The sequence below is a fragment of the Numenius arquata genome, chromosome 7, assembly GCF_964106895.1.
Source record: "Numenius arquata chromosome 7, bNumArq3.hap1.1, whole genome shotgun sequence".
NCBI classification, from domain to species: Eukaryota; Metazoa; Chordata; class Aves; order Charadriiformes; family Scolopacidae; genus Numenius; species Numenius arquata.
In genome coordinates this window covers 59,231,072-59,303,160 of record NC_133582.1, presented here as the reverse complement: position 1 = coordinate 59,303,160, position 72,089 = coordinate 59,231,072, and the positions used below count along the sequence as shown (strand labels likewise).

The following is a 72,089-nucleotide window of genomic DNA, read 5'->3' as shown; positions in this document are numbered from 1 at the left end:
GTGACAAGGAATTTCACCCAGCTTACACCGACCAAGCATTTGCCAAAGGAATACTGAGGATGGAAAACATGGGACTTGGCTACTTCAGAGGAATTTGTTAATTCAGTAAGATTTTTAGTATTTTAGTATCCAGTGCAAACTAATAGTTAAAATTATCCCCGTCTCCTCTGACCGCATTAATGTTTTAATAGGATGCGAATCAAAACTTTGTTGCCCTCGTGGATTTAAAGGAAGGCCTAACTCAGGCTATCCTACTTCTCTTCTCCCTCCCTTACAGCCAGCTGGGACAAACACACTACGTACAACTGCCATAATATATGGTACACTGATATGATATATAGCCTATAGAATTACTATGTCAGAATATTATCACTTTCTCAGCCTCCCACTACTCCCTCTTGTCATAAAATGCTCTATGTGGGAAGATAAATGGGGATCCAAGTGCCTAACCGCAGCTGGAATTTCTGGTATGTTGGACTGCCCAATAAAATGAATTATAAAGCACCAGGAATAAAGTGAGAGTCGCTAAAGATACCCTAAAATCTTTAGTGTACGAAAACAAGTCATTGACAATATTAAGCCTCAATCCGTACCAAGGGCAAAAAAGTCTGGGCAAAGTAGAATAAGTTCCATCCCACCAGAAAACTTTCATTCCTCCAGTACTGCCATAAAGCCAAAGAAATTTCTGATAACTTCGGGTAAGAAAAAGAAATATCACTACAGTCCTGCTAAATCTTGGAGATCAGAACAGGTCAAACAAAATTGACCAGTCACACGAATGTTGATTAAAAAATAGACTGAAATTATTATCTAATGATACACCCAAGGCCTTAATAGAAACCAAGTCATTCCAGAATAAAGCCAACACATCCTGCACAACACGTACCAAAAATAATCACCTGCTCCCAAAGCACAGTATGCTGTTCTCAAGCAACTCTGGTAACAGTCGTTCCCTACTGTGTTCCAGATGCCCTCCAAGAGATCTGTCCAAAAAAAAAAAAAAAGAAAAAAAAAAAAGCCAAAAAAAAATAGCCAAAGCCAAAAAAAAAAAAGCCAAAAAAAAAGCCAAAAAAAAAAAAAAGCCAGAAAAAAAAAAAAGCCAGAAAAAAAAAAAAAAGCCAGAAAAAAAAAAAAAAAGCCAGAAAAAAAAAAGCCAGAAAAAAAAAAAGCCAGAAAAAAAAAAAGCCAGAAAAAAAAAAAAGCCAGAAAAAAAAAAAGCCAGAAAAAAAAAAAGCAAAGCTTTCTCACTAGGATCTTTGGAAAAAGAGGACTAAAATTAGGAAATGACAGGGCAGTTCCTGTGACCTATACATAAGTGGCAAATAATTTTAATATGTTATCCTACAAACATTAAAACTAAAGTATGACCTGATAATTTTTTTAAAAGCAGACGTTTTAATGAAGTAGAAGAGCCTGTTAAAGTAACCTTCATCAATGCTTCAAACTTAGTGCTGATTTATAAATTGCTAATTGTAGCCACACGAGAATTTTAACTCAGAATTAAGCATCCCCACCTTAGTATGACACATTAAATAGTGCACACTACACACAAAACGCATCCGTAACCCAGAACTACTTTTTTCAGTTTCCATAATGCCCGAGATTTACGTTTCACTTCAGCCAAGTTACTAAAAGAAAACACAATCATCTTGAATTTAACTTCATGCCAACTGCATTTGTTTTAAGAGTGGGGGTTTGTTTTGTTTTGTTTTTTAATCATACTTTTTTCTTTACTTTCCTTTTGGTTGTTTAAGGGATACAAGCCTGTCCCCATCCCCTTTTTGCCCTCTTTTCACACGCCTCTTCGCTACCGCTTCAGCATCATCTTCCCCGCTCCTGTTACAGAACACCCTATAACCACCTAAGGGGACTGTTACTTTCAGGCACAGAGTTGTACTTCTGCTGCTACATAAAGGGAGAAGCTACAACCCAACTCCCGCAACACGCAAAGTAACCCGACAAATGAGATACATATTTTTTTTTTTTTTTTTTTTGTCTAATGCCTTTCAGAGACAGCAATTAGTTGTTTTCCCAAAGCAACTTGACAGTTCCACCCCCGACCCCGAGGCTGGGTTACGGAAAGCCTGGCAAACCCTCCCCTGACGGCTTCTTCGCACCCAGCGTATTCTTTCCTTTTTATAGCCATGGCTTTCACGTCACGCTGTTTTGCTTCCCTTCCCCGGGAGCGTAACCACAGCTGAGCTTTTAAGATTGTTAAACTCTGCGTAACAGCTACAAAAAGCCCAAGCCGGACGCTCCGCCGCCTTGGCGACTCCGCGGCACCGACGAACTACTCGCCACCGACTTCCAGGACAAGCCAACTCCCGGCTCCTCCGCCACCCAACCGGGGCAGCCCCGGGCACCCGCGCTTCTGCCCGGGCCAGGGCGGGTGAAGGTCCCGGTCTAACCCAACCGAGCGGCGGGGAGCGGAGGAGCGCGGAGCGGGGACGGCGCAGGTGAGAGCCCGGCCAGCCCACCCCGCAACTTCCCACCCCGGCGCCGCGGAGCTGCTGCGCGCCTTCCCCGTTCCTCCCTGCGGTAGCTCCGCGCATCTCGCCGCCCCCCCGACGGGGCGAACCCGGGGCAGATGCTCCCCCGCCTTGGGTGGGCTCCCCCGGGGAGCACCGCGCCCGCCCGCACTCACCGCGGCGGCTCCGCTCCTCTCCCCGCGCCGGGACGCGGCGGCACCTCCCTCCTGCGGCGGGTCGGGGCGGAGGCTCCGCGCCCCCCCCCCCCCCCCGCCCCGGTGCCCCGCACCGCCCACGCTCCCTTCCGCGGGCATTCACCCGCCCCCCCCGGCATCACGCGGCCGCCCCTCCCCGAGAGCCGGCGGCTCCATCCGCAATGCAGCTGCGGCCGCCCTCTCCTCCTCCTCCTCCTCCTCATCATCATCCTCAACCTCATCCCATCCCGGCATGGCCCGAGCGGGCACCTGCCCGTCGCCCCCCCGGATCCGAGCGCAGCCCGCTGGGCTGCGCGGCCGCGGCCCCAGCCCCGCGGAAGGACGGACGGACGGACAGCGCGGAGGCACCGCGCCCGGGCGCAGGGTCAGGGAGCTGCTGGCGCGCCGTCAGGGCTGTGAAACAAGGAGGGACGGGGCGGGGGGGGGGGGGGGGGGGAGAAAAGAAAAGAGAAAAGAAAAGAAAAAAGAAAAGAAAAAAGAAAAGAAAAAAGAAAAGAAAAAAGAAAAGAAAAAAGAAAAGAAAAAAGAAAAGAAGGAGAAATAAAAGGGGAAAAGAGGATAAATTAAAAAAAGGAGAAATAAAAGGAGAAAAAAAGGAGAAATAAAAGGGGGGAAAAGGGGGGGAAGGGGGGAAAAAGGAAAAAGAAAAAAAAAAGAAAAAAGGAGAAAAAAGAAAAAAGAAAAAAGGAAAAAGGAAAAAAAGGAGAAAAAAGGAAAAAGGAAAAACAAAGAGAAAAAAAAAGAAAAAAAAAGATTAAAAAGGAGGGGAAAAGGGGGAAAAAAGAAAAAAAAAAAAAAAGAAAGAAGAGAAAAAAAGGACGAAAAAGGTGTTATTTCCAAAAGGACCTTACCGGCTGCTTCTTCCCCTCAAACCTATTACTGCAACGGACCCGTGGGACGGGGTGAGATTAATTGCTCTGCCTTACGAGGAAAGTGATAGATGCCATTAATCAGGGAAGTTGAAAGTTATCCACGTTCGTAGATGGAATTCAGAGATTAGCTGGGACAGATGGCAGGCAAACACAGCGCTCTCCAGGTCTGGCGTAAATCACTCAACTTCTGGAATTATTAAACAGCTGATGACAGAATCCCATACATTTTCTTAAAGAGAAGTGTTTCTCAGGAAGATGAATATTCACTTCATATTATGAAAGAGTGTTCCCAATCGCTGTTACATTTCCCTTTCTAAATAATGAAAGTATTGGGTTTTCCTTCCTGGATGTCAGAAACTTCAAACCTGAAAAAGAAACGAGACTTTTCACACAGATATCTTTCAAACGTGGATAAGAAACAAAGCCAGGCAGAATCCAAATATTTGTTTTAATGCCCTTTCTGAAATAAACAAGCAAAGCTCTAACTTAATAGGTTTGTCCTGGTATCTCCAGTAGATTTCTTTCCCTGCAGTAACTACTGGAGCAAAACGTTATTTTTTTTTTCAAGTTTTATTTGTTTTCATGCGCTTTGAGGAAAGCGGGGAATCAATGCCACTTTTATTCACTACTTCTAAAAGAACTTTAGACATTCTGTAGAATCTAGCCATTCCGAGCGGAGAGAAGACCTTTTTTCATTAGTCTCCCCTAATTATTTTTTTTTTCCACATAGCGAAAAATGAGTTATGGCGTGATCAACTTCAATCACTCTTTCATGGTATCACATTGATTGATATGTCAAATGCTTGTCTAAATATAAGCTTAGCACCAGTATCTATGGCGGAGTAATTGGGAGCTTGGTTGCGTGTCCTGCAAGGATGTGATCAATCTGCAGCGACATTCAGAATTTTGCAGAAACCTCTTCTATAAATCCAATCACAGCATCTATTCTGTCACATAAAAGGGACCACAGTCCTAAACACAGAGTTTACAATAGTTATTAAAAAAAATTCAAGTGTTAATCTCATGATATATAAACTATTTATCACGCTAACCAGTTTAATACTCATTATTAAAAAAAAAAATTAGGAAAATTCATGTTATTTTTATCAGATTTAAGAAAAGCAATGTACAAAATATCAACAGTGCTTTTTTTTAACTTACGCTCTACATGTGGGCTTGCTGAACACTGTCCTCTAAGTCATCTTTAAATGGCTTCTGTATCTGATGCAGAAACAGTCTCATACACAAGTATCATCTTTCCTAACTTTGGTGCAAAATCTAGGGAAAAATTAGGTTTAATTTTTTTTTTTTTTATTTTTTAATTCAAAAGGGCGAAACTAACACTTCAAGTGGGGAACCAGATCGTTGTTATGACTCAGAAATATCGCTATATGCAATCAGAATAATTTAGGTTGGGGAGGACCTTTAGGGACGATCTAGTTCAACCAACGGCTCACAGCAGCACAGCTTCACAGATATATCAGCTTCCTCAGGACCTTGTCCAGCCAAGTTTCAAAAATCCCCAAGAAAGGAGATTCTGACATTTCTGGAAAAAACTGTTCAATTTTAACTACTGCTTCTTGTAGAGAATGCTTTCTGTTTTCCTGAATCAGCATTTCTCTTGCTGCAACTTGTGTCTGGTGCCGCTCATCCTTTCTCTGGAGGTTCTGCCTTCCCTCTAAGCGCTATGTCAGTAGTTGAAGATGGCAATTTTAGTCCTCCACCCTTAGCCTTGTTTTCTTCAGACCTCTCAGGAATATCAGTAACCCTTCACAAATTCACTCCTCTTTCCTATTCCTTTTTAATAAATCTCATTGAATTTAATGTTATAAAGTGAAACTGTTATTTGTGGGGTTTTTTTCCCCATCTCTGAGAGGACTAAAAATGGATAGCTAAAACAACTCATTTCTCTTTTAAAAGAGGTGCTCATGATGAAACCTACACAAAAGAGCACGGTCAAAGCCAAACTTCCTCCTAAGTTCCTGTTTCTATCAGAAAGAGCAAAGATTCAGGTCAAAGTCATTTATGTCCCATTTGGCCATACGAATTGGTCGTACAGGAACTTCAAGGGTTTCAGCAGCACCTACAAAGTGGACTTTTCCCAGGCCTCATGTAAAAATATTTTTTAATATTGAATGTTAGGTTTTTTCCACTAACAGTAATGATGTTTGACTGAGATGCAGTTTCTCGGGCCTATTTGAAATCTAGTACACTTTTTTCTGTGTACTGGCCACGTGGCTAGTGCCGAGATAGGTCCTGAAGTGAAGCTCTTAGGGACGGCAGCTCAGAGCAAGGCTGGGAAAGGGAAGAACTGGCAAAAGGGGTACCCTGGGTTGAAACTCTCTTCCCTTTTGTTCTCACAAGCTCTGGTTTGTCTGCCACCTCCACAAAAGAGAAAACTAGAATTTCTAGCCATTGTATTCACCTTAAACTCTTTGAATTGTTTACCAGTATTCTCATTAACAGTATTTGTATTTTAATTTTTTCTCCATTTCTCCAGCACATAAATTATGTGCTCTTTCTCTCTGCATACATATATATATATATATCATAGAATCATAGAATCGTCTAGGTTGGAAAAGACCCTTGGGATCATCGAGTCCAACCATCTACCCTACTCTACAAAGTTCTCCCCTATACCATATCCCCCAACACCACATCTAAACGACTCTTAAACACATCCAGGGATGGTGACTCAACCCCCTCCCTGGGCAGCCTGTTCCAATGCCCGACCACTCTTTCTGTGAAAAATTCTTTCCTAATGTTCAGTCTAAACCTACCCTGTTGGAGCTTGAAGCCATTCCCTCTTGTTCTATCGCTAATTACCTGTGCGAAGAGACCAGCACCAACCTCTCTACAATGGCCTTTCAAGTAGTTGTAGAGAGTGATGAGGTCTCCCCTCAGCCTCCTCTTCCTCATACTAAACAGTCCCAGCTCCTTCAACCGCTCTTCATAGGATTTATTTTCCAGGCCCTTCACCAGCTTCGTTGCCCTCCTCTGCACTCGCTCCAGCACCTCGATATCACTTATCAAAAAATACATACACTTATAAGGCACATAATCTTAAGCATCACATGGATACAAACATTGTTTTAAAGAATCCTCATTTCACACCAGGAATAAGCAGGCAGGTATATCTGAAATGTAATAGTCTGCTATGTTGCAGAATCACCATCACATTCTAAAGAAATCCAGCAGCCTTGCAAGGTGTGTTTATAATTTGGTTTGGGTGGTTTTTTCAGCCCCTTTAGAGCAAATCAAGGGTGAGAACCGAAAATAAAATGGCTCAAGTGTTCTGAGAGACAGTCTTTGAAGAAACAGGCAAAAAATATCTTCTTAAATCTGTTAAGAACTTGTGAAACCTTTCAGAGGTTTTGTAACGAAGCAAAAAATACAAGGGAAAAAATTTTCCCTAGGGGACTTGACAAGAGCAAATACATGTTCATAGTCAAGGAGATAAACAATTCAACAAATCGGAGTGGGATAAGGAAGCTTTCACCTCAGTTAAGTAAAGCTGTGATAAATTGACCGAGTTGTTACTATTTTACACATTTTCTGCCGTATGTGACATTAATTAGTTATTTCAGTGGGCAGAAGCCTTCCCAAGAAACCACCAGCACAGCAGACCTTAATTGGCATTCCTGTTCACAGCCTATGGAGAAAACACTAATTTCCTAGCACTGGGTGGACACAGACTGCGCACACAGCTACACCGCTGGTTACATCGAAAGGGTGGGTGTCAGGAGGATGGGGCCAGTCTTTTTCAGTGGTGCCCAGTGACAGGACAAGAGGTAACAGGCACAAACTGGAACACAAGAAGTTCCATCTAAACCTGAGGAGGAACTTCTTCACATTGAGGGTGGCAGAGCCCTGGAAGAGGCTGCCCAGAGAGGTGGTGGAGTCTCCGTCTCTGGAGACATTCAAAACCCGCCCAGACAAGTTCCTGTGCAACCCTCTCTAGGTGCCCCTGCTCTGGCAGGGGGTTGGACTAGATGATCTCCAGAGGTCCCTTCCAACCCCGTATCATTCTGTGATTCTGTGAAACCTTTAATGCAAAAATGATGGGGAAGCGCAGACGTGCATCGCCCATGCCTTGATGCAACTCCACACTTGTCCAAACCATTGTCTTTTAGCCTTGTTTTAAAATATGAAAGAAGTTATCATTGAATAAATGTATTTTTCCTTCCTCCATTAAAACGTTATTCCCAACACAAAGTCAAAAATCTGTTAATTTTTTTTTCTTACAAGAATGAGCAGTAGAGCAGATTGAGGCCCTTGGTGGCCACACATCCTAAAGCAGAAGAAACACAAAAGGATATTAAATTTTCCATCTGTTTAGTGATACCTCTGGTTTTGCCTCAGAAACAACGTTGTCTTGTGTCACATCTGAAGCATCCAAACTGGAAGGCCTGTTTTCCTAAGAGATTTACATCTTCAAAAAGGCTTCTGCTGAAGATTATTTTCTTTTTCTAAAACACCAATTGAATTGTAAAGAGTACATTTGATCTACTAAAAATAGATTATAAAAAATGTATTTGAATGGAAGCAGATGTCGGACATTCCTTTCCTGTTCAAATCCATTTTTCTATGTATCCCCTAAAAACCAAACACTTGAAAGTACTGGAATATAAATTGCTTATTGAGGAAAGTTCTGCCATGCCATAAAGTCTTGCCGTGGAAGAACTGATATTTGAATCAGGTTTTAAGAGAGATATCACTATCTTTTATATCTACCTCTAACTCCAGCCATTCTATGAAGATCAGAGCAATAAATATTCCCAGTGGTCAAGAGTCAGAAGTCTGGAAAGCTTTGTAGGAGCTGGGGGGAAAGCCTGGAGAGCACCTGGAGGGAAAAGAGGAGCCTGAAATCATATTGCCCCAAACAAGGACGGGCACAAGGGCAGAACAACGGTGGGGTGCACAAAGTGGCACTATGTTGGAAACTGAGAAACTGGAAACTGAGAATGACATTTATGTACGTAAAGCAAGAAAATGTTTTCAGGGCAGAACTAGCTAATTTTTTATTTTTTTAAGCCACACGGGGATTGAGCTTCTCAGGTAAATTTATTTTGCCTAAGGCCTGCAAGCTTTGCCGTTAAAAGCTCTGTGCAACAAGCAGTGAAAGTTTTATTCATATCAATGAGGTTAATAGGACAATTCCAACAGTTCACGCTTTAAGAAACTGAAAGGGGAAATAAAATTATGGGCATCCACCTCAGTTTATATCTGTGCTCCTCTCTGCTTGCTGTGCCAATAAGCACATGTGGTCTTTTGCAGGAAATCTTACAATTATAGGGATATATACTGTTGCTTTTGACAATTTGGGGGACTTTCCTAGCAGCAGGACAGGATGGCACACGGAAAATGTCACAGTAGACCCACAGGAATGTCAACGTCTCTGAGTTGTAGCTAATCTTAGTGTACCTAAGGACACTCACCGAACCTTTTTCTTAGTATTTCCATAGAAATTACTTTCAAAACATATAAGAGCTCCTGTGTGTATACATATTTTTAGGCAACGTGCCTCATTCTTTATGAAATATGAATTACTGTCAGATTTTTAAAACTATTTGAGAAATGTTACTAATTTAATGAAAAATCAATGTATTTTTACAAAAGGATATCACAGAATCATAGAATCATCCAGGTTGGAAAAGACCCTTGGGATCATCGAGTCCAACCATCTACCCTACTCTACAAAGTTCTTCCCTACACCATATCCCCCAGCACCTCATCTAAACGACTCTTAAACTCATCCAAGGATGGTGACTCAACCACCTCCCTGGGCAGCCTATTCCAGTGTCTGATCACTCTTACTGTGAAGAATTTCTTCCTAATGTCCAGTCTAAACCTACCCTGTTGCAGCTTGAATCCATTCCCTCTTGTTCTATCGCTATTTGCTTGTGCGAAGAGACCAACACCAACCTCTCTACAATGTCCTTTCAAGTAGTTACAGAGAGAGACGAGGTCACCCCTCAGTCTCCTCTTCCTCAAACTAAACAGTCCCAGCTCCCTCAATCGTTCTTCGTACGATTTATTCTCCAATACATCTTATATATATATCATCCCTTATCACGTATATTCCACAGGGGGGAGAAAATAAATGGTTTAATCCCAAGTTAATATCAGTATTTTAACCCTTCATCTTAAAGCAAGAGAGAGGTGGTACCAGGAGCATGAGGAGAACTTTCCAGTCCTGGATTCATGATCTGCACTGGACTTACTGCTTTTCTTTCACAACTACTTACCTGGAAATTTGAAACTGTTATTCACTGCACGTCCAATATATACCAAACAAAAGCACATCAACTTTAGCATTATAAAAGTTGATTTACAAAACCAAGAACCTTTATTGCACACTATTATTACACTTGTAATGCCTATATGAAACCCCAGTTGGATATTACCTTTATTTATGACAATGAACCTTGTTAACATTAGTTAACTACTAAATAGAGGAGTACTTTCATGCTAGTTATGATGTTTACACCAGAATTAAACTGACAAAGGATAATTTACTGAAACATTCTTTCTTTTTTGTTAATATAGTTTGGAGACTAGAGAAACTCCAAGGAGTTGGCAATTCAAAATATAAAGGTCAATTTCTGTTAACGAAACCAGAATATACATAGAAGGAAGGAGTTTTCATCAAAAGCTAGCCCAGTGTGGACTAATTTCTCATTACTCTCATCATCCCTTAGGAAACACGTAGATAATCCTATTTCAAGATATACAGCATAGCTGAAATTTAGTCTCAATGAGCAAGGCTTGAATCTTCTACAAAGGGCCATATCAAAAGGTACAAAGAACCCAGTTCATAGCGAAATCAGGAACTTTAAAAATCCAGTCTTGTTGAAGAAGACCGGCGATACTTTCCTGGATGTTCCTGTCGAGAGCTAAAAATATATCCCCAACAGCACCCTGAAGTGTGCTGCAAGAAATCACTAATTTACCAGCAAGAACAAATATAAAATCACTCATTCCATCCCTCCTGATGTACAACTTTTCTCTCAAGAGACCCTCCTTACATAGCTATATGGAGTAAGATCACGCTCTTGGGCCCTGAGAACAGAAGCAGCACGGTGAGAAAAGATCTCCTAAGCTTTCATTTGTTTCAATTTTTAGCCATAAAATTGTACTGGATTTTTTTCAAGTGCAACAAATGCATGTTTTCTATGCTATATAAGCATATAAGTAGCATATGTTTTACATAAAAGATTTATAGGATCTTGTCCACTAGAAGTGGTCATCTTCTAATGCATTACAACCTGAACAACATCATTTTAAACTTCGTATGTCCTTCTCTGTGTTGGATTGCTCAGGTATGGCCAAATGCAGGCTGCTCCTCACTGATTTTGGCTTAGAAAAATGGAAACATCAGGGAAACATCACCATTCCAAGGGAGAGGATCAAGACATGGTGTGCCTGTCAAACACAGGAATTATTTCCCACAGTGAGTTTTCCATTTGCTCTTTATCATCAATTTTACTGGGATAATACTTTTTTTTTTCCCCCTTACAAAAGATGAAAATTTTCTACTAGACTGGTACACTAATATTAGTTTCATAATTTTCAAATAAAGCATTATTCTATACCTCAGAAAAGATACCATGTTGTCTAAGCTAATTTGATCAGCGATACAGCATAAACTCTGCACGGTCTGGAACGGTCTATATAGTACTATTTTGGAAATGTGGATATAGAGCATTTAGCACATTTTTAGAGTATGTAGAATATGAAAATATTTTGTTGTGGTAGTCTTCAACGACATTTTACTGTTGCACAGAGTGCTGTCATTCTTTAAACTGATACCGCATCAGCATTGCCAGAAGAAGATAAATCATAATAAAAACCGCCCAGCAGAAATGGTTGCAGAGCTATGTTTGTATCTCCTAAAATCCCTTAGGGGGAAATAACTGTGCGTGTCTGTTCATACGACTGGGTCTTCTGACACCCGAGGGAATTTTCCTTTCCTGGCTATAGAAACATTTGATAGGGTGGGGTTTTTTTTTGCAGATTTTATTTAGATCAGAGTTGAATTTGTTTGCTTGTTTTTAAATAAGGCAATAAGGTCTCAGCATCTAATGAAAGGATAGGTGCAGCTAAGAGGAAAGACAGGAATAACAACTCTGGCTCTCTTACACAAAATTCTGTCCACAAGCCCTACAGCTGAAATCAGTAGCATTTTCTAAATTTGAGTAAATGAGGATTTAAAAAAAAAAAAAAAAACACAAACAAACACACAAAGAACAGGCAGCCCAATTCTCATCCTTGAGGTTGAAAGTAAAGTTTCCTATAGCTTTGATGAGGATATTATTTCTTTGCTGCCATGCCTGATATATATTTACATATTTAAAAGCCAGAAAAAATTACTAACGCCACAGATGTTTATAGCCTAATTAATAATACAAATTTTATTTTTGAGCTAAACTCTGCATAGAAAAGCCTAATTATTTGTTTCAGTGTAAGGCTCTAGACTCTAGCTAGTGAGGGGGGTGGAGTGGCGGTGTAGTTTTGGATTTTTCTATCTGATTTTTAAAAACCAAACAACAACAACAACAACAACAAAAAACAGTTAAGGATTAAAGGGTTGTATACTCAGTTGCTTTTTAAGAACTAAAGGCTGAATCCTCTGGACTAAGACGACCCCTAGGTTGGGGGGAGCCTGGGACAACCATTGTTTTATCCACAGCTTCTAACTTTCCACAAATCGAACAGGAATCACCTACCCAGAAAAAAAAAGAGACCTGTTCAAAGGCTCCATGGAATCAAAGCAGAAGAGTGTTTCAGTAGCTGAGAGCTGCCGGGATTTGGAATTTCAGCTGCAGCCTTTTATTTTCCTTCCACCAGACACACACCACCTACTGACAAGGTTGACAAACATGATCAGGAGCATGTCTATAGGCTCGGGGGAACACAGAGAGTTAATGTAATGATTTTATTTATTTACTTATTTTTAATACAAAATGAAAGCGCTATCAGCAATAATAGATCCTAAATAAAATTGGTTAAAATTTTTATTCATCTTTGGTGTGGTGAACAAAGGTACTAGGGTTACAGTTTAAAAGTTATGAATAGGATATTGGCTACAAAGTAACAACAATTTTCAACTTTACATGTTGCCTTTTCCTCTCCCCCCTAATTTCCTAAGAGCTTCGGAAGATTTTTTTATGAACCTGCATAAAACAGACATCATCCCTACAAAGCAGCTAAAATCCTCATGTGAGAGGCAGAAAGAAATGTTAAGTGAGAGAGATTTGGAACCCTATCTTCTATTCCACAGTGTATAGTTCATTATATTTTAGGTTTAAGTGTATTTTTAAAAGCCTTCAGGGCTACCAGTTTGTTACTCTAGAGTAATTGTCCAAACACAATAGGGAGAGAAGGTAAAATAAAGGCTTTGGCATCAAGCTTAGGTCCTATTTTCAAGAAGCACTTATGGTGGATAATTGAAAACCCTTTGAAAAGCCATACTTAGGCCCTCTCTTCTGAAAATTAGAAAATTATTGCAATCTGTCAAAGCAATGGTTTGAGTTTCCAGAGAACTATCTGTATAATCAAAAGCTGCTGTTCCCCACCCCCTTCCCTTCTCTATAGCTGTACGGTGAAGAGTGTGCTTCACAAAGCCCCTAGTGGCACTAATGATGCTATCGCTCCTTTTTGCTGAGCTGTCATTTCTCCTAATTATCATTTATATTGGCTTCTGCTACTTTCTGATATTAATATTGCCACATATATACTTTAATTGTTAGGCAACACTAGGCAGTGCTTATTCATAAGAGAATTCCAGCCCCCTCAACTTCCCTGAAGCCTTGAAATGTTGATGGATGTCTTTAAGATGGTCCCTGCTTAATGCTCATTACTGGTGGAAGAGTTAGCTGTCCATAAAACCTTTCATTTTATACATGCAAATGCCTATTGTTTGAGCAAAAATGGATAACTGAGCACCTAATTAGTGAATACCTGCTTGCACACACAATTAGCCAATTTGCAAGAACAGATGCTGGCTCCTTTCATAGATGACTCCCTTTGACCTCTTGAGTCTCGAGTTCCTCTCCTTTTCCAGAGAAGATACAGGGAGGGAAGGAAATGACACTACGTCAAACATTCCCTTTAGCATTTTATACTTGTAGATAACATAGAAATAGTGTAAGGGGTCTTACAAGTCTCTGGAAATTCCCCCACCCTTAGATCAGGCCCAAGCAGTGACTCCATCACCTTCACGTCATGGTGTAACTGGACCAAACTCGGTTGCCCACATTTTCTCCTTCACATCAATCTCAGTTAAATGGAAGGCCGGTTCATTTAGCTACTAAGTAATTAGCATCAAGATCTACTCAAAATAATTCTAGATTCTATAATATTACTTCAGTAAATCCTATAGTTAACTCCTGCAATATATTTTATGACTGCTGGGTTAAATCAATAGGTCACAGGTACAACTGAAGTATTTCTTCTTCTGGAAGAGGGTTTAGTTTGCTTTGCTCTGACCAGTTCATACTCTACCAAGGAGGTTTGCTGACTACAATTCCACAGCTTAACCTGATCAAATTCATTATTTTCACAGAATTGGGCACAGACTGCATAATACGTGCATCTCTGGAACAAGAAGTTGTTGTTTAAAGTAAATTTTCTTTGTGGAGAGAGGTAAGGGGACAGATGCTCTGTTAATTAGCGTGAAGCGGAAGTAGAGCTTCCCATAATATTAGGCAGTACCATGACTCACTCATTTTACTAATACCAATCTGATCAATTCTAATTGTTTTCTACAGAGATGAATTTGCTGATTACTTTTCATTTGCTGGAAGAAGACTTAGAAAAATAAGTCCATTTATAACATTACATATTGAGGAACTTCTGAGTTTTTAAACTACTTTTTTTTTTTTTTTTGCAAAGTTAATTCTAGCTTCACTTTCTGATCTTCTACAGGACTAGAAGTCACTTAAAGCAATTTCCAAATAGTTGTCTTTCAGCAATGCTGCTCAAAAGACCAGCTTGTAAAATAGAGATACGTGACAGCATGTTTTGACTTAGAGCCGTGTGGTGTTTGCACACCACAAACATAATTCTTTTATTTATTTAATTTAAAATAATTCTTTTATTTATATTTAAATAAAAGAACACTTGCAAATCACTGTATTGCAAAAATAAAAACGAGGAGGAAAACAAGAGTTGGAGGCAGGGAATATGACAGCATGTTCCAGTTCACAGTTAAAATAAAGACAGGTAGAGAACATGGGCAAAGCAAGTTCCTTACAGCCACAGAGTGACTGGGTGAACACTAGCTTCCCAGAATGGGGTACAGCAGCAGATACTCTAACCCAGGCAGTGCGTGGATCTATTTGTGAGGTGATAGTATTGACTTACTACAATTCATTACTCAGACTTTAGGTTGTTCATTATAATCTAAAGTTTTGATATTAACCACATTTCATATTTTGGCAACAATACTCTTTCTTAAAATACAGGAATAATTGAAATCTGGAAACTTTTGGATGTTAATCTTCAGCTCATTATCTTCCAAGCATAAAAAGGTTATTCTGTTCCTTAAAAAAAAGGGATTGTAATACACTTGAGAAACAGCCTTTAGTGGGATATAAAGAGCTGCAAGTGCTAAGCACAGTCATTTTCACTAGAAAGTCACACTTTAACCACAAGCAAATGTATTCTTTCTAAAGATAACCAGCACTGCATCTGTTAAAACCCAATAATGCAATTATTAGCTTTAGTCTATCAAAGACATTGCTATTTATGCACTCTACTTACGTACACCTGTTAGCAAAAAATGACTTTTAATAGCTTAGCAACCAGTTTCAGTCACTTCATCGTCTGTTTTCATTGTCAGGCTTGGTCATTTAGTTTTTGCAAAGAATTTTGACAGGGGTTTTTTTATGTCTTAGGAGTAAAATGATCGCCACGTTATGGCCAGTATACCAGTGCTCTACTGACTTTCATCTGGCTTTCTACACTTTCCCTCCAGCTGCTGCTCAGCTCAACCATTTCACAGTTACATGAGACCGTAGTTTACATGGCAAACAGCAAGTAGAAAATTGTTGCTGGTGTAAAACTTTGGGGAGCTCATTAATTTACAAGAAGAAAAAAAAAAGTAATAGCTTTTTGATATAACATTTCAATGATCAAACTAATAAGCATGAAAATAAGCTAATTCGCCAGGCTTGAGATTCCAGCTGAGTGTCCCTGAAGTTTGCAGTCATTTCCTCTAATTGCCCATAAGACAGTTATTTGTTATTTCTGTGTTGTAGCTCTGATAATTTCATCCCACTCTGCTGCTTTAACCAGATATAAGATTTTTCTGTCGATACATGTATGAATTTCCGCTTAGTCTCCTTGCTAAAAAAAAAAAAGGGGGAAGAGATCCTGAAGAAATGCCATTAAAAGCCTCTTCAAAAACCAGTCCAAAACTCCTCTGTTAAAACACTGAAAGCCACACTTCAGTTATGCTGCAAAGGATGGTGCCTGACTCAAGGTGTGAGGTTGCAGGGACACAGCTAATACATGGCTTAAATTACTTTTTGAAATATTCATATTCACTTTTGCTGCAGGAAAAAATAGGAGAGAAACATTAAGAAAACTGCTATTTTTTCCCCACAACGTAGGGAGAATATGCCCTTATCTGCATTGTTATGGGTGTTACATCATGGCACAAAAGACAGTCTGTCTAGAAACTTCAACACCTGGAAGTCAGGAAAACCCAGGATTATATGGTTTTCTTGGAATCCTAACCCTGCTGTGAGGCAACATTCAAATCATTTATGACCATGCCCTCCTCAGTCCCTCCACCCCCAGGTTTGTCCTTTCCAAGTTGAGTTTCTGTTCAAAATTTGCATTTCAGGCCTGTGCTGCCTCCACTGGGATTCCCACGATGGCTAATGCAGGTTCTCTTGAGACAGTATTGTTAAACTGGAGAAAATCCATATATTTTCCTTTTGATTCCTGTAAAACTTTGGCTATTCTAAGTCACCTTTCCTTCTGGTATCAGCTATGGACTTCTAGACCTCTGAGAGTAACAGAACAGCAGAATTAAAATATAATTTAAATAAACCAGAGGAAACTTATCCTCTCATGGTAACACTGTGATTAAAGGATTTAATTGAATTATAGAGGCTTAGATAGCATGAAATGAAAGCAGAAATACATCAAGAATCACTGTTTCATGCAGAAAAAAAATCATAAAAGTGTGTAATGGTCCACAAGGTAATATTTATCTGGGAATAGATGACAGGGGACTTTATGAGACAGAGCTACAAGGCATGAAGGATATAAAGTGCAATAAAAAAAAAAAAGGATAAACTCAGCAGGGTTGATAAAGAATAAATATACAAATATTAACCCATAAATAACTGACATTCCTATCATTTGTTCTTTCAAAGGTAAAGGTTTTTATCTTAAAAATTTTAAACTTCTACGATGATTCAAAAATGAAGCAGCCTGATATTTAAATTATTACTTCTGAATATTAAAATTAAATATCATTTCCTGTATCCAAAGCTGAAAATACTGTCTGCACAATCTACTTCATCTTTCGATTCATCTTTTCAGAACACGTTAGTGCTTTTAATAAAGCTCCAAAGGAAACACATTAAAGAAATGCAAAGTAAAATCTATTGTAAAGAAACTCATCTACTGATAACTGTTAAGACCTTCTCCTCGTTTAAATCTCCATCTATAAAGGTGTGCATAATGACCAAATAATACCGAAAGAAAGCACCATCTCCATCTGTGGGCTGTTGTATCTAACTGCGTCTCCAAACCACTGAACCTTCTACAAGTGTTCTGAAAGATGGGCTGCTGATGAATCCAGTAAGTTACCACATCTAAAACTGTGGGCAAGATAAAATAGGTCAGATCCTATTAAACAACACAAATGTGTTGGTTTTCCAAGGCTGATTGACTACCATGACACTATTCAAACGTACAAAGTATGTTTACAATCACTTGCAGCCTTGAGGTCTGAGGTCAGTCGACGTACCATTTTGTGAAATATTAAAGATCCCTTTGATTTATGCCCAACAGCCTATTTTTAAATCCACAAGACAGTTTCCTCCTAGTTACCACATGCCTTTAATAGCTTTAAAAGATGCACCGTTTATTTTTTGTCCAGACATTCAACAATTTTTTTTTCTTCTTGTTTTTCTTTTTGAACTATACTAAAAGATGACTCGGATACACATTGTCTGCCCAAGACTAGTTTTAGTTTTCCTGAGCGATCTTTGTAAACTGAAGACTGGGCTTTAACTATGGCTTTTAAAGGAATTTAATTGGAAGGTAGGTCATTACATACCATACATGACGAGACAGGAAGGTAGCACTTGTTTATCCTCTAATGAGTCAGGGCCATTAGTTAGACTGCTGTTTACTGTGCAGGCAAGGAAAAAAGAGTAATTGATTCACACAGAAATAAACTTCCACCTTCTCCAGTCTCCAGCAACAAGAAGTAATGGTATCTCATTAAATCAAAAGCTCATTCTTGCACTTACCTATATTAAATTATATATTCACTCACATTACCTACTCTGCAACAGTGTCACCTTAAATTATCTCCATATTCATATTAAGCTGCATAATTTTATGGTTGTAATGTTTGTATCTCTTAAGAGGTGGGATAATCAAATCTCCCACTGCAGGCTGTAAGGGAATTGCCATGGGGAGTCCCTCCCAGCACACCGTGAGGTAGGTGCATCCTTCTCTCTCTGCACCGTTTGCCATCAGCGACAGCAGGTGGCAAGAGACATCATTTAGTAGGCATTTAGGCACTCGAGATGCAGCATAATGTCACATTAGGACATGCTCTTGGGATGACTCCAGGAGGAGCTGAAGGTTGGCCAAAAAAACCCCTCAAATAAACAAAAAAAAAAAAAAACCTGAACCAAAACAAAAAGATAAAAAGAAAAGAGAAACAGTTTCCATTTTCCATGGCATGGAAAGAGACATGCTGGACTCAATAAAACACGTTCACCTTATCTCTGCTCTTGTACTACATAGGTATGAACTACAATGAAGGAAACAAAGTGGACATTCTGGCTGTGTTCAAGCCATGTTAGCAGCACAAAAGGATGATTTTAGCACTTCATATCATCTTTTCCAAATGAATTGGAGTTCTCATGTGACTCCTTTAAGGATTTTCAGTAGGATTTTGTCCGTCTGCTTAGTCTTAAAGCACATTAGAACTGGCCTGTTCAAGTGTAGTACTTCCCCCTTTGATCAAGTCTCCGTCACTGGTGCTACACCATTGTTTTAACTTAGAACTTATCCTTTCTATAGACAAACTGTTAAAAACAATAACAGCAAAAAAAAATCCTTCCATATTCTCACCTATATATAGTTATTTCTAGAAAACGTTACTACTCAAAGGTAAGTCTGGAAGGAGGTAAATTCAGAAAAAGGCATGACCACATTCAGATTTTAAAATTTTCTGTAAGATCCATGCCAGTTATTAAAAGTTAAATTTAACTGGTTAGTTCCCTCATAGCATGGATATAAAACTAGGCCACCCGTGTGAATGCTAAGAGGTACGATTTTTTTTTTTATTATTAATTACTGTTTCCTTGTATTTTGCAAGTATTGTGGGATGAAGGAAGGGGAAACTCAAGCTGAAGTTCTGCTCCTAAAAACTGTAGCCTGATTTGCCAGCACCAAACTTACAGCCCCTGTACACAGAGGGCAGCTCAAATTTGCCCCAGCTGTTTTGTTCTCCTCAGGCCCACAGTTCCTATGGTGTTACAAAATCCAAGCAGGACGGATGGGGTTAAACATGTGGCAAATTTAGGCCACAAGCCCAGGGCACTGGCCAGAGAGTATAGCCCAAGGTACAGATTTTTTTCAAGTTTGGCTTTTGCAAGTTGGCCAGTATAACTGGGATCTGAGAATAACCTTTGCAGAAACTGAAAGTAGTCATGGAAAAAATGCAAGGAAAAAAAAAAAAAAAAAAGAGACAAACCCCCTATACACTTTTTAGCTAACCCTTAGCCTAGTGGGCCTTTGATATAATACAGGGTTTGCCCCAAAAAATCTCTGCCTTGGAAGGATTTAAATGAGCTCAGTGAAGAGTGAGCTGGAGGCTGGGAAGAATAAACCCAATCCTGTTGCTCCCTGAATTGTGGTCATTCCACAATCACGTAACCTTGTGCCCATTTCCCTTTCATAAGCTTCTTGGCCCCAATAACACAGTATTTTCCAATTCATCCGTTTTAGCCTTGTGCAGTGCAGCTTCTCACTGCCGGCGGGAAGTACGGCATTGCTTACAAAATATTCATGTTTGGATTGCACCAAAACCTCTTTCAAGATATTTTTCTCTTTTCACGCTTGTGTCAAAGTATCAGTGTGCTGCCTTGAGCTAATCAAACGGTATTTTTGATTTCTTCTCTTTACCTGGCTGTTCGGATTCCAGCAGCCCTTGTCAGACACTTTGTGCCAGTTGTCACTCTAGAAAGGACGCACAGGCACAGAGACAAGGACCTGCTCCCAAAGAAGCACCAGGTCGATGAGAAAAGGAACAAGTGGTTTCCAGAACAGTTCATTGAACAAGAAGCTTGAAGCCCAGAAAATTTCTGCTCTCCAGCTCTTGTAACACAGGATTTCTTTTGATCAAGAGGTGTCTGGAGAAGCAGAAAAGCCCAAATTGCCTTATTCTTAACAACCCACAAGCTGGAGAATTCCCCATTAAGCTCTGTGAGGATCTTCCTTAATTAGCAAGGTTATGCAGCTCACCCATAGGTTTGATTTATGGTGCCAGGAGTTAACCTGACATTACTCAGATCATTTGCATCACTTGAATTAGTTAGTTTGCCAAGACTGATAATCAAAATACCTTCTTTGTTTTAAGGGCAGTTGGTGACCTTTGCTTTTCTACAGACTGGCATAAACCACAAGGCCTGTGAGTACGAGCCCATCGTTGGCCTCACCTCAAACCCGATGCCCCAGAACCAGCTTAACAGTTTTGAAACCGATACGACCGATGACAGGGAACTGTGAAGAGATGGGGCAATGACTGAAAGCATTCACATTTTTATCGTGATACAAACTCTGTTGTAGCCTTATAAATGGTGCTGATTTATAGTACCTAATAAAAACTCCAAAATTTTTAGTGGAGAGGCCTACAATTTGCTGCACACTGGACTCAGTCATTCAATCACCAGACTCATTAATTCAGTTATTATTAATTATGATGAAGTAATGCACTAAAATGACTGTTCCCACATAATTACCTTTTCCAAAACACTCTCCTGAAAAACAGGTTCTTACTGTAGCAGCTGGATCCAAACAGCGGCCTCCTCCCGCTTGATAAAACCCAGAACCCAGGAGTGGTTTAACTCTAAAAGCTTCACTGCAGCATTCCCAGCAGCTCATTTGCAAAGTGTGCCTCTATTTGGACTTAAATCTAGACATACAATCACAGAATGGGTCAGGTTGGAAGCGACATTAATGATCATCCAGTTCCAACCCCCCTGGACCGGGGACAGGGACACCTCCCACCAGAGCAGGTTGCTCAAAGCCCCATCCAGCCTGGCCTTGAACCCCTCCAGGGATGGGGCAGCCACAGCTTCTCTGGGCAACCTGTTCCAGTGTCTCACCACCCTCACAGGAAAGAATTTCTTCCTAATATCTAATCTAAATCTCCCCTCTTTCAGTTTAAAACCATTACCCCTCATCCTACCGCTCCACTCCCTGATCAAGCATCCCTCCCCATCTCTCCTGTAGCCCCTTCAGGTACTGGAAAGGGCTCTAAGGTCTCCCCGGAGCCTTCTCTTCTCCAGGCTGAAGAACTCCAACTCTCTCAGCCTGTCTTCATAGCAGGGGTGCTCCAGCCCTCTGATCATTTTTGTGGCCCTCTGCTGGACCTGTTCCAACAGGTCCGTGTCCTGATTATGATTCCAGTATCCACTTGTAGATAGCCACAGGAAAAAGCAAAGAAATGATAATAGATTAGCCAGAAAATCCTCATAAAGGAAACAGGGCAAAGTTCCCCGCAAAAGTATAATTGTATTATTAATGTTTATCACTGAGGTCAGTTTAGCCTCATTACTAACCTATACACATTTTTTGAGAATAAATTGTTTGTCTGCCTGGTGACTGCTGTTGTTTTCTAGTGGCAGCCCAATGTGGAAGAGGGTCCTCTCAAATTCACATTCCCTGGGGTAGTGGGTCCCCCTTGGGAGAAGCTGAGGGATGCTGCAGCCACAGCATTGAGGAAGGGAGCTCTTGACAACACTCAGCTGCTTCTGCTCCTCTCCAACTTCTCCATTAGGGGTCCACCAAAAGCCACGAGTCAGGAGAGGACCTCCTGTGCCCAATTCCTCTGCTGCTGGCTTCTCACCACATTCCTCAAGGAAAGGCAGCTCGCATGCCCCCAGCCCGCTCCCGGCTGTGGGTGCCAAGGTAGGAAGTCCCTTTGAAAGGAGTTCCCAGGAACTCCCTTCCTGTTGCACGGAGCTGGGATCGTGGCTATATTATTGAATTCAATGCCGTTACGTTAGGAGCTTAAAAAGGCAATGAAATCATCTAGGCCATTGTATTTGCCCAAGCCCAGGGAAAAAGGAAAGGAGTGGCATAAATAGTGCCAAGAAATTAGCATGTTAATATTCTTTTTTATTAATATATTATCATTATGTTATTAATAAATGCTATGATTAATGTAGGTAGAAGGAATACTAAAAAAAAAACCACCAAAACATTGAAATTTGGCAGCATCCTTTAAAATGGGATATCACCACCCAGTCCCATTGCAGGCACTCCTGCTGGTAAGCAGAGCAGCGGGAACATCCCGTGGTGGAGAGTGGGTTTATGGATTTGAGACCGGTAATCCTAAACCAGAAAGCTTGTTAGGGATCAGAAGGTCAGTTCAGAGGCTTTATTTCATTTTGGATTTGGGGATTTTTTTTTTTTTATTTTATTTTTTTTTTTAAGATGCTTATTTATAATATAAGGAGCCCAAAGAGAACTCTTTTTAAGGATAAGCAACCAGTAAGGAGTCAGTTTCCCACACGGCACTTTCTGCGATACTATTTTCTTTCATAACTGTTCCCTTTTCCTTTTGTTCACGAAACTGTACGCCCATCTTCTGCGGTTTAAACCTTTGTTTGTGCACTAATGAACCTAACTAGGTGTCAGAGCAGACTCTAATGAGCATCACTCGCTTTCATTTAACTCTGCAGCTTGCTGTTACACACTTTAGAAGATCTGTTGGTTTATTCATAGCAATCGCTAGATATTCTTTTTCATTAGATAGATACTAGTTTTCCCTGTTGTGCCTTTCATTATTAAGGGAACTATGAAATGTTAATACTGGCCTCAAAACCCAGGGCAAAAATGTCCCCAATCCTATTTGAAATGCAATCGCTCATATTGTAAATGATCTTAAAGATCTGAGCACAAACAGCTTGAAATTTTATTCATTTATTTATGAAAGAAAAAAAAAAAATCAAGAAGGTGGCTTCGTATAACCCACTTGTCTGATTTACCTTATTAATTGAATTTCTTGTAGCCAATTTAAGCAGCAGGACTGCAATTATAAAAGCATCCATAAACAACTATTAAAAACTGTCATATTCCCACCCAGGTCCTTAGCTCAGATTTTTAAACCCAGAAACGCTTAACATTTCAGAGCTTGGCCCTGAGTCAGGTTTGAGAGGGTTTTGCCCCACCAAGCTGTCTTTGTAAATTCCTGACTCCGATAACTGGAATATTGCAAAGCAGCCCACAGAAACCACAACTGTGAAGAATTTACTGCTACCGTTGATGGTCAGGCCCGATATTATAAGGTTCAAAACACACTTTGAAGGGATAAGTCCTGAAAAGAGCTGAACTCCTTTTTTTTCCCTAATGATCCCAGTCACAATTTTTTTATTAATTTTATATGAAGTTTTGTTATCTTGTAAGTGTAGAATTTTTAAAGAATGGATGTAATATTTAATTTAGGGGTTTTTTTTAATTAAAAATGTTTCCATTACTAATATTTTTTTCACCTCTCTTCCCTAATATTGTAAGTTTGACAAATTTTAAAATAGACACTATTAGACTTGGTATAATGCTATTTAAAAAAAAATATAAAATAAGTACTGTCCACTCAGCTCTAGGTTTAGTAGAAAACTCTAGCTCCCGTTCTGATCAAATACATAACTGGTATTTAAATAAGTACTACTTCAGACAAAGCAAAAAAACTTTCTAGAGTTTAGAAATCAACTATTTTTACAAACCAAGTGTCAGTTTTCACACTATTTTATCTCATATCTATGCCTGATTTAGGGTGACCAGCCTCTAAATTAAGATAAATGCAGCCATTATTTTTATTTAAATTTCATTATTCTGTCACTTCACACACTGAAGACTGAAGAAGATGCATTTAATTTACTTGACATCACACTCACATCATCGTTGTACATAATCTACCACAGATACCGTATCATAGAATGTGTCGTAGAGCATTAATCCACCTCAACTAATTAACGTCACTTTCTAGATCCCCCCCAATAAACATTTGGCTAAACCCTATTTGTGGTTTATTGCAGTGCTGTAGTTCTACTACATAGAACTCTGACACTCAAAAGGAGAAGAACCATTTTTATTAGAATTTTTTCCTATAACAGTAGAGAATCTAAAGGGTAATAATGGAGATTACCTTCTGTTTTAAATATTGTAATTTTATTCTTTCAGCTTTTTTGCTGTTTTAGGTAAATTCTAAGGCTGACATGTTTTATTAGGTCAATATCTATGAGTGTTTAGTCAAATCCTTAACAAAGAAAACAAGATACAATATGGTCAATTTATCTTTCACACATCTTCCAAATGCTATGTCGGTAAGACTAAACTCTGCTTCTTGCAAATTTAATACTTTTATTTTATTTTAACATCTAATGATAAGTAGCATCAGCAAAACATTTGAATGATATGTATATAATGTGTGTATGGAAGCACGCAACAAGAATTCTAATGCAAAAATATTCTTATTCTATGAATTTACCTTGGTGGGCAAAGGTTTTATACAAACCAGCATAAAAATCTTTCATTTAAATGGAGCTATATTCCCTGAATTAGATTGTTGTCATCAAAAAAATCCTGGTCTGATCATGCCATCATTCGGTATCAAACTTTTTTCCACATGCAGTAAATTTTCTGATAAGGACCATGTCAAGAACACCCGCATAGCTGTAAGAAAACCTAAAACTTTTGGATTTGATACCAGGTCTATATTAATAAGGTCTAAAACACTTTTCCTCCACAGTTAAACAGTGTACTGGTCTTTTAATTTAAATATTTATGTTTGATGTCTATGCGTATGTGTTAACATTCAGTCAAGTATGCTTATTATATTACAATATGAGAATTGAAAACCAGAAGCCATTGTAACTCAGGCCACTGAATTTGCTACATGGGCAGGGCTTAAGGGACAAATATTCTGACTTCAAGCATTTGCAGATTTAACACAACTCTTAAAATAAAAAAAAATATATGAAATTCTTTCTGTCCCTGAGTAATAAAACAGACAATCTCTCATTCCACTTCCAGCCATGTGGCCTTATTGGTATAGGCAACCTTATTCCTGAAACTTTTTCCCCTCCTGTTCTTGCCTGGCTGAATATGAACATAGAATATTCTGAGTGCCCTGTAGGTAATTATTTGGAATAAACAATCGATTTCTATCTGCTGATGGGAACACCACACAGGGATTCTGCTACACCAAGATACATAGCTCAAGGAGAAGGTGTAAATCTCGAAGAATGCAATACATATCATAAACTGCTTATTAAACAGCTGTAAAGTACATTACCCGTTTCTCACAGTGGAAATGAGCATCAGAGAAGGAAACTCTTGCTGGAGACTTCAGTTTCTGATACTTTGGATGTAAGAAATGGAAGATTTCATATCTATAAAACATTGACAAATAATTTTAAACCTTTACTCCATCTGTGCATTTATGTGCACTACAAAACAACAAACTGGTGGAACTTTGTATGAGGCATTCCCTGGAAAATTTACCCACCTTTCAGGGTTAAAAAAGTAGTTGGTTTCTCAGGTGTGCTAAAGATTTGAAGAGCTCATCAGTGAAAGCCTCTCTCCAATCTGAATGGCACACAAAATGTTCTTTTCTGTTTGTTTCAACATCAGTATCTCATCTAGGATTATCTTTCTTTCAGGCCAGTGTTCAGTTCTCAAGATTTCTTATCTTGTATAAGTAAAAATCACTTATGTGGAAAAAGCCTCATACCATAGAAGCATCTGCTATCATGAGGTTTGATTAGCCTTTTGCCAAAACCAGACATCACAAATATCTCTGGAAAGCTTCCCTTAACAGCCCCCCTTCAGTTTTCACTTTTTAAGCCTGATTTCCATTCTGTTCAAAAATTGTTAGCTCATAAACTTCATATGTAATCAAAAGCCAATTTCAGTTAAGAGTGAACAAAAAAGAGTAAATGTGTGAAGATTAGGGGGAAATCAGGAAAGAAAATACACTTGACTCTCATGAAGCCTTGGTTATTTATATATACTTTTACAGATAGTCCATGATAAGACTCTGAAATCAAGGTATGAGACATCCAAGGCTGAAGAAAATAAGTTTCTTTTGGTGTTTTGTGGGTTGTTGGTTTTATTTTAACTGGAAAAGCTTCAGAATAAGAAGGTAATTTGGTAATTCCTACACTTCCATCTTACCTACCACCACATAATAACTTGTACTCCCCCCTCCTGTAATATTAGCTATGCTAATTAATTTTTTCCTGATGGCATGGTTAGAAGTCCAGGATTTTTTTCAATTATGCAAAAAAAAAATCCCCAGGAAGTTGCTTTCATATTGTCTACGTGTATATTTTGTTAGCAAAGCTGTATGCCAAGAAGGTATTATAGATTCTTGCAAATGGTTCTCAGGGTAGTTTGGCTTCACAGGGAAGTAGGAGGAGCATCACATCTTTCCTATGATAAACTACAACGCAAAATTAAAAGCACTATAAAGAAAACTAAGACCAAGTACTAAAAGCAATCCACATGGTGTCACCTTGCTGAAAGCACAAGTGGTTTTGAAAAACTTTAGCAGCATAATTTCAAATATTGAACAAAGCTGTAAGTGTTAAATCATCTTAATTATTCCAGAAATGTATTCATTTCTAATTTACATTAGTATGCAAATAAATCAAGCCTTTTTTTCCCCAAGCAACCCTTTTCACATGTTAATTGGTAGTTTGCCCTTGGGCTCCTCTGCCTTAGGAAGGATTGGAGTCTTGCATTTTATTTTAAATTCAGAATACTAACATTAAAGCATCTTAGCCATCCAATTGCAGTGGGCACTTAAAGTTACAAACAGATAGGAGAAATAGCCATATTATACACAGAAAAATGTAGCTTCATGCAAGAAAATATCTTAGGTTTTTTGAACAGCAAAGAATTCTGAAAATATTTTAAATTGACAATTGTTTAATGCATTAATGGAACCATGGAATTATAGAATTCCCTACTTACTTCCCTCCACCACACTCTTCTCCTCATCTGTGTCCTCTTATTCTATTTCTCCTGTGCTAACAAGGAAAAGACGAGTGGATCAACGCAGAACAGTGGAAAAAGGGCTCTTGACAAACTAAGATATTTGTGCTATAGCCACTCTCATTTTAAAGACATGCTGAGATTTTTGCTCGGGATACCTTTGCTGCTCCCCCCAAATTGGTTGCCTAAGTCTAATGTAACTGCAAAACTACCAAATCACTGAATGCCTAAATTGCTGCCATCAAAAGAAAGCATCCCTACAGACAGAACCACACAACTGCCAACAAACCAGTCTTTGTCCTCACACATCTGCTTCGCTGTCACCCGCTCTGCCACACAAAATCCATCACAGCTCCAGAGCTGGCAATCCATCAGCATTTAAAGGTAAAATAACCAGTCTGGTAAGGGAAGGGGTGGGAGGGGAGAGATAAATCACCCAGAGGCTCACACCTGTGATCTAAGCCCTCCTCTGCAGGTGGTGGTGTACAGCGCGGGGTGGGGGGGCTGACATCTAATTAGGTGCTCTGCTCCCTTAGTGAAGGGGTTCTAGTGAAACAAGATTTGCTAATTTAGCTAAATTATACTTTTAAAATGCTATGTGTTCTCAAAGGAATAAAATGGAGACACCTATTGGGCCTTCAGGAAGGAAAGGCCACACACATACAAAGAAATGGCCTTTTTAGTTCTAACATAAATTATACTTCACGTGTGAGGAAAATTGGTCTAACAGAAGAGAACCTGAAAACCTCTTTCAGAACAGAAAGGAACCTATGGCATTAAAAGAGACATGCTAACTCTGGCCAGAGGAGAATTTCAGGGAATTAGCCTGTGAAGATATTAAAATATTCATTTAGTTCAATTATCTTTACTATATATTTCATGATAACGTATAATAAAGGAATAGTAGCTATAACATGGCTTTCAACTGAATTTCAAATAAATTTATAGAAACTATAAATATTAGGATATCAAATTTTTGGAAAGAGAAATGGTGTCATTAAGAGTTCAAATCCCATTTCATTATTTCCAGTTCAGTTCAGACCAGGGGTAAACTATAGTCAATATGAAACATTACTCGTTGACCAATGTAAAATGAGTTGTTGGTCTCAGGCCAGGTCCTAACAGACAGATATGTACTGCACAAACCCATCTGTAGTAATTGCTCCCCTGGGCCTTGATCTTGCAGATGTCTGCCCAGTTTTATGCATGAGCAGCATCATTTACTCAAAGACTTTCTGGTTTTGGCCTTATGTTCGTGGGAACATCTCACATTCATGCAGATCAGTACACTTGTAAGCATTTGCAGCGTCAGAGTACAGGTTGACAGCCTTGGCAGAACTGCCAGAAATGGATGGAAGATAAAAAATTAAACTATCCATTCACCTGTTTGTGTGGGACATCTAATTCTTAATGGAGAAGCACTGAGGAGCCTGTGTCTGTCACTGTTCTGTGGATAAAATGTGGAGGACATCTTTACGCTTTAAAACCAGGTGATGCAAATTCTTATTTTTATAAAACAGAAAAACGTATAAAACTACAATGAATTTTATGGTTAGAAAGGCCACATTTAAAAAAGCGAATTGCTCAATGCAAGTTTCAATGCCTCATCTCACCACATTTTCCTTTCCAAGACGTGGCAGAAGCATTTACCATTTCATTAACTCACGGAGACTGTAATAATGATGCCTCTTATCAAAGTCAGGTTGACCAATAAATGAAAACTCCACCCATATGTACGAATAATGATTAATGTCCATTATAGCGATGAACAGATTGCATTGCTCTCTGCAAGCCGCAGGAACAAAAGGAGCATTTTGTCACCATATCTGTATGTACACAAATAGACAAAATCTAAATGATCCTCAGCAGACTCCAGCATATTCTACTGCAACTGCTCTGCTTTTGTCGTTTATAGAAAGTCGGGTAGATCATACCAATTCCAAGCTACGGGATGGTTGTGCCTCGCTAGAGCTAAAGCAATAGCATTAGCACCAGTTTTTATATTTTGCTTTTTCCTTCTGCATATGGAGAGCTCTTACACAAATTACAACAATGTACCTCCAAAATAAAAGAATGATTTTAAAAAAAGAAAACCTCACCTCTTACACAGCTCTCAAAAAGGTGTAAAGATACAATTTTTTTTCATGGATAAATTTTTTACAAGTCATACACATTTACATTAGGTTTGTTATATTGCTTGTCAGATTCTCATCTCCTGCTACTGAGATAAAGCCAGCTTTTTGAAGTCCAGCAGAGCATAAAAAAAATATTTTCTTAAAATTTTAGCTCTATTTTAAGAGTACCTGAAAGCAGAATTTTCAAAATCAGTGGCGTTATGTGTGATTTGAATACTTTAACATGACTACCTCATCTATAGCTGCCCAGATACTCTTTCATAGTTTCGGAGTCTGTCAATGACTTCTTACTTTACGTGTATCCAAGCCATACGTGATACAGCCATGCAAGTATTAAAAAAAGCCACCATATGGGGTCAGACTAAAGGTTCATTTAGTCTATAACCTGTCCTTGATAGTGGCTGAAGAGGGATGGAAAGGTAAAACATATGGTAGTAATTCTCCACCTATTTTTCAGAGTCCTGCAGCAAAGGACTTCCTCAACCAGAAAGAGCAGATTTGTAAACAGCTTGTAAATCAGACCACAGGCTATGAAATTTGGTACTGATGTACTTCTATAAAGGTTTCGTACTGGAATAAATCACTTTGAGGTTGTAAATGCCATCTTAGACCATCTGTACCTGAGAGCAGAAAGTCAGAGCAGCTTAAAGGTGGGCAAACCTGTCCTTCTGAAATCCTAATGTAAATTTACTCCACGTAAATAACTCCTGATAGATTTTTCTTCTATGAATGTGTTGAATTGCTTCTGGACCTGTGTAAACTTTTGGCACCCCTAAAAATCTATAGCAATGATTTTCCCAGTTTCATCTACTTTGTGATGAAACACCTCTTTCTATTTGTTTTCAACATGTCACTTGATAATTTAATTTCTTAGTTATATCAAATAATAATTAGTTCCCTATTTATAATTCCCATGCTACTCATAATTTATGTGCTTCTTTTACCCAGCTGTCTTCTCTTTCTGAAGCTGAGTCCTACCCTGCTTAGCTGCTTTCATATATCTTTCAACACCCTCATTGCTCTTCTCTTTTCACTAATTAATATATTAATATATCAAATATGTATTTTAGTTGGTGGCACATTACTAATTTTAATTACTGACTGATTGTATCTATGATTTTGATGTTTGAATTTTCTTTACTTCTCAGAGACAGAAGCAAAGTTACATATCACGTTTATATATTCAGAGTGGGATGAGAGAGAAACCCAAGAATTTGTAACATCAAGAGCAAAAAAACAAAACTCACAGAGATGAACTCAGATGAACCACGTAGCATGAGTCATGCTGCAATGAAAAAAGATCAGATGATGCATGTGCTTCTTTCCCAGATGCAAAAATAAGTCTCATATCTTAATCACATGATAATTTATGATTCGAGTCGAAGCTTGTGGTATTCTTCTTCCACACTTTGGACGTTTTCACAGCATTTTGCTGATTGTAGCAGAAAATACGGTTATCCCCTCTGGTGAGGCAGAGGCATTACACAAACCACCCATTGAAGAAACAAACAGTTTGGTTTACCTTCCCTTTTGACTGAATTTAGAGAAATAATTTGTTATTTTGAGGACTCAGCTGTCTGGCTGCTCTTCAACATCGTTACTGCCCCTTAAATATGCTGTGCCTTGGAACCTGGCCAGGGGGGTCCAGCATCCCACTAAATGAGAAGCATAGAATAGCATAATACAGTAATGCATTAATGGAAGAACAGGACATAATATTTATGTGGCGTGTTTTCAGACACAACGTTTCAAGTTTACTGATGTATCAAATATCTAATGTCTGCTGAAACAAGTGGGGTTTTTCCCCCGTCATGGCAAAGATTTAAAGAACATTCATAAAACACCATGAATATTACAAGTAATAAAAATAGTGATTATAATAATGATATCACTAGTTATGAACATCTTGATTGGAAGAAATCATTTTAGAATAGGCAGGCACGGGGAAGGACAATGTTAGCAAGAGAAAAAGTAGAATGTTTGAAATTACTGAAAAAAGTCACCAAAAATTAGCGAATCTCTGGTTCTTCTGTAATCTATTGGAGACTGACCATTGGCTTGCCCAGGGTCAGAAATTCATCCAGTGAAACTTCCCAAACTTGAGAAAGGCATAAAACATCCGTTCCATTGCATGAGAGCTTTGGAATTTCAGAGGACGGGTTTATCCTCCTTCAAGCTGTTCTGGTTTTATGCCCTCGGGGACAGACGGGTTACAGTGATCTAAGATGGCATTTGCAATATCAAAGTGATTTACTCCAGTAAGAAGCCTTTAGAAGTACATCAGTACACGATTTCATAGCCTCTAGTTTGAGTTATAGCTGCATCTAAATCAAAGACCAAATAAAATGCACAGAAATGGGTTAAAACCTAACCTGAAATTAAGCATTTTCTATTTACTGAACATAAAAAGGGCACACGTGTTTATTAGGAGGTTCACACAAAGTGCAACCATTGTTCATGTGCTTCAATATAACGCTTTCTTATAATGTCCCTTTAGCGATGCAAACACCCATTTTTAAATGTCTTTTTTGACACGGGCTCTTTCATGTGAGCAGCCTCTCACTATCTCCTAACTTAATATCAGCAAAGCTTGAACCGTATTTTACCAACGCCTTTACTGATTGCCATAATTCAGCTCAGCGGTGTGATACCTAGTTGTCTCATCCCGTATCCACCAAAATTAAAAAGATCTCTGGTGGCAATTGCCTCGTGGAAATTGTTTCATCTCTCTGTTCTCTGTCTCTCATCTGTTGAAGTATTTTCTTCAGTAGAAGACTGACTTGCCAGCCAGTAGTATAATTGCAGTATAAATGAATATTTGATGCCAAGCATTAATTTGGGAGATCATTAGTAGAAACTGCAAATAGTAGTGAAACCAAGCAACTGGATGTCCTGGGAAATTACAAGTAATAGTAGACAGGAATAGAACATAAACAGTTAAGATATATTTCTTTCCACGTATGGGATAATTTATCAAGGGTTACACTTGGAAACTATATTTTCATCAAAAGCTTTGGACATATTTTTACCATACATAGCTGCAATATACCTATTGCTAGGAGAAATCAAACAGGAAAAACCCAGTATTTTCTTTTTTTCATGTTTATCTATTTTGCACACTTTGCAATACAGTGTGAAATTGCCTCTACAGTTTTGCTGATGGTTAACCACATTTTCTGTTTAAACGTTTGATTAGGAACATCAAGTCATTAGGAATATAACTTACAGTTTTACTAGGATAGATCCTAAAAATCTTCACCAAGAGCTGGTCCCCTCTGTTCTAATCATTGTATTGTCACTCGTACAGAGCTCAAAAAATGAGATTTCATGTGCGCTGGCCATTGGATAAACAACAAAAATCTGCCTCGCACATCTTAAAAGCGTAAGTGGAAAGAGCATTTTTAGTATATGAGCCAAAGTTCCCATCATACATTTTAACCTAACCATGATAATATCACAGAGATGGTACCTTCCTGTAACTATGCAATTGTCTAGAGAATTGTTTGAAATAAAGCAAAAACTTGAAAAGATCACATTATTGCAGATAAATGGATGCTGAGTTAGTCACTTATTAGGAATAACAATTTATCCGGGCAATGCAGATGTACCGGCAGATAATGAGTTCAGGCAGTATCGATTCTGCTCCTAAGGGGAAATAGTGCTGGTCTTGACAGCTCTGTACGCCCACCGTCCTCTTGCAGTGTAGGATCACAGGTGGGGCCGAAATCAAGCCCCAGGAAACCCAGCCATGCAACTGGTAAGGGGTAAGAAAGAAGGGGCCATATCTTCCGTAAGGCTGTAAACTATTTTCAGTATTTTGGAGTGCAACCCCTTGTGTTTTCATTCACTGCTATTTCTGAACTGTTCTGAGCTGTGGAGGGCATTATGATGCACCTTAATGTTCCCCGAAGCATAGCTTCGGTACAACTTCTGACAAGAATTGACTATTATCTAGATATCCTCAGGAGGTGAATACCATAATGTCCATTCTGTGAGAGTTTCAGCTCATCTAAGTCCATTACCTAAGTAGCTTCTGTTTCAGTAGGTGCACTCAATCTCTCTCAAGGAAGGAATCTCCAGTTCAATCAATAGGATCATTACTTTTGCATCATTCTTCATTGTTAGGTTCATGCTGCTTGTAGTTGATAAAAGGTGAAATAACTGGTAGCAGCCAAACCTGAGTAAATAAATACAGAACAAATTTGAACTGGCAGCCACATGTACATTTAATTGACATGTATTGATTTACAATTGCTAGTGGGCTTTAAAATGTTGTCCAAAGCCATAAGCAGCCTGTGAAGAAAAGTGTTACCTTTACACGTGTTACATGGTTTCCTTTTTGTTCCCAAAAGCTAACATAATCAAGTTAAAACAACTTATGGCTAGATAGTTAAAGAATACGTTGTTTATTAAGCCTTAAAAGCTTGCAGAAACAAAGAATAAAAGAATCCATTCTTTTCAAATGAATCCAAAAGTCCAGTCTGAGGTATTAGTAACTGGAAGCCACTGAAATGCTGAGCTGGAAGAAAATTGAAAAACACTCCGACACAGCACAGCTTGAGGGTTCTCCATCTGCTGGAATTACCCTCAACCCCAGGCAGCAGAAGTAGAGTGCTATTGCTCAGCCTGCACTTCCCCAGAGCTAGCGAATGCAAAGAGGAAGGACCAGATTGTTATAAAAAAATAAGCCTGTAGAGTCTTTATTATTAAAAGTAAACATACAAGCTTGAAAGAAAAAAAAAAAAAGGTGACTCAGCCTTATATCCTGCACGGATCCCTGCTCAAAGATGCTTAAATGAAACAAACCATTTCGTATATCTTTACATCTCTTTCTGCTGAAACTTCCTTGTTGATCTGGTTTGGGGAGCAATGATCTTCCCTCTGATCCCCAACCCGTGAGGCAGCTCATTACCAGAAGAGGGGTTACCTTTGGCTTCTTTCAAAGGCTGCCTGATTTTCTAACATGAAAAATCCTTTCAGTGGCTGGGAATCTCTTTCACACATTCTGACAAATTTTCTAATTCAAGGAGGTTGAAATAGCCTTTCCCATACACTCAGATTTCACTCTCCAAACTGTGAGTGTGGCTACTCTCAAAACATATTTAGCAGATCACATACTAGTGCCTGAAATCATGTATTTTGTCTTTTTTTCTAAGCCTCATTCTCCTCCGCACGTTTTTACTGGCCACGCATTACACATTACCTACAACCTCTGATCCATCTTTTGCTTTATTGGAGGCAGGCAGCCTATTCTCATCCAAACTCACATGACCACTACTAGAACAGTTAAAACCATATATATATATATATGTTCTCATATAGTAGAGGCATCTATCAGACTACTGATTGAAAGCAAATTGATTTTAAACAGACATATGTTTGGTATAGCAACTCGGGGTGTAGCACCTCCACTCTTGAAAAAGCCTGGTAAATTCTATCTTCCTTTTGATTATCATTTTTAAAGCAAATATAGGAAACAAAGGCTATCTTTGTAGTTTAGTTGCCACTTTTCCTAATGCAGTACTGAAAAATTGAGTTTTTCTCAATTTTTTATGTAATGAGTACTGAAAAATTGATTGTTTCCTTTTTTCCTTCCCTATCTCTTTTATCTTTCTTTCCCTTTCCCCCTTTCTTTCCACTGTCCCCTTCCCTTCCCTTTCAAAGGAATTCACAACAATAGGGACACAGAGATATGAAATATAGAAATATAATTCTGGTTTCTACATCCTCAAAAAGAAGAAAGAGACGAAAAATACAAAGCAGGTAGTTTAAAAGCTTCACTACCTCGGAGTCAAAACTCCAGTAATTTTCCACTTCATTTTAGTATTTTTTTTCTGTATGACACTATCCACATGCTGATGATTTTCACATTTGATGTCAGAGAGTATTGTACGTTTGAGAGATGATAGCTAGCTCATTCTGTCTGGCCCTGTGCTTCTTAACCCTTGAGCCATACATCAGCTCTGAGGTGTCAGCTATCACAAATCAAGTGTCAAAAGTGTACATTCAGGAATAAAAATGAAGATAGAAAAGCAACTTTTCAGCCTGATCATATTGATGGCAAAAGCTATGTCATTCCCAGAGAGCCACGAGGTGGACTTGAAATAAGATATTAAATCAATGTGCTACTGTAATATATGAATAGGGTTCCTACAAACACACCTACATTTCAGATGGACATTTCTGAATTCTCTGCTGCACTTCCACATAAGCTTCAGTTATTCTCTAGAAAGTTTTCAAATCCTGAGACATATGTGTGTTTATAAAATCACATTACCACTACTGAGAACCTACTGAAAAGCAATGCTACAAATTACTGACACACAGACTTCTTCACACACACAATTCCTGCCTGTGGTTGCCAACACCCGGGTCTTCTTATCTTTGGAGACAGCATAGAGATGGTGTGGATACACTGCAGCCTAAAAAGCAGATATAAAGCCCTAAGGCCATGCAGCCAGTTGTTAAGGTAGCTCTGGCAGCTGGTCCAAACCTTCCAGTAGCCAAAGGAAGGTTTGGACCACCCTTCCAGTAGCCAACTATCAGATCTCCTAGCCCCTCCACTATCAAGCTCACAGTCCTCTTGCCCAACTCACCAGCTACTCTGGAAGTTTGCTGTTGTCACACACCCACACAAATAGGTCCCCCTGGCAGCTGACCCCAGTCTCTCCAGTCACTGGCCCCTAGACCTATGGGCCCCTTTGACCTATGGCCTCTGCATACAGGTGCTGGCACCCTGGTCTCTCGTCCCGGCCACCAGCTACTCTGTCATGAAGCTCACTGTTGATCAGGCACATTCACATGGGAAAATAGTTGGGAAGAAGAGAGTTTAATAACAAGATGGGCTACACTGAGGCAACCAAACCCAGTGTACTGGCCAGACGTGTACTGGCCAGCAGCTTGTTTCACACATGACCGACCCCTTTTATCTCCCCTCCTCTCCATTTTCCCACTCATTCTTCTCTGATCCACCTCCATCTCTTCCTTTCCCTTCCTTTGGACCCTTTCCTAAACATGCCATAAGTTCTGTTCATTCCCACAATCCCCCCCCAAAAAGCCATAGTAGGTTCTAAAGAGCCTCCCACGTCCCATCAGATATCCCATTAGAAGTTTGCACTTTCCCAGGAGATCTATGATAATCTTGTTTCCCTCTTTCTTATCGGTGACAAAATTCAGGTTGAACTTCTTCAAGGCCAGGCTTCAGTGGGTCCTTCAGTGGCCCATTAATCAGTACCCTAAGGATTCTCGTATTTGTTATTGTCTCATTATCTCCTGTTCCTTAGGGTTTGCGGTATCAGAGTGCTTAATTTATTAATTCTCTTGTCTCTTGTCCTTGTCTTTTAAGCTGAATAGCTGTTAACCAGATATCCTCCCAAACCAGATATCTTTACAGTCCACCTCCCCTCACACCAGCAGCCTGCCCTCCCTGGAGAACAACGTTCTTCTCACAGAACACGAAATCAAATGAAATGAAATCAGCAGCCTGGGAAAATGTAACCCAGTCTCCTCCATATGTTTAATTCCAGTCGAGAGCTAAAATATTCTTGTTCTTCGCACTCACTCACAGAAACGTCCAAACACTCTGCTTTGCACATAAACATTCTCAGAGGCACAGATTTCAATGACTGTGTTTCATCAGCGAAATGTTCACACTTTCAAAACAAGCTGTGAACTCCTCAACTGAAAAAACCTGTCCTTCGAGCATTTCTTTTTTTCCCATTATTCGAGCAACATAAGCAGGAATTTTATACGGTTTTATACATGTTCATCTGCACATTTTAATCTCTCAAGGTCTACCTTAGGGCGATTGATGTCATCCAGTGCACTGTTTGCCTTATGTGTGAGCACAAACGTGGTTGTACATTTTCCTATGAATATTCACAGGCTACCTGGATTACAACTACGGTTTTAACTTCAAACAAGTTGCCTATCAATTAAATTACTTATAATCTCACAATTTGTCAAAGGGGCATTTTTCCCTCTGCTAAACACTTCTTCAGACCTTATACTAATGTTATACAGATGCTTTTCCATTCACAACGGGCTTCAAATGATTTCTGGTTATTTTAGGTGGTTTCTCAGTTTCGGTGGCGCTATTTAGGATAAGCACACACATGGGAAACTGAGTGTTAAAAGATTATAGGAATGCATATAATACAATAAACAGCTAGAAAGGGAAATGCACAGTGTTATTTATCCTTAACGATCATTCTGAAATTAATTTCTTTATCCAAGATATAGATGCTTCAACTGCAAGCATATAATCCTGTTACTGGATTCCTTAGTGAGGCAACAGGTAAAGCCATCCAAGCCTCTGTGAGGCTCATACCTGCAGATGCAAGATAAAATGGGAATTCTGTAACCTATTTAGCAATAAATGCATATTATTTCCGGTATTCACCACTCAAAAATGGGAAATCTAGAGGTTAATTTTGAAATCTAAAGCTGTAGCAGCAGAGAAATAATCTATTATGAATGAAGAACAGTTTCTATCAGGAATCAGAGATCCATGAACTCTATGTAACTTCTGAAATAAGCATGGTTCATTGGGGAAAAAAAAAGAAAAATAAAATTAGTTAAATCTTCAAGCATCTAAACCTGTATTCTTCAAACCTCTCCAGTGCCACCCAACTACCAAGAATAAAGGGATAATTTCATATGATACGATCCTGTTAAAGATGGCATTGCTCTTTGTTGCAATGGAATTCTCCACCTCCTTTAAAAACAATAAAATTATGTTGTATATTACAGAAATGAATACATTTTCACTGTGTACTGACTAGAAACACTACTGTTTAGGAACACACTCTTTTTAAAAAGTCCATTCAGGCCAAACTACTTTTGCAATAAGAGATTAGACAGTAATAGGGTGATTAAATTTTCAATAAAATATTTGGACACAGTTGTCACGAGAATAATGAAAACCATGTTCTAGGATCCTATTTCAAAGAAGTGCAAAAGTGGACAAAAAATGAGACATAACAGATTATACCCATTAAGATAAGTGCAATGCAATTACATGATAATCTTTTCCATGAGAAATTATTTTTATGATGATCATGAGTTAAAATATTAATTTCTAATTCCATCACATCTATGTGTATCCACTAGAATTCTGCAGAACATACTACAACAGAAACACTGTCTCTGGAAGCACGTTTGCACAGCAAATACACCAGTCAAAAACTGCTATCAAAGTATTTTTCTGAAGAAAATGCACTTGCAAGTATTATCTTTGCGTGAATAGTTACTTAAAACAGATTTATTTATTCTTATTTGCCTTCACACACTATGATGCTGGGGTTTATAATTAAAAAGGGTGTGGTTTGTTTTTTAATATAAAACCTATAGAAGATGAACATACAGAAAAAAAGAAAGCTTTCGTTTTCCTAAATAAACTATTAAAGCTAAAGAGTCAGCTAAGGAGGCAAAAAAAGAAAAATAACAGAGAAGACCCTGCTGAAAGGTGAGGGAATTCATGGCATTTCATTTCTAGGACACTTACCAATTTTTAGGTCCCTTACGAAGATTCTGACTCTTGTCTAGTCATTAATAAGTTAAAACTTTTAATCACTTGAAAGCTAAACCTCTTGAAATGGAAGTAATCTCTGTGAAATGGGTTGTCTCTATCCATTTTCCAAGAAATAAAAAACCCCACATCTTCTCTCACCTTCACCTGGCAAACTTTCAGAAGAGGCTGAGCGTGGTTAGACATGACTAGAAAGATGAGATCATTATGCTGTTAATGTTTTGAATAGTACTCCCAAAATCCGTATATATTTGCAAGTGGGTTACCTGGCAGGCTAACACATCTAAAATTATTTTAAATGTTGGCCAAACCATCCATCATTTTGCTACGGTAGGTAGGTTATTGAAGATCTCTTGACATATGCTACTGATGAATATGATACTCACTGTTGCGATACACACAATAAAAACTCATTTAAGCTAAAAAGCAAGGAATGATCTGGCTTCGGGTTCTATGTGAAATAATTTCCTCAGTGTTATCTGTTCACTCTGGTGCTCCTGATGCTGCATCTTCTTATCTCTTACTTATCTGTTATGGGTACTCTTTTTCATATTTTAACAGTGGCTCAAGAAAGTACTTTATGCATCTGTTAGACTGATGCCATAAATCAATTTCTGTGTCTAAATGATGGAGTGAACTGTGCAGAAGGTTGCACAGATTGACTCCTGAGCCTTAAACCAGGTGGGAGAGTCTGAAAGGAAAGAAAGAGGACTTAATACCACATTTTGCCCTAGAAGTTTTAGAAAAATATGGGACCTTTTTAAGGTACGAGTGGATTTTCTTGGTGCTGATCAAGTTACATAAAAATAAAACAATAGCAAAAAACATTTATTTATTGCACTTTGACATAATAATTCTGTTGTCAGTGAGAGACTGAGTCACCATCACTGACACAACTTTCCAAATGCAGGAAACTAGATCTTCTCAGGCATTTATGTAACTTATACGTAGGTCATTTCTTTTCCCAAATGTATGTAAAAATGTATTCTTTTTTTAAAGTTAAATAAATTTGAATGCTTAAAGGCCAAATGTTCCATTGGCTATTCAAATCTCCCCCTGGGGCTATACAAGTTAAAAAGCCTCTCAATAAAAGGTTTAACTCTGCATATAGCCCATCTGATTAAAGCTAGTCAGGCCACACATTAGAAATAATAAAGCTAGAACCTCCTAGCTCTTGTTTTTCTCCATCAGAAACTGCAGCACAGATCATATGTAAATTAGATTATTCTAGATCGACGGGGCTGCCCAGTAAGTATTATCCCATGTCCATATGTATGGCTGAAGGCAGCCACAGCTGCCACCCACTGCCACTCCCGTAAGGTAAAGACAAATGGTTCTGCAGCGAGCTAGCCTCAGTTCTTATACAGCATCAGAATCGTGGAGGAATGGGCAAAAATTATGTTCTTACCAAACATAATCATCTCATTCATTGTCAGCTAATGCAGAATTTAAGGTTTGTGCACATACAACGAACAAAGAGAAACTATTAAGTATACACTGCAGAAGACCGTGGAATGCAGCAAGAGCAACAGTTATCAGTAGCTGTGCGATATATCAGAAACATGTCACTTATAAAAGACTGTTTATGTTTTATTCATGCAAAATAACTCAGTGCACAGGCCCTACCATCAGAAAATACACAGCAATGAAAGTATCCATGACAAACAAATGTGTCTAAAAATATTTGCCATAGATACCATTAAGATCATCAATTTTAAAAAGCCGAGTATACTTCACAGAGGGAAAAAAGGATGTTTCACAACTGATCTTTAAAAATCCAAACAGACCAAATGAATACAGTGGATTTTTTAATATACATTTTTAGTTCTTTACATTTAGTGCAGCCACTCCTCAAAGCAGCACTAGGACATAGAATAAAACATCAAAAAGTGACCGGTATGTTCCTGGTCAAAGAATAGGCTGGGTCTTAATTTCCTGTGCCTGGAGTAAGATTGCCCCAGACTATGGACACCTAAATCGGAAACTTAAATTGCAGAATTCCTTCTTTTTCTATAGTTTGGGTGTTTTGTCTTTCTTTTTGGCCTGAGTGTGACTTTAGGTACCCTTTAATGATGAGACCTGGCACAAGCCACCATTGCAACCACCACATGGCTCAGTCTAGTGCATCCTGGGACTGGGATGAATTGTGAATAAACAAGACTCTTGTCATTTTATTGAATCAAGGGCAAAATCGCTAAAAATTAGGATTGTTGTTATTTTTATCAGGTCATCTTATATGTCTTTTCTGAAGTTTCTCAAGAAGAAAATTATGGTATAGGGAATTGCCATTTTCTTTTGAGTACCCTCATGAACTAGTGATAGAGAGAAATTTAGAAAAAACAGGATTTTCACAACATGGCAGCATAACTATTCCCTGGGTACTTAAGGTGGAGGAAGAACAGAAACCACACAGACAACTGTAACAGCTCAGCAAAGCCTGCTTTTCCTTATATACAAAAAACCCTGGTGATGTAACAAAGAACCTAAAGTAATTACAGGTTTTATTAAGTGTCTTCTCCCCCATCAGCAACAGGTAAGTGGACACAGGCCCCCACTCTGCTCCTGCATGCTCCAGATGAGATGGGAATTATAGTTTTCACATTCTTTTTGTTTGGTTTTCTTGGGGGTTTTGTTATTGCTGTTTGTTTTTCTGGACTTGGAGATAAAAATGTGTTCTGCACCCAGCTCAGTTCTCAGATCACATCACCTGTTTTTAGCCTGGTAGGCTATATGAGAACAAGATTTGTGGAATCGCTCTATCTCTCCGTCTGTGTCTCAATTTCCAACAACTTAATCACACGCTCGAAATCATTACGAACCCTCTCCCAGACCAAAAATTGGACCGGCACCTAACAAAGGTGATAGTCAGTTTCAGCAGAGTTTGAGAGATAATAACAAATTTCATGCAAATTTCATAAAAATAGATAACCAGGCAGAGGAGACGCTAAGGATTGAACATTTAGGAGTTAACATCTAATAACTTTCCATCCAGTCAGGAAATTTCTATAAATTTCCACTTTTGAATGTGGCAGCCTTTGTGTTGCTGACAGAATGCTCTGCAGGAGGACATGCTACGTATACGGTCATAACAGAAAATATTATTATAATTCAGGTAAATAGTCAAGCCAACCAAGAGGCAAATCCACAGGAAATGGGGCTTCATGAGCTCCAGTGCTCACAGAACTAGTAACTTATATTTCTGAAGGATGAAATAAAAGTGGGCAAAAAAATTGGTTATCTGAAGTTTCTTCAGCTAACCAATGCTAGTGGATTGTTATTCATGAAGGGGAGAAAATGAGAAGCGAATATAATTTTTCGCTGGTACTTCTAAAGTCTACATCACTTGCAGGTGCTCACGACTCGGAAGCCTGCACACAGGCACAACTGGCTGCTATAGGGATTGCTAATTCCAGCCCTTCCAAGGACCTGACTCACTTATCGCACCCCAGCCGCAAAACTCAACTTGAAAGCAGATTAATCACCAGGATTTCTTTACTGATGTACTATCAGAAGTATAAACCGCACCCGTTTAGTGATCTACGAGAACTAAAAGCTCGTATGACTTGCATCTGTCCCATAACTCAGCCTGTACTTTTACTGTGAAATACCCTCTCTGTAATCACAGGAATTGTGTCTTCCTTAGCCCAAGCTCAGTGGCCTTTTTCAGCACCAATTTTAAGCATCTCATTGCATATTTAAGCACTTTTAATGTGCTTCTAATGTGTACAATTGTTATCAGTATATCACATATTTCTCAAGTTTTTCAAGCCTGCATAGAGGGTGTGACACTTTACAGGACCTTCATATTAGTTTATTCTCAGTTTTAATTGTGTTACTTTAGCCTATAACAAATAAATTATATTTATTTTATATATTGATATATTTTTAGAGACATGGTTTTTATCAGAGTTAGGCTGATGGTTGGACTCGATGATCTTAAAGGTCTCTTCCAACCTCAGCGATTCTATGATTCTGTGATTATACATTGACATAGTATATTATATTATATGGATGTACTTGCAGCAACTAATGGGTGAGTCAGATCCTTCCAATATTTCCATTTCTCTTTCTAGAATTATATCTCTAACATGTACTTCATAATTGAAAATACCACAAAGCAAAGAGATATCCAGAGATACGTTCACTTCCATCGTGACAGCTTTAAAGAAAAGGAAGCGGGGGGCGAGGGGGCGGCATTCTGGATGTCTCGAAACTACAGAGGAATGGCCACAGTGAGTAGTGACAAGTCTTTAACAGGAAACTTCTCTATTGATAATAGTAACAGAGAACTATCTGGAAAGCCTGATTTCAACTGTTGCATCTGTCCTGGCATGTGAAACACCCTCCTAGGTAACCCTGTACATCCTGATCTGCATGGGACCTTAGTTGGGGGCTTTAAATGTTGGATAAAAACTGCTGCAGTCTAAGGTGAAAATTTGTTATTTGATCAAAATCTCCACATTAATTCAAATTTGCTAGGAATATTTTCCTTGAATAAACTTGTATTGACAGAATTTGTCAGAGTAACTTTGAGTCGCCAGAACTCAGCGTGACCTCTAAAAGCCCTTCCAAACATCTCTTTGCTAGACCTTTTCTGGTATGTTCCCTGCTGTATGATGATTTAGGTCAATGTATCTCGCAGCCCCTATTATTTAAAACAAATTCACATCATTTGGCATCTGCTGGTGCTCTAAAGCAAGATACAAGCTCCAGGTAGGTCCTGAGCATGCCAGGGATCTCTTCAAGATTACTTACACATCATTTTATAGTTAGGAACCCACGAAGTACGATGGTCAATCTTGCTGCACAGAGACTTTTGTATGGGCACCTCAGGAACCTTAAACAGTGATGGGCCAAAGACTCAGATGAAGGTCTGCCAGGACAAGGGACATCCCAATCCCAACTCTTGTCAATAGTGTTAGGAGTTTGACCATGCCTGGCTAGAGAAGCAGAGTCAAGTCACTAATGAGCAGCATGCAGGACTCTACTTGAACTGGATAATGAAGGCTAGGGCCTATTGCTATTTGAGACCTCTTAAACTTGCAGAAAACAGCAGGAAGTTCCAAGGATAAAGGGAATAAACGGGCTGGCATTGGCCTAGGTAAAGATATGTGCAGAACTTTTTCTCTGAGCACATGTTTGGGTGAGGGAAGGTTATTTTCTGTGCTGATTGTTTCCTGAACCTGCAGCCAGGCGACTGACACACTGCCGTCAGGGCTGTACTGCAGGTGGCCTCACGCCTGCCCCAGCTCTGGATGGCTGCTGGAGGCAGCCTGTCTCCTCCCGGCCTCTGGAGCAGCCTGGCACCCTGCCCCGGGCTCGTGATCACCCCAAACTGGTGTAAGGACCTTGCTTCCTCATCCTCTCCCTTGAGCCCTGCCCCTTTGCCTGCCCTTGTACTTTGATACATGGTGTGAATCTCAGGGTTTCCCTCAGCCTGATTCATTCCTGCAGGTGGGACGAGGCTCCTGAACTAGGCAGAGCTTCTCCCAGGTTCCCCAGACTCCTTCATCCTGCGGCACTTGTCCCTTTGCTGCCGCCACATCCCCTCACAGGAGTGGTCCCGTGTGTTGCCACAGACAGCGGGTAGTGGTTTTCACGGACCAGATGCAGGCACACAATACAAGTTATTCACTTCCACAGTACTTCATTTTCCTCTGGCAAATCGCTCAGGGAACATCCCACTGCCCGTGCCCTGAATAAACAGCAGCTGTACAAAGCAACCTCGGGACACGAGTTACAAAACTGAATTGAGGTGGCGGCGTGTCCTGGCTTCCTACGACCCTTTTTTGCTGACCTGCCACAGCTTTTCCTTGCTGGAGCACCGCGTTTCCCCCGGAGCACAGCGTTGGCGAGTTACCTCCACCGGAGCTGTCAAAAGGGAACAGAAAATAACCATGGTGGAAGGCCCACGAAGTAAAATCAGGTTTTTTCCTGTGATTAAGGCAAACTCAGAGCCTCGGTGGAGGCGGGGGCCCACACAAACGCGGGCAGAGCCGCGGCCGACCGCTGACAGAGAAACTGGGGGGGGGAACCCGCCCTGCCCTCCGTCCCTCAGCTGTGGAGAGGGGCTGCGCCATCTCCTGGTTTTCCCTCTTCTTCCTCCTGCTTCTACCCCCGGGGCCCGGGAGCACCCCTCAGGCCCCGCCATCGCCTCACGCTCGTAACCCCCTGATGCCCGCCGGCAACCGGGCCCAGCCCCGCCCGCGTCCGGCAGCGGCGGGGCCGGGCCAGGCCCGACGCGGCACCGCCTCCCGTCGCCCCGCCCCTGCGCAGGCCCCGGATCCGGGGTTTAGCGGCGGGGCCGTTGCGTCGTACCTGGAGCCTCCGGGCCTGCCTCTCCCCCTTCGCCCGGCCCGGCCCGGCCCGCGGAGCCCGCGCCGCAGGTGGGGAGGGTCGCGGCGGGGAGCCGGGGGACGGCGGGCCTGGGGTGGGAGCCGGAGCCAGGCCGAGCGCGGCCTTGTCTGCGAGGCCCTGAGGGAGCTGGGGGCCGGGCGCTGGTTCGTGGGCTTCGGCGAGGCCTGGGCAGGCGCGCGGCGGGGCCTCGCGTACCCTGGGCCGGCTTCCCGCGCCGACACCCCCCTCGCCCGCCGGCCGAGCGCCTGCAGGGGCCTGCTGGGTGCCGGCCGCCATCGGCCGAGCTCGCCGGGTCTCGGTCTGCGTTCGGCGGCTGGAAACTTCGCCATGTTTGCCAGAGCAGCCGCCGCTCCGGCCTTGGCGAGCGAGGAAATCCCGTAAATCTCAGGGAGGTTCCTGACTCCTGTGTGTTTTGGCAGCGCCGGCCTTGGCGAGCCGGCGGTGTCCGGGAGGGGGGGTCTCTAAGCGGGGGGTGAAGGGCAGCAGTGGGGATGGCCCGCCTGCCCCTGCTGAATCCTCTGTTTTGGAGGAGCTTGTAATCTTGGTGATTAAGACACAGCTGATAGGGCAGGAGGTGGTTGCAGTTCAAAATCTTGTGCTGCTTTGAAAAAGAAGTAGGTCTGTAACCTCAAGTTTATACATTTGCGTGTAAGGGGTAAGAATGCCGCCCTAACTGTTTGGGGAAGTGTAACAATTACTTTATTGCTGTTTCCATAAACAAAAAATTTTTTCCCTGAGCCTTGCATTTAGCTCAGGATGTGGCGGTTCTGTGTGCCTGGGACACTGTCTGTGTACTCTCCTATCGCAAGCTGGGGGGTGCAGCCTTAAACAAAAGCTGCTTATCACAACACTTTTTTTGTAATTTACCAAACTCGTTATAACAGACTGTGAATTCAGGGGAACCCCAGACAAGTCCGGGGAGGCTGGAATATATACATCGGTTATGAGGGAGAGACTGGGTCAAAGCACAGCTGTTAAGGAAGTAGGGTTTGTGGCTTTGGTGACAGTATCGAGGCTGATATATTCTCGGAACTACCGGTGTTCAGCATGTAGGTGCTGGATAAAAGAACAAAATGTTCTTGAGTTTTGGTCAGCTGTATTAAGTTCAGTGCTTGGTTGAGGGGTGAAAACATGTTAGAGGAACACAATTCACTTGAAGGTGGGTGTTTTCTCATTTGTGAACTGAGACATGTCTCTCTTCAGTCTCTGGCAGTAGAACAACAATATTAAATTCTAATTATAGAAGTTTAAGTACAGCTGGCATTGGAGGATACATCTGCAGGAGTATTTTAATTCAGGAGAAGGGTGTGCTCCTGGAATGAGTTCCCAGTCATCCTTGCTTGCTGCACCTTGGTTCACGTCACAGTGTGATCTGGGAGCGCGTGAACCCTCTTCCTTTTGGAAGGAGCTAAAACTGGAAGGTGCACTTTGTTTGTGAGTGGGTGTTGTCAGTCTAGACAAGAGCTAGTGTGAAATAAACACTCAAAACCATGTATAGTGTGGTTGTTGGGTCCTCAATAACTGTTAATTTCTACAGAGTTGCTGCTTGTTCTGTGTTTAGTTGTTAATGTAGGTGTAGCCTGGGCCTACCATCAGTAGAGCAGGTAAGTTGAGTAGAGTTGTAGCACAACAGCGCCAGGGACTGATCCCTCAGTGTTCAGACCTGTATCTGTGACAGCTGTTGCCTAAGCTGCAAGGCTCAAGTTTCAGAGCTTGAAGGCTGTAGGTCAGCTGCAAGGAAAATAGTAAGCAAAAACCCTAAGTGGAATAATCCTCAACTTTGTCAACAGCTTTTTCAGAGATGTTTTTTCAATAGCTCAAGAGTTTTACTTTTCAGTTCAACAGTTTTCATTATTGAATAGCTCCCAAATTTAGAACATTTAAAAAGTGCTGTAACAGCATAAGGATAAATAGTTTTCCTTCTTGTAAGGGTTGAGTGACTTGAATAGAATAATGCTGCATATTTGCTGAAACAGTAACTGGGACTTGTTGGCATTTGCCTTTTCCCCCCCTACACTCACCTAGCCTTTGAGGCAATATAACCAATCAATGTTGTGCTCGTGTTACCATCACTATATTTAAGATCTTTCTGTTCTGAGTGGTTAGTTTAAAAATATTCTGGCTTGTTTTGCTCTCTTAATCTCCCTCTTAGAGCTTCCTTTTCTCAGTGAAGCAGCATGATAATTACTAGCAGGTGCTTTAAAAAAAAAATGCCACTTGCAATGGAAAAACTGAAGTTTTGCATACTTTTTTAAAATCATCTTGTTCCCCAAGACACTGGTGAATTGAGTGGCTGGTGTCTCTGTGTGTTAAGTGACTAAAGTGGGTTATGGGGATAAGCTGGACAACTGATTGCCAGCGCTGTACAGATTATTTAATTTTTAACTTGGAGTTTGTTTTCCACTTGTTGCAAATTAAGGACGTTTCCACTTGGATCAATTCATTATAATCTTTAGTTTCAAGTGCTCTGTGTTTCAAGGCAGTTCCAGTATCATGGCTGAAAAGCTCCAGTCATGAGAAAACTTTAAAATTTGCATAGGTAGCAAAAATGCTTTTGTGATTAATACTTTTTATTTTTTAAAGAGGCCTTTATAAATGCTACATATTGCCAGCAGCTATGTTAAAGTAACTCCCATCTTTTCATTGACTTTCCTGTTAATCATTCCTCTGTTTGGTTGAAAGGGAATCATCGGTTTAAACACCTGGAGATTTATATTTCTAGCTTGGCAATGAGTAGATGATCCCGTATTCTCAAAACGAGTCCAACCTAAAAAGCTCGTTAGAGTTGGGTCTGTAGTGTGCATAGACACCACTGAAAATTGCAGACTTGCCTTCTAGAGCCCAGTCTTGAATTTTTTTATACCAAGATTAATGTGTTGCGTGAAAGCCTGTACAGTAACAATCCTTTGAAAAGCACTGCTCCACTGTTGTAACCTTTTGCCAGCAATTCTACTGTCCAAATTTAAAAGCCTCTGGTTGATTCTCCTTCAACCTGTGTGTAGTGGAGGATCTGAACAAAGCTCCCAGTTAGTTCAGGTGCTTGCGGATTGGGATTGACTCCAGCTTTGCAGGTCTTAAGGGATCTGAACAGAGGGCAAGAGGAGTCTTGTTGGAGTAATGACCATAGGCTAATAGTTACCTGATGCGGAGGGATAAATCCAAGCCGTGTTTGAATCATTGTCCCTGAAAACTTTCTTCTGACTCTTATTTTAGACATGGGAAAATCACTTTCTCACCTGCCTATGCATACGTGCAAGGAAGACGGCTACGATGGAGGCACAGTGTCTGATAATATGAGGAACGGGCTGGTGCACTCGGAATCACACAACGAAGATGGCAGATGTGGAGACGTGTCGCAGTTTCCCTACGTGGAATTTACAGGAAGAGACAGCGTCACCTGCCCGACTTGCCAGGGAACAGGAAGAATTCCACGAGGTAAGTTTTCTTTATTTCTTTTTTTTAAGCTATAAATCTACCTCATAACCACATGCAGGTGTAACTATAATAATCCGTAACAAATAGCTCTCCTAGTCAAGATGAAGTTTTTTCATCTTTTTGACTTTTTAGCACTAAGATTTTATTATAACTACATTGGATGAATGAAGCAAATTGAGTCAGCTTTGGTTGTTACCTGTTGGTTCTCCTGTCTGTGCAATGCTAGTGTTCCTTGCTTCTCAGCTTTAAAATCACACATAACCCTAACTCTTGTAAGCTGAATTTTCTAACTTTTATTTTGTGACATTTTACTGCACTTTTTTAACTACCTATTTTAAACTGTTTGAGTCAATATATAACTTGGCAAAAATAGCTGCAAATACAGAGAGTAAAAAGTAGACCTGTTACTACAGCAGCTTTTCTCTCATCATTTATGGTGAGTTTTTTTGCCCTCGATTTCCCTTACCCTCCCTCTGTCCCATCTGTCCCTGCCAGGCAGAGGATCCCAGCTGGGAATTGAAAATATATGGGATCTCTGGCTGCCTCGGGAAGGAGTGGGCTGCGCGGAATTAGTTCTTTATGCCTTTTATTTGCTTGCTGCTCTCATCCTCTGCTTTTCCTTTTCTTCTAATAAAACATTCTGCTTTATTCCACTTCTCTCCTACACGGTGAGCCACCTGAATAGCTGGTTAGAAACAGAGCTCTGAAAGGAGAATGCAGGGTACCTGAAGCTGGGCAGAAGGAGAGAGTGGCAAATGCAGTGTGCTGAGGCACAGCCTTCTGCTCCAGCTGTAAGACCTTCCCTTGACGGTGGGGAGGAGCTGATGAGAAGGTTTCACGTTTGGGACTGGTTTTTGAGGGGAGAGGGGAAGAATTTAGTGTTCATAGAAGAACTGCATGACTAAGAGGGAAGACTGTAACATGTGATCTGATGGATAAACTGTATAATAAACACAGGAAAACACATTTTGTTACTTGGACAGCTTTAGCTTTTCAGTACGATTAAGTATGAAAGTAGGACCGGGCTGTTTTGTTCAAAGGTTGAATATGCTTCATTGAAGTTGAGATAGAAATCTGTTCTGAGTTGGTAAAGGTTTTTTTTTTAAATGTTGATGTTACAAAAACTGCCTGCTTTAGTTAGCACGCTTTGCTCAGCGCAGTGATTTGGAATGGAATCACTTCAAAGTGGTTGATTAGCAAAGTGATAATGCTGGTCAAATTCTGCATTTGGCTTAAAAAATGCAAATTGGACTTGGTCTTGAGACATCTCTGTTCTCATAGGCATGAATCTCAATTCCTATTTCTTGTACAGCAAAAGCTATAAAAGCAGATGTACTTTGAACAGTTCATCCATGCTTGTGTTTTTTATTTCTACTGTTAAGATATCCCGCTTTTAAAAATGCTGTCTCATGAAGTAACTTGTTCCTTGGAGAAATCCCAGTAAATACTTTTTTTGGCTTACAGAATCATAAGGTTGGAGTTGGAAGGGACCTTAAAGATCATCGAGTTCCAACGCCCTGCCCTGGGCAGGGACACCTCCCACCAGACCAGGTTGCTCAGAGCCCCATCCCCATCCAGGGCCTTGAGCCCCTCCAGGGATGGGGCAGCCACAGCTTCTCTGGGCAACCTGTTCCAGTGCCTCACCACCCTCACAGGAAAGAATTTCTTTCTAGTATCTAATCTAAATCTCCCCTCTTTCAATTTAAAACCATCTTCCAGGCTTCCAGGGTGCTGCAGCTCAGTCCCGTGAGAAATAGTTGTATATACCAGTGGTTCCCAGAATGCAGTGTATGTATAACTTGTGTTGCCAAAGCCACCCAAAATGATATGTGTATTTGTTTTTAAAGAAACTTGACTCCTGCTTTTAAGCAGAGTAGGTGTAGAATGCCTTCTGGATCAGTTTTTACTGCTTGGAGTTCCGAGTGGTGTTTTCCTATGACTTATATGGTCTGGCAGAGAGAGCTGGACTCTGTTGTTCTTCCGTTTCTTTCAAGGACGCGGTGCCAGAGGATGCTGCCTCCTCTGTGTGTGTGCAGTGCAGAGGCAGAACTTGTCGCAGTTTTGGTCTTGGTGGGCTTGGTGTTTTTTCTTCCTGGTGTTGTGTAAGCCGTGCTCTATTTCAGAAAGTGACATAAGCTACAGGAGTATTCTACTTGGACCATTATCTGGAATCTAAATGTTTATCTTCAGTGTTTATTCTTTAGTGCCATTAAGTTACAATGGGCAGTCTTTGTTTGAAGTAGCTGCAGCAATACTTATTCTTTGTTTGTTTAAATTCTGAAAGGGTGTTTTTGTTTCCAGGGCAGGAAAATCAGCTGGTAGCACTAATTCCATACAGTGATCAGAGACTGAGGCCAAGGAGAACGTAAGTTAATAGTCGGTTGTGATACATGAATCTACAGTTAATTCTTTTATTCTAGTTAAAATTCAGCATTTTAAAGGAGATATTAAGAATCAAGCAAAAAATCACTGTAATGTTTTCTTGCATTCATTATTGAAAGAACCCTGCTCTTGAGTAATATCAACCTTAACCTTTAACTCTTGGAGAGTTATTTATTAACAGGTGTGCATAGTCCCATCACAGTATGTCCTACAAAGCTAGGTAGGACAGTATGATCTCTTCATGGATATATTTATCTGAACATCTACAGTAATTATGCCAGTATCTGTCAATCTGTGTAGCATCTTAATTGATCTTAGTAGCTACATCTTCAGTGTTGAAGTCTGAATAAAGTGATAAAATCTTTGGGCCACAACTACAAAATAAATCACCTAGAAATTAATCTGTAAAGCTGTGAGCAGCCAGCAAAATCAACAAATTCATCATTCTGATAGCGCTTTTGTATTTTTCCCTAGGATCTTCTTAAAGGTTTAATTACAGTGCTCAGGGCTTCTTGTTCTGACACTTTTTGTTGGTTTTCTTTCCTTCATGTTTGGACGCTTCTGTAGTAAATAACATTTTTCCCCCGATATAATTTCTATTAGTTCATGTAATACTATCTCGGGTTGTATATCTGATGTAATAGTATGTTTCAAATTTGTATTACTACTTCAGTGTTCTAATTTTAAGAAATTTGGAGCTGCAGTAGAGCCTTTTATTTGTGTATTTTTTTTATTATCCTACATTCACACCCCTTTAATATTAGACTAATTGGGAATTTCCTGTTCCTTAGCAGAAGTCTAACACTTTCCCTGAAAGTCTCTTATGACAAAGAATCCTGTGTTAGAGCTTTATTCTTCTTTCTGGGTGTGTTTTGCAAGAGTCCTGCAGAATGACAAAAGTTCTGCTATAAATAAATTATAAGAGGAAGTGCTTATGTTTCAAAACACATAAATATTTACGTCTCCATTTTCCTTTTTAAGTTATAAATGTTGGGATAACCACATGTTTGAAACTTGATTTCTGATGTATTTATACAAGAGTAACACCTGTTTGAGACACAGATGTGAAGTACAGCATGCTTGGGGGGTTTTTTCCCCTTTGGAAGCTGACGGAAGCTAGAAATAGACTGAACTAGTTGTATTGACTAGTCATCCTCCTTATTACTTAAAAGAAAATTAACATGCTCTTTTTTTTTTTTGTCTCCAGAAAGCTCTACGTGACTGCTTCTGTAGTTGTATGTTTGCTACTTTCTGGGCTGGCTGTATTCTTCTTGTTTCCTCGCTCAATCGATGTTGAATACATTGGAGTGAAGTCAGTATATGTCACTTACGAACAGGGTAGACGTATAATTTATCTAAATATTACGGTGAGTCTAGCTATCTGTTTGGATGTCTGTAATGGATAAATGCAATAAGAGATACTACTGTGACGGTTTAATAGGCACAGAAATTGTGCTTCGCTGGTAAACTTGGTTAGTGCCTTAAGAAATACAAGCAGATACAATGGCTGCTTTGAAAAATTTAACTGGACCTGCTGTAGCTGGTTCCTGCAGCTGTAGCTGATAGAGGTGTAGTTGCAAGCTGCCACTGGATCTTCTGTTTTCATGAGAACTGTGACTTTGTGGTTCTCTGCTTTATTTTTGGAATATGAGTGAAATGTAGTGTGTGTATGTAGGAATGTTATTAAATGCTGTCCTGGTATTGGGCATCTGTCAAAATTGGTTTTGAGGAAAAATAATTTCTTATCCACCTTAAAACTTAAAGGAGTTCTTTCCACGTGCTTCTTGGTAATGCAGTCAACAGAGGATTGCTTAAAGACTTTTGGTAGAGTTCCTCATTTTAAATGAAGCAAAGCAGCCATGGGAGAAAAGGGTCCTGTGATGGCTAAATTTCCTGGGAGGGATGATTGAGGGTAGGGAGAAATGCAGTTATTTGCAGCGGAGGGTGGTCACCAGGGAAGTTGTGCCAGAAGTTTGCACTACTCAATATATTCACCAAAAAAACTGAGAAGGAGGTTAAGTGATGGTCCCTTCTACCCCTCCTCCCCAATCCTAGAAGGCAGGAGAATATACTTGCCTAATTTCAGATATTACTGTCTGAGGCACAAATTTCAAAATGTGTGCTCGTCAAGATACGCAGAACGGATAGCTGTTACTGTTTTGTGGTTGTTTGTGGTTTGTTTTTTTCAGAACACACTAAATATAACAAACAACAACTATTATTCTGTTGAAGTGGCAAATATCACAGCCCAAGTTCAGTTTTCCAAAACAGTTATTGGCAAAGCACGGCTAAACAACATCACCAACATTGGTCCTCTGGATATGAAACAGGTAAATAGGACAGGCTTTCAAAGTTGAATACCTGTTAATCTTCACATATAAATCTACTCATTTGTGTTTTCATTGGGTTATTTTCTTGTTGTGTTTTTTGTTTTTTTTTTTTTTAGATTGACTATATGGTGCCCACAGTCATACAAGATGAAATGAGCTACATGTTGTAAGTGTGCTCACCTCTAAATATTGCATGGGTCTTATTAAAAATTACGATGGTGCAAACCCTGACTTTTTTCAAAGTGAGCAGAAACGCATTTGCAGAGATGTTGTGGCGTTTTCTTTGTGTTACAGCATTGGGGGTTGTACAGTACGTTTCAGTGTTTCCCCAGCTAGTCAATTTATGTCTTTTCTTAGCCATGACTGGTTAATTGTTTGGATCCTGGAAAGTCCTGTAAAATCAGCTTAGGTTGAATACAGGGAAAAAATCAATATATTTATCGCTACTATAGATACCAATATAGAACAACTTTTAATACCAAACCGTTTTATTTGTATTTTCATATAATTTGGATCACCTGCATTTATTCACTGTTTAATACTTCAGCAGATGTTTGTTGGTGCTGGGAAAAGGAATGACAAGGGCATGCAAATATTGTGGGTGGCTGTTGTGCAACCTTGTTGCACTGGTCACATGCCTTTTGTTCCAGAGCTGGAAAATGTGGGATCAAGAGCAATTGATTTAAGGAGGGGGGGGAAGTGTATACACTTAGTGCTCTGTATAACTGGTATGTGGGTGCATGTCAGAAAATGTCAGTTTGAAGAGGTATCGTGCAAGAAAATGATAACTATGATAATTACTTCAAAATCTCTGCAGACTGGTTAAGGGTCACTGCATAATGCAGAAGGGGATAAGTGCAAAAAAAAAAGTCTACAGTCACAGGCAGTGTTTTTCAAGTATTTTAGTTGCCATTGCTACCAGCTCTGTAGTCTCTACGTACACAGATAGCAGAAATGCCAGCTGAAGCCACAACTGTTGCTTTTTAGATAATTGCCTGTGAAAGCTTGTTGCAAATCTAACAATTGTTTTTCTTTTTTGCAGTGACTTCTGTACTTTAGCCTCTATCAAAGTGCATAACATAGTAGTGATGATGCAGTAAGTATGGAAACTTCCTAGTCTTTGGAAACAACTTTAAAAGCCATGTAATTCTCGTCAAAATATTATTCAGAAATCCTTAATCCTAGTCTTTGGAAACAACTTTAAAAGCCATGTAATTCTTGTCAAAATATTATTCAGGAATCCTTAATCCTGGAGTCTGTGCATCATAGATAAAATGAACTCAACTTGCTTTCTGCTGTAGAGGCTTCATAGTTCTTGAAACTGAACTGGGTCTTTTGTCAGACAAGTGTCTGTAAAGACACCTGAATAGGCAGGACTGTGATTACTGCACCTGCTCTGCAGTTGGGCTGTAGCCGTGGAGCTGGTGAGCTCTCAAATGCTTTGAAATGAGTTTGCGTGTCAGCCACTGCTCAAAAATTGCTGAGATCTTCGTGATCTTGAAGTGGTTACAGGCTCCTGGTGTTCTGCCAGAGTCCGCTTCTCGTGACTGATTGCATAAATAGCAGCATGGTGGGGTATGGTGGGTTGTTTTTTTTTTGCTGGGGGATAAGGGGGAAGACTTGTAGACTGACCATGGCTGTAACTTCTCTAATCATCACTTCACTTTGCAAGGAGAAAGCAAGTAATAACAAGTAAACCTCAGCGTTACCATCTTCTTTAGGAAAAAAGAGTCTGTGCTCAGGAAAGCAAATGTCTTTGGAGAAAATCTGTTGTGGAAAACTAGTATTGTTTTTAACTTTATTTAAAACTTTCTCAATATGTGGCAATTGAGAACACAGACTCCGCCGGAGGGTGAAGCGAAGATGTTTATTGTAAGATTCAGGTGCTTTTGTAGCCTGTTGCCACAAGTCAGTAATTGTTCACTGTTCGTGCATCTTGCATAGGTTTGCTAACTGTTAAGCTACAAGTTTGCTGCAAAGCACAAAGAGACAGTTCTCTAAGAGACAGTTCTCTATTCACAGTTCTCTCAGAGATGTTTCCTTCTCAAGAGATTATACGCTATCTATCTGCTGACTTTACTCTTCCCATGGTTTCTTGCTGACCAGCATGAGAATGTCCTCTGAGCTGTTGTCAGGGTCCACAGTCTCGTCCGATGGGTCTGTTTCTTGCTCCACATTAATAATATTGCATATTTTATTGCAAAACTCTTTCCTTAAAAACCCTAGTAACGTAGGAATGCTGGTCTTTAGGGAATTGAAGTCCCTTACAAACCAAATACCTCTTCTGTTTTGTCTTTTTAAGAGTGACAGTGACGACCTCTTACTTTGGCCACTCTGAGCAAATATCCCAGGAGAGATACCAGTATGTGGACTGTGGAGGAAACACAACCTACCAGCTGGGCCAGTCAGAATATTTAAACGTCCTTCAGCCTCCGCAGTAAAAGCACCGGTCGGTTGGTGTGGAGCGACTGCTCTTGCTGCTTGCCGAGATCCTTTGGACAGGACTGGTACTACCTGAAGGGGAGAGCACGTGCATGTAAAGCGTAACGAACACGGTGACCCATTCACTTTAGATACAAGGAGGGAAAAGGTGCAAAATGTACATAGATGCACTCGTTAAATGTCGTGTTTTCCCCTTCTGTTTGCTTTCTATTCCTGTAAGCACTTCTGTCAAGTTGTGTGGTGGGAGGGAGAGGGGGAATATCAGATTCTCAAACGGAATCAGGACCTTTCCTTACAGTGTGGTACATCAGCTTAGAGTAACTGTGTGTATGTCTGTGTGTAGGTGAAACGTGTCACTAATGAGCATTTTAGAAAAACTGATACTCGAACTTTAAGTTTATACTTCAGTTCTTGGTATTTGACTATTGAAACTGGCAGTATTTACTACTTCAGTAACAAGATTAAATGGAGGTCTCTGGTTGTGAAACTTCTATTAACAAACCAGTGGCGATAGTTCTTTATTTTTGGAATTCTAATTTTCATTTGTTGTACATGATTAGAGGTGACATGTGAAAGCCAGGACAGCTCTCTTGGATGACACTATACTTGAATGTGCAATTTCTAGAATCTGGCATCTTTTTATTCGTATTCCCTCCTGCTACTTCTGGGATGTTATAAGGAGAATGTATGTTATTAGATTTAAAGTTGTGTTTAAAAACAAAACAAAAAAAACCCAAAATCATTACTGACAAAGGAAGAATTCAAGGTTGTAGAAGGTGAATGGGTAAGAAAACTTTGGTGTCATTCTGCTTTGTTTTTTTAGTAAACTTTTTTGAGTTCAGCTATAAAAATCAAGATTGTGCAGTTTGAACTAGATGCGAAAATGGCCATGGTTTTGGGCAGCTTGATGTAAATCTTCATCATTTTTATTGTTTTAATATACTGCGTGTCTAAACTACTTGTCAGTGTTAATATGCCGGGGCGTGTATATCTAGCGTGCAGGCTCCCAAAGCAATGCAGTAGTTACCTGAATCTCCAGAACACTCACAGTTCACATCAAAAATTATGTAAAGGAAGGATAAAACAGTTCTTTCTGTAAGAGTAGATGCTGATGTAATCATGAGACTGACTTATTAACAAAGCTATTAAATAGTTTCCGTAGGAGAGGTTTGCACAGGGAGAAGATCCGGGGTTATTGTCAAACACGGTGATTGTAAATTTGGTGTCCAAAGTTGCTCGACTTCTGAAGGCTGACTGTTGGAAGGGTTAGGTACAAAACTTTTTAACTCGATCACAATTGTTTTATTTTTGAATTAGATAAATGCAGCTGTAAGAAGATACTGTTGAGACTGTTGCATTGTAATGAATAATATAGTTTTTAAAATAGATGTTGCGGTTTTTATGCTGCCCATCTCCTGAAAATAAGCTATATAAAATGAATTGGCAATAAACACTGTGGAAAAAGGCTGCTGAGTAACTTCTTGCAACTACCTATCTCTTATGTTCCAGTACTTCAGTGCAGATACGTGTCTATACTACTTTTTCTTTACTGGCCTTTCTTAGGTGGGGCTAATTGGGTGGGTGGGGGGAAAAAGTGTTGATTATGTAAGGCTGGTTTAAAAGAAATGAAGTAATGGTACAAAAAACCCATCCCTCCTCTGTTTGAGGTGCTGTGAGCACTTATTCTGAACATCTCTGACAAATTTTGGAACCTAAACTGCCAGTTTGATAAAATTGTTGACAAGACGAAGATGTCAGTGTTTGTCTTGAGAGAACTTCTGGAACCGGACTAGTCGATTGTGATGACTTACTGTAGTTATGTTCTGATATAATATGAAAATTATTCTTGAATCTGGGTGCTTAAAAGTAAACATCCTTTATTACAGCTTGCAATCACAAGGGAAACTAACTGACTCTAATCTTCCTGGGGTGTAGATGAGGTTCAGTCCTGTGGCTCGTGGTCTTGAGAAGATACAGGTGGTAACTAAAGGCTGGGATGGAGGGGAGCTGGCTGGAAGCAGAGAGGTAAACTCTTCTGTGTTATCTCTTGGAGAAGGATTTGTTTATATTAGAGAGAATTCTGGTTTAAATCATGTCAGATCTGAAGTCAGCCAGCAGTGATAGGAATTTTTTCTTCTAGGCCGAAGTATTTACACCTAGAGTGCTGGCGGTTTTGGGATGCTTTTTTTTAAGTAGAAAAAGAAGAAAACACCTCTAGGTAGATACTCATATCAATTTAAACTTTTCTTCACAAGGTGATCTAAAATAACTGGAATGGTGCAACGCTAAGGTTACTTGGGGAGAGTAGTGAATGCTCGAAGGAGCATGGCAGGGGGAGGTTACAGTTAAACAGTGTTGGGACTCAAACTGGCCTTTGAGAGTTTGGCATGCACCCTGAGTAAAATCCCTCCTTAAATCTTTGGGTCTTGCGTTGCGTAAAATGCTTGGTATCGGCTAATTTAAAATGAATACTTATGAGTGGAATAATTCTTTCTATGTATGTGGTGGAAGGGGGAAGAGACAACTCTTAATGTCTGTCACCTGGGATATCTGATGGATGTAAACTTTAACACCATCAGTTTGTAGTTAGACTTTTACTGAACGACTAAGAGTTCTCATCTTAGAAAATAGAGTGGGGTAAAGATCCTATTGCTGAATCCTCCAATTTTAAGTCAGTCACAGGAGAATCAAAGGCTTAAGGTTCCGCATGTGCCAGTATGTCGTTGCAAAACTGTCAGCAGATTACTAACCCAACAAGGCAAATATTTTAATTTACTCATTTTAATGTAACATCTCATATTCAGACAGGTCAGCATCTGTTTGAATACTCAACTTAGACTTGATTTTTGTGGCGGACCACGCTAAGGGAGCAAGGGATGTCAGTATTGGCTTGGCTGACTTTGTAAACAGGCTCTGAGAATAGATCCAAGTGACAGACCTGCAATTACTTCACTTTTTAAATCTTGATTTAAAAATAAAAAAGGCAAGCCTTTCAGTTCACTGTAAATCAATAAGTACAAATTCTCTCCCAGAAGGTCAACCTGAAGAATCATAAATTTGTTTTTGCTGGTTTGTTTTCCTGTGTGTAAGATTGGTTTCTGAAGGACGACTTCTGAAGTGATTTCACTTGTAGCTCCCCCATAATCTTCAGAAACCACCAAACACATACATACTGACATTGTAGTGGTGTGTTTCAAGGGACTTATTTCTAGTATAATTCTTTTCACGTGACTTCTTTGTAGCAATTCTTGTACCAAAACCTGTTGCACTTTAAAATGGAAGCTCTGTTAGTTATCTGTTAGTTATGTTAGTTAGTTAGTTAAAACAGTGGTCCAAATGGTGCACTGTAATGGCATCACTTAAAATCAAAACTTAATGTATTCTGCATAGAATAACTGTAAAATTCCACAATTATAACTTAAGGTAAATTAATACAGAACACTTAAATGCATAAAAATGTTGGCTATTTGGCCATTCTGACATGGAGAACAAAATTCTTTTCTATTTTAAATCTGATGCTTTAAAAATAAGTGAATGAATAAAGCCACCAAACAAAGATCAAAGATCTAACCATCAAATATCCGTTTGGAGAGATTTACAGGGAAGATGACACTTATTCCTGAATTCTGGTGTGGGGAAAAGCCTGTAGAAGCTCATTTATAATTTGTTCACTCATCTTGGTATTTAGGGGGGTGGTTGCTTAATCTGTATCTTTTGTGAAGACAAGCATAACTTCTTCCTGTGTGGTGCAGCTTTGAAGTTCTTAATGCACTTCCAATGTGTGTATGACCTTGATATTAACTTTGTGGTATTTATATTTTGCAGCCTTACGTTGGCAGACTTAAATACACGCCTTAGTTGACTTTGCTCCAAATTGTCCTTGAAGTTCTGCGAGTGAATAAATTTTTGTGCAGTCGTACGTTGCCAACGCGACCCTGGGCTTTTTAGCGCGTGGTGTATAAAGGTAACCCTTTAAACACTGAATCTCTAAGTGCTTGGATTGAGCTGTTAAGGTCTTTAACCATCTTACTGGAGCGTTGTGCCCTCGTGATGGCAAGGATGGTGGTTGGAGTGCTATGCGAAAGAGTTCTAGATTCAGAAAATGATAAAAGAAAAGGTATTATTCAGCATTTAAGGCTTCCTTTTTTTTTTGGTGGTGATAGGGTGGTTAGTTGTGACTTTGCTTTTCTCCCAACTCTGTAGTGGGACATCTGTCTGTTCTCAGGCAGCATCTTCTGAAATCGGTGACTTGTTTCAGAGCTGGGCAGCTACGTTGAAGCTTAGCATCAGTTGGGCTGGACTTAAGAGAGATAAGTAAGACTAGCATTAATACCTCTGAGAACTAAACTTATTTTACTTGCCTGTCTTAACAAAATGCCACAACCCGAGTGACGCTGCCAGGCTTCATATTGCTTCTGGAAGGGAAGGAGAAGGAATGGAAGTGCAACCAACGTACTTCAATAATGGGCTACTGCAACCAGCAAAATGTTTGTTAGTGTTGGCCTCAATCATGCCAAAAAATCTAGATTGATTTTTTTTTTTTTGTAACTTTGGGGGGCAAGGAATAAAACCCAACCAAAACATGTTGAAAACAAGAATTGAGGTTGATAAAAGCATCCAGTGTTTGTCTGCTTGAGAAGTCGCCTTCCTATTTTACCCTTGGCTGGGGAGCTCTGGTTGTTAGCAGAGGGGTGGTTTGGGGTGGTTTGTTCTGCTGCCCTATGGATTTTTTGTCATATAAAGCTGCTTTTCAGCCCATAGGCAGGGCTGTTGGACAGGAGCAGTGGTCTGCAAGGATTCTGGACAATTGAAGTGGTGCTGGACCATTTGGTGGCGGTACCAGACGGCCCCTCCTGCTGTCCTCTCCCACCAGCTGTCACAAGGATCTTACCACCTGGATGCACATGTCTTTTGGGTACTGAAACTGCTCTTACTCTGTACAGGCAGGGATATTTAGTGCCAGACACGCAAGTATATTACGGTGCCTGAATATTTAGGGTCTGACTGTCGGAGATTTAGTTCTTTTTCTTGTTTTATTTAAGGAAGCAGACTTTAACCACTGTTAACATCCACTGTACAGAATGTCCATATGATAGCTTGAGATATGTATAGAAATACTAATGAGTGATAACTATTTTTGTAATTTAAGAATTGTAAACTGTTGTTCTTGTACCTGTGTAGCAAACAATCTATCAGCTTAAGCATGATAAATACTATAAGTCAAGGGGTATTTGGGGACGACTTGTAGGACATAGAAACTATGTCAATGAAAGTTAACTGGGGCGAGGGATCCCGTTATCTCGAGTTTCACAACCTGGAGTTAACTTCATTGGGAATGTGTTTCTAGACAGGGTTGTTTGACCCAAAGAATGAGATTAAATTTTCTATTAAGAAAAAAGCTTGGGTCACGTATCTCTCTTTTTAAACTGACAATATTTTTCTCTCCTCTTTTCCTATCTGCCACAAGCCTTCACATATTTTCAATGGTATGATTTCAGTTTTTGTAACTATTGGCATTCCATGATGTAAAAACTTTGCAATCTACTTTTTTTTTTTAATATATATATATTGTGTTTTATTTTGTTAAGTCCATAATAAACTGGAGTATCTGAAAGCTAAGCACCAAGTGTGAATGAATTGCTGTTGTCTGACTGGAGTACTAACGTGAGCGAGTTAAAAACCTGGGCTGTTGACACTTTTTTTCCTCCTGGTGGGATGGTGGAGAGAATCAGAAGGGCAAAGGCCCAAAAACTCATGGGTCAAGATAAAGGCAGTTTAATGGGGGAGCAAAGCTGTGTGCGCGAGCAAAGCGAAATAAGGAATTTATTTCCTATCAGCAGATGGGTATTTACGAGGGGAAGACAAAGACCGTAAGCCTGAATGTCCCTCCTTCCTATGCCTATTGTATATTCATGATCTCTACATTGGTTTTCTCATATGACTTCTAAAGGCTAACTAACAGAGGCTTGGGGTGGGGGGGGGGGTTACACTGTTTTGTTTCGGCTTTTGGGTTTCTAAAAATGCTTATTTGTTTTTAAAAAAACCCTAAGTTTAGATGGGAAAATTAGTCACTCTTGCTATTTTCTTTCTCATCCAGTCCCTTTCCTTTCCCAGAGTTGTAACTGTTGCCCAGACTTTCCTATTTGGACAAGCCCTTTATTGACCCTGTAAATTGGAGAACAATAACCTGTAAGCAGTATTTCACTACATACAAATAAGAGCTTGAAGACACGTGAAGAGCTGCTTCTCTCTCGTTCTGCCTGTCTGGGGACAGGTAGGCAAAAGCGTGTCTCCAACAGTGAACAGTTTTATTTGATCCAAATCCTTCAAACTCTGTGATTTGGATTCCTCTCCTGGTGTTTTCCCATCCGGAACAGGCAGGGGAGCACAAAGGTGAATTCCTGCCAGGCAAATTTCAGACATCGCCTTGTCTGGAGAGTGTGAAAGGATTGAAAAGGAGCACACCGACAGATGGGAACAGGTAAACAAACATGAATTTGGACAGGTTTAAAGGCCTAAAAATTGCTATTCCAGAACACCCAAAGTAGATGGTTTTTGTAGATCTAACTACTAAAAAATCTGACATCTTAAAAAGGCCTGGTTTCAAATGCCTGACAATGATAGAGACTCCTGGAGGGTTTTGGAGGTTTCCCTGGCTGCCTGTAGGTTGCTTTGCTTTTGCTTCTCAAAGTTTGCTACAGCTTTCTGTATGACTGTGTAAGTGAGTGTGTGCTTGGGACGTGTTATCGTGGTAACGCGCTCACCTGGGAGGGCTTTGGGCACACTTGTGATGAGTGACACTAATTGCCTTCCAGGTGGAGATGATGTCTATCTGGCAACTTGAAGAATGCCAAATTGCATATGTAGTTTTCCTAGAAGTCTCTTGATGTCAGGTAAGGTAAAGGTGCTCATACATTTTTGTTTTGATTTCCCCCCCCCCCTCTTTTTTTTGTTTTTCCTTCCCCAGGAATCCCTGCCTCTTACGCCTGAGAGCCGAGATGCCTCGCTCGTGTGTCCTGTGTGGGAGTAGCAGGTGCCACAGGGTTTAATGAGCCGTCATGGACACTACGGAGCTGCTTTTTCATGAGCCGGTGAATCCCCTAATCCAGTAAAACTAGAATGTGATTAAGGAGCTGCGGCATCACTGTAATGCGCCATTCCACTGCCCACGGTTAGGGGTGTTTGAAAGGTAATGGTGTATATCGTTCTTCAGAGGTTTTTAGGAAGTAACATTTCTCTCAGCCCTGGCAATACAGATGAGGTTGAGAAATGAACATAATTTGCTTTTGTCTGACTTTTCCTCTGACAATCGCACCACAAGCAGCTGCTGTGATACTATGTAAGTCATATAAGAGTTACCCCAATAGATACTAATGTCTAGAAAAACAGTTGGTAAAGACCAACTGATTGTTTTTCATGAGTTTTGGAGGCTTCTGTTCTACCAGGATATATATATATTGAGCTAGCAGTGTGCCAAGGTGGCTAAGAAGCCAACAGCATCCTGGCCAGTATCAGGAACAGCTTGGCGAGTAGGACTCGGGAGGTGGTGGTCCCCCTGTACTGGGCACGGGTGAGGCCCCACCTCGAGGGCTGTGACCAGTTTGGGGCCCTTTACCACAAAAAAAGACATTGAGGGGCTGGAGCGGGTCCAGAGAAGGGCAACGGAGCTGGTGAGGGGTCTGGAGCACAAGTCTTATGAGGAGGGGCTGAGGGAGCTGGGGGTGTTCAGCCTGGAGAAAAGGAGGCTGAGGGGAGACCTTCTCGCTCTCTACAACTCCCGGAAAGGAGGGTGTAGCCAGCAGGGGTCGGTCTCTTCTCCCAAGGAGCAGGCGATGGGACAAGAGGAAATGGCCTCAAGTTGCCCCAGGGGAGGTTCAGATTGGATATTAGGAAAGATTTTTACCCTGAAAGGGTTATTGAGCCTTGGAACGGGCTGCCCAGGGAAGTGGTGGAGTCACCATCCCTGGAGGTATTTAAAAGACAGGTAGACATACTGGTTAGAGACATGGTTTAGTGATGGGTTTTTATCAGAGTTAGGTTGATGGTTGGACTTGATGATCTGAAAGGTCCCTTCCAACATGGACAATTCTATGATTCTATGATTATTTCTTAAATGTTAAGTCTGTCCTAAGCAGCTTACGCTTGGGGAATGTTAGTGTCTGTCTGCGTGGGGATCTGTTTAAGTGATTGAACTCACCCACCGTAAACTTGCGACCAAATTTTACACTTGATGTGTTTAAACACGTTGACACAATCAGTGCAGCGATTCCCTTCCCATGCTGATGCTAAGTCTGTGAACTTTTCATCGAATATGCGAAGAAATGTTAAAACAAGCCTTAGAAGCCCAAAATACTGCTGCAGAATGTAGATTCCAAAACTTGCGCTGTTCACAACCCCTTTATTTTGCTGCCAATCCAGAGATGGGGCAGAGCTGGTACTTCCGTGCTGCTTTTAATGATCAAGAGAGGATCCTGGCTACTTTGGCATCTCTGTCACCCTGCGTGGAGAGCTGGGACCCAGCGGATTTAAGCCGCCCTTTGATTTCTGGCAATAAATTAAGCTGTTGTGTAGACATAGTTGGTGCCCTGCTCCCGCAGATGGCTACCAAGCTCGCCTTTGGTTTGCTCTCACTAAAAATGCAAAATAGTAGGACAGAAGGAAGCTGAGACTTAGGAAAAAAAGAAAACAAATGTGCTAATCTTACGTTGCATGCTGACAACTATACTGTTTGATATGCTAATACTTGAAAAATCCTATTTAAACTGAAAGCTGGGCTCCTCAAACATGGGAGGGATTCAATTTCCTTCTCAAAAGAGGGGTAGAAATGCTGAATGCAACTCAAGGTTACTTAGTAACCCTGGTGAGACCAGCTAAACCCAGGGGAAGGAGTAGGCAGGGTCCTTTATTTAAAAAAAAACAACAACAAAAAAAAAACAAAAAAAAAACCAAAAAAACCAAAAAAAACCCAGAAAAAAACCCCAAAAAACCAGAAAGAAACCCCCCAGCCCCTAAGTTAACCCCTTATTACCCCTATTATTGCCAATTTACTTGCAGATAAAACTGATTGCTACTTTACAGTGCAGTCTGACCTTTTATTAGTTTTTATATTAGTTTTATACTTAGGGTTTTTATTAGTTTGTTATTTTATTTTTTGTAGAAAACTGATCTGCCGGGGTTGGCGTGCGCTGCTGCCGTCCCTCAATAGGTGGTGCCAGGAGCTTGCGGCATGTGCTGGTGGCAGCAGCCTCCTCAGCGAGGTGGGTATAAGTTCAGGTGATGCTTGAGGAGCTGAAGAGTGGTCCCTGAGGAGGGGAAACCTGGTTAAAACATGTGTTTCTGCTTCCCAGCCCTTCGCTGCCCGCCCCAGTGTTTTAAGTGCAACCAGAAGCAGAAATAACATTCCAAAAAAGAGCAGAGCTGCCCCAGTTGAACTGTTCAGATGGACTAAAGCTTCAATTTAATAAGTCCAGCATATGATTTTTCCTTCTGAATGTGTGAAATATTTCAATTCAGAGGTCTGTTTTGGATTTTAAAGTGTAAAAGACCTGAGTGTGTTAACCGAGCAGCAGTAGGAATACGGAGTGCTGATGCTGAGAAGTTGAACTCAATGAAAGACCTTGAGCAACCCCTGTGTGTGTGTGTGGCTACATAAGGCTTATCAAACCCAAAATCTGGTTTCCCTCCTCTTGCACTTCATGTGATGGCCTGTTAACCATAGTCTACTTTGACATTCAAGATGAACTGGTTTGGTTTGTTTCTTAATCCATTGTTCCCCAGTTGTGCTACCCCCTGCCTTTGCTCAGGCTATGGTACGCCAGCAGCGAGTCATAGAATCATAGAATGGTTTAGGTTGGAAGGGACCTTAAAGATCATCCAGTCCCAACCCCCTGCCCTGGGCAGGGACACCTCCCACCAGACCAGGTTGCTCAAAGCCCCATCCAGCCTGGCCTTGAACCCCTCCAGGGATGGGGCAGCCACAGCTTCTCTGGGCAACCTGGGCCAGGTTCTCACCACCCCCACAGGAAAGAATTTCTTCCTGAGATCTCATCCAAACTTCCCCTCTTTCAGTTTAAAACTGTTACCCCTTGTCCTATGGCTCCACTCCGTGATAGAGTCCCTCCCCATCTCTCCTGTAGCCTCCTTTGGGGACTGGAAGGGGCTCAAAGGTCTCCCTGGAGCCTTCTCTTCTCCAGGCTGAACAACCCCAGTGCTCTCAGCCTGTCAATGGTACTGATGATAGTCTTTTTTCAGAAGATTAGAGAAATGCTGCAGAGAAGTTTGTCAGGTCAGGCTGTGGCCTCATTCAGGCTCAGCACCCCAGGCCCTTTTCAGCGGAGCTGCCCCCTCAGCCCCACGGTGCCCAGGCTGTCTCATTGTAGGGGGTTACTCCTTCCCAGGTGCAGGGCTTTTTGTTCATCCTTGTCAAATCTCATTAGGTCCCTGTGACCCATACTTCCAGCCTGTCCAGGTCACTCCAAGTGGTGGCCTTCCCCTGGAGTGTATCCCCTCAGTTTGGTGTCATCTGCAAACTTGATGAGGGTGTACTCTGTCACCTTCTTGAGGTCACTGATAGAGTTTTAAACAGGACAGGTCCCAGAACAGACTCCTGCCCCGAGTCAGAGGACTGTCTATTAACCACAACCCTCTGAGCCCAATTATCCATCCGTTTTTTAAACTGATTTATCTGTCCGCCTCTTCAGAACACAATGTCCTTGCTTGGATACAAGAATATTGTGGGAGATGGTCTCAAAAGTTGTGCTAAAGTGAAGATAAGTGACTCCTACGGCTCTCCCTTCATCCCCAAATCCAGTCATGGTGGTTGTGACATGCCCTTCATAAATCTGCTCCAACAGCCCACCCCCTCCTCCTTCCCAGGAGTATCTTCCAGGAGGACTTGCCCTGGTTTTCTCATTGAGGCTGACTGCTGCGTAGCTCCTGGATGTGCCTCTTGTCCGTTTCTGAAGGTGAGGGCAACGTTTGCCTTTCTCCAGTTGTTTTGACCTCACTGGAACTCCAGAGTCATTCAAAGATGGCAGAGAGTGGCCTTGCCGGGGTGTCGGACACTTCTCCCAGTACCTCTGGATGCAGGAATGCAGAAGGTGAGCCCAAAGCTCTGGAAGGGCAGCAATGGGCCGAGAACGTGGGGAAGCAAGTGGTGGGTTAAAGGCCCTAGGCAGAAGGAAAGCTTTTGTAGAAGCTCTCCTACCGCCAGGAAGGGGTTTCCAAAGCCTTTCAAGAAAATGCAGTAGGACAGGTTGGCGGGATCTGGGACCTTCTAGTAACTTGCAGCAATACTTTTGGGCCTTTTCCCCGTCTGTAGGTGTGGGATTCCCGAGTTCCTTTGGGAAGCCTGGAAGGGAGGTGTGAGCTGGCTGGGAGCAGGGCACATCTGTGCAGATGTGTGCAAACCGTTCCATACTCGCTCAGCGCGTGCTTCGGCCAGTTACCGTTGGGTCTCACAGCTGTGAGACCTGTCTGCGTGGGAATGTATCCTTTCCTTGTGCTCTCTACCTTTTTCCTTCTAAAAATATTCTCTTCAAGTGGGTGGGAGGGGATGGTACCAGCCCAGAGATCACCATCCCTACGATTATATTAAGGTGAGCGTGGGTAGAGGCAGATAAACGTGTGTTAGACGTAGAGGCGCTGACCTGAGCGACTCTGCTCAGATCTCTGGAATAAAAAAGCCTTGTTAAGGGTTGTTCGTAATTAAAAAGCAATAGCTTTGAACTTTGTCCCGAGGGCACCTCGGCTATTACTGAGGCAGCTTCAAGACCTCATCACTATGCGTGTTGCCCTTAATAGGTCAGAGTGGTGAATTTAAATACATATTGTGTTACAGAGTACTAATATGTAAAAAAACCTTCTTGCGTTGTGCTAACGTACTTATCTCCGTACCGGTTTCTGACCCTGTTCTCCACTAGGTGTCTTCCTTGGTATTTCCATGACCTCTGATGAATTGCTATAGGGCAGCAGCGCAGGCTTTTTTGTTTGGTTTTGGGTTTCCCCCCCCTCCCCCAAATCTGATTATTTGAACTAATTACCGAAGAGACTTACAAATGAATGTACCCGGGTTCCTGGGGTGTGGGTTCCTGCGGGAGAGCACGTTGCCTTGCAGCGGCAGCGGCCGCTCCATTAGGGTGGCTGATTGATGGCGGGAGGGATGCGGAGCACGGAGGTGTGCCACGAACCGCCGGGAGACCTAACCCGGGGCTGCACAGAACCTGACCCAAAATCTCATCTGGAGTGTCAAGAAGAGCAATGGCTTTATTACGGAGGTGTTAGAGGTGATTGGTGATGTGTGTGTGTGTGTGTGTGTGTGTGCACGTGCAGGCGTTTCCCATGTGGGCTCCTGGTCCCTTGCATCCACAGTCTGCCCTTTCCGCCTGCGAAATACCGTGCCGAAAACTCGTGGTAAGATTTATCACTAGCGTAATACTGACCAAAAAAGGATGGTCTGGGGGGGCCGTCTCACTTGAAGGAAAAACAATACTTTTCATTTTTCTCTGTGACTATTCCTTGGCTGAAGTAAACAAATTCCCCTCTGAAAAAAAGTCCATTCAAATCGCGTGAGTGGTAAATAGTGAGGTCGTTGCGGGAGCTCAGAGCTGACCTTACAATTGACGGTGGTACAGAAGTCACAGAAGATCTTTATTTCTTCTCATCACCACTGGTCACGTAGTGCTGCAACTTTAACTTGAGATGGGTGAGTGCTTTCACTGAACAACATTTGTCCAGAAAAGGGCAACGGAGCTGGTGAGGGGTCTGGAGAACAAGTCTTGTGAGGAGCGGCTGAGGGAGCTGGGGGTGTTCAGCCTGGAGAAAAGGAGGCTGAGGGGAGACCTTCTCGCTCTCTACAACTCCCGGAAAGGAGGGTGTAGCCAGGGGGGGTCGTTCTCTTCTCCCAAGGAACAGGCAATGGGACAAGAGGAAATGGCCTCAAGTGACTCCAGGGGAGGTTCAGATTGGATATTAGGAAAAATTTTTACCCTGAAAGGGTTATTAAGCCTTGGAATGGGCTGCCCAGGGAAGTGGTTGAGGCACCATCCCTGGAGATATTTAAAAGACGGGTTGACATAGTGCTTAGAGATATGGTTTAGTGATGGTTTTTATCAGTTAGGTTGATGGTTGCACTTGATGATCTGAAAGGTCCCTTCCAACCTGGACAATTCTATGATTCTATGAGTATCCCGGGGGGTGGGGGTGGGGAAATTAAAAAATGACAAATATTTACTCCTTGTCTAACTAGAAAAGCATAGTCATAATTTGTGAAAGATTTGAATGTATACGTACATATAATTTTACTGAAATGTTAAGTTTTTATCAGTAAAATCCTCTCTCAAATGGCAAACTACCTCCCTGGGAGCTGATGCGATATGTTGTGTAATAAGTGCTTTGGTGAATCCTTACGGAAAACAAAGTGTCAGTTGTTTAAAAATAAATATCATATATACATGTATATTATTTACATAAATATATATTATACATATAAATGACATGTATTATTTGTGTATATATATTATTTATATATATTATATACGTATATTTAGATCTAATACATATTAGATAACATATATATTAATCATAACATATTTTTGTGTGTGTATATATATCTCTCCAGTATCCCAACGGAAACTACTGGGAAGGAAGAACAGCTGTGTTACCTTTGCTAGTATTTTACACCGAAATGCTGACTGTTTATTGGATGTATTGATAAAGTGGAGCAGTTTTTAAGTGTTCCTTGGAAAGCTAATGAGATTTGCATCTGCGTGGTACTTTCCAAAATCTTTTAAAAGATGACTGAATAGATGCCTGATCCCACTTCTGGCTTCTGTGCTTTATTCTTGGGCAAGAACATTACCTCTTATTTAACAGATTTCAATTATCTACTTCTCCGTTTGGCAGGTGGTGACAGGAGACAGTGTAACCTGGAGAAATAAAACTGTGCGCAGAATTGCTGCCAAAGAACTCATTAAAAATAAAATAAAAAACAGCTCCTGCGTAGCAGTACTGTCGGCGTGTAGGTGTCAGAGGGAGGAATTGTAGAGCTGATGTAAAAATCAACTTTACAGCATTGTTTAGCAAAACAACTCACCCAGTTGCCAACTCATCTAGTTCTCAGCTCACCTTTGCAGTTTTTTTACTAATTTTTTTCTCTAGAAAGAAGAATCGTGTCGTAGCTTTAAGTTTTTTGCCTGTTACAAATACCTTGGTGTTTTCCTATGTCAATTTAATCATTAAGTTAGAAGTATAAAACAAATTATTTGAAGTCATTTTGAAAAATTGAAGGCCCTGCTAATGAAATATGAAACGTTCCCTGCATAAGAAAAGCAGTCATCATAGAATCATAGAATCATAGAATCATAGAATCATAGAATCATAGAATCATAGAATCATAGAATCATAGAATCATAGAATCATAGAATCATAGAATCATAGAATCATAGAATCATAGAATCATAGAATCATAGAATCATAGAATCATAGAATCATAGAATCATAGAATCATAGAATCTTCTGGGCCGGAAGGGACCTCCAAAGGTCATCTAGTCCGACACCCCCCCCCCGCAGTCAGCAGGGACACCCCCAACTAGACCAGGTTGCCCAGGGCCTCGTCGAGCTTCACCTTGAATGTCTCCAGGGAAGGGGCCTCAACCACCTCCCTGGGCAACCTGTTCCAGTGTTCCACCACCCTCACGGTAAAGAACTTATTCCTAATGTCTAATCTAAATCTGCTTTTTTCCAGTTTAAAGCCATTACCCCTTGTTCTGTCACTGCAGGCCTTTGTAAACAGACCCTCCCCAGCCTTCCTGTAGGCCCCCCTCAGGTACTGGAAGGCCGCTATGAGGTCTCCCCGGAGCCTCCTCTTCTCCAGGCTGAACAACCCCAGTTCCCTCAGTCTGTCCTCGTAGCAGAGGTGCTCCAGCCCCCTGATCATTTTGGTGGCCCTCCTCTGGACCCGCTCCATCAGGTCCATGTCCTTCCTATATTGAGGGCTCCAGACCTGCACACAGTACTCCAGGTGAGGTCTCACCAGAGCAAAGTGGCAGAATCACCTCTCTGGATCTGCTGGCAACACTTCTTTTGATGCAGCCCAGGATGCAATCGGCCTTCTGGGCTGTGAGAGCACATTGCCTGCTCATGTCCAGCTTCTCCTCCATCAGCACTTCCCAAGTCCCTTTCCTCAGGGCTGCTTTCTAATACCTCATCCCCCAGGCTGCATTGATAGCCAATCAGTCATTCAAATGCGATATTCAAATGATTGATAGCGAATCAGTCATTCAAATGCAGCGAAGGGTAGAGTGTAATTAAGATAATTTTAGTAGAATTTCAAGTAGTTGGACAGAAAGGTACGCAGCTCTTCCATGGTGGGGTGAAAGGATGGTTTATCCATTGCACACCTAATTACATTAAAAAGTAATATAAAATAATCAGGATACCAAGGAAGCAGTGTCACATGTCTTGAAAATGCATTTTGGAGAGTTCAAAGCTGAAAGCACTCCCAAACTGTTGTGATTTTATCGGAAAATTGCTTGATTTATTTCTTTTTTTAACCAAATGCATTAAGTGGTGCTTTATTAGTTTACTACAAAACTCAAAGTCCAAAATAATTTTCCAGAGCCATCTCTGGCTTTCGTCATTGTAATATTTTGATCTTTCCTTTATAGGCTTATTCTTTCATTTTCCTTCTGTAGACGTTTACAGATTACTGCTCAAATGCCTAAGTCTTAGCCTTAAGTTATCAGCGCTGCCTGAAATTTGGTATTCATGGAAAGATTTATATTTTATTTTGAATCAGAAGAAAAATCAGGATTTTTCCAGGCAGCCGTATTCTGATTAAAATACGCTTTGGAAACTTAAACGATGAGGACGTTATCGGGTAGGGCGTTTGACTCTGCTGCAGTAGCAGGGTCCCACGGGCAGCTCCAGTCCCCCTTGTGGTTTGTGAGGAGGGGACGTGGCTGGCAAAGGGACACCGGGGTTTCTGTGGCATCTCCTCGGCACGGCTGAACCCAGGGTTCTGGGGACCCCAAAAATGGTTAAACCAAGACGAGAGGCAACAGAATTTGGTGAAGGCTTCAGCACGAGACCAATCAATAAGATCTGTTTGCCTACTGAAAAAATTAAAGCGATGAGACTAGACATTAAATCTCTTTGTGGGAAGAGCGATGGTACCGGTCCTACTCATTTTCTGACAGCCTTCACCCGTAGAGTTTGTTTCTCTTCAGCGAGTAAAAATACACTGTAATTTTGACCTCTGGTGCATGAAAAAGTGTGTGTATATATTAAGCACGTGTATTATTAAGCACTGAAGGCCCATGTTAGAAGATATAAACATTGATGGTACCAATGAGTCTAAGGATTATTCTGGTTTTTACTGATGAATAGGTCATTAAGCTTTAATATTGCCTTGCTTAGACTATATTTTTGCAGAATTAT

The 72,089-nt window shown here is 40.7% G+C and overlaps 1 protein-coding gene across 1 annotated transcript; it reads left to right on the top strand.

The window, feature by feature from the left end:
* Window positions 1-44,971: 44,971 nt before the first annotated feature.
* Window positions 44,972-57,119, top strand: TMEM106B (transmembrane protein 106B). The gene is made up of 8 exons (XM_074150621.1): window positions 44,972-45,092; window positions 48,277-48,498; window positions 50,800-50,863; window positions 52,088-52,247; window positions 53,070-53,210; window positions 53,327-53,376; window positions 54,253-54,306; window positions 55,513-57,119. The coding sequence occupies exons 2-8, from the start codon at window positions 48,279-48,281 to the stop codon at window positions 55,649-55,651; spliced, it is 828 nt and encodes a 275-aa protein (XP_074006722.1). The 5' UTR covers window positions 44,972-45,092; window positions 48,277-48,278; the 3' UTR covers window positions 55,652-57,119.
* The last annotated feature ends 14,970 nt before the right edge of the window (window positions 57,120-72,089 follow it).

What these genes read in the sequence shown, in the direction of transcription:
- TMEM106B (XM_074150621.1), top strand. Translation starts at nt 48,279, where the DNA reads ATGGGAAAATCACTTTCTCACCTGCCTATGCATACGTGCAAGGAAGAC. An exon ending in GATGAAATGAGCTACATGTT is followed by an intron (nt 53,377 to 54,252) that starts GTAAGTGTGCTC and finishes TCTTTTTTGCAG; the next exon opens with TGACTTCTGTACTTTAGCCT. An exon ending in AACATAGTAGTGATGATGCA is followed by an intron (nt 54,307 to 55,512) that starts GTAAGTATGGAA and finishes TGTCTTTTTAAG; the next exon opens with AGTGACAGTGACGACCTCTT.